Source organism: Anolis carolinensis, chromosome 3 (assembly GCF_035594765.1).
Source record: "Anolis carolinensis isolate JA03-04 chromosome 3, rAnoCar3.1.pri, whole genome shotgun sequence".
NCBI classification, from domain to species: Eukaryota; Metazoa; Chordata; class Lepidosauria; order Squamata; family Dactyloidae; genus Anolis; species Anolis carolinensis.
In genome coordinates this window covers 117,457,043-117,529,131 of record NC_085843.1, presented here as the reverse complement: position 1 = coordinate 117,529,131, position 72,089 = coordinate 117,457,043, and the positions used below count along the sequence as shown (strand labels likewise).

The window sequence follows — 72,089 nt, the reverse complement described above, 5'->3', positions numbered from 1 at the left end:
GAAGCTCAGCAATGCTGAGGACTTCAAACTTGTTATGAAAAGCACGTTCTTCAGGCAGTTATATCTAGATCTCATACGGATTTACATGGGGCTTTATATCCATAGAAGTAATTTTGGGTATGTTAAATTAATTGAGACCATAGGAACTCCAGCAGTATGTAGTTATACAGTCATCCCTTCACATTCACTGGGGCTAAGGGCACAGGACTCCCATGAAAGTGGGGGGGGGGGGGGACATTTTTTTAAAAAAACCTGTGCGAACACTTCCCTAGGAATTCCTAGTTACTCCAGCCTGACTTTATAGTCAACTTCCACTGGAAACTGACAGTGGAATCACACTGGAGTACCTAGAGATTCCTACAGAAATGTTCTCTCTAGAAATTTCTAGATCTTTCAACATGCCTGGAGGAAGTTGACCATAGAGTCAAACTGAAAAACCTAGATATGCCCAGAGAAAAAGCTATACACATAATAAAAGTGAAAATATGTATGTGTGCATGTGATTGGGGTGACCACTTCTACACAAAAGCCGCTGCCTCCACAAACAGCTATAGCTCCTACTACTTCCCTCCAATGACACTGCAAGTTATAGTGAGTGCCATGAACACGTCCAACAGCTCTGCCAATGTCCTCCACAAACACCATACTGCCCACCACCCAAGTGAAGGCTTGCATTCAGAGAAAAATTCATCCTAAATTTTATGTGTTTCCTCTACCACAGACATCCCAGTTTTTCTTACTCTCTACATTACTGTGGAATTTGTATTACCTCATTCACTGCCTCTCCCTTAACACTGTCTTATTCTTTTCTATGGCACACAGCAGAGGAATTGATCAGCAACTGAGGTTTTGGGAGAATTCATGATTTATAGAAGTTGTAGGTACTAAAATGCATAGTTCACCTGCAATCTAAGAGCACTCTGAACTCCACCAATGATGGACCTGGAACTCACTTGGCACATAGAACCCCCGTGACCAACAAAAAATACTGAATGTCTTTGGAGGGATTTAGAGGAGTTGTAGTTCACCTACATCCAGAACACACTATGAACCCAAACCATTGTTTGGGATCCATCATTATGGATCTAAACCAAACTTGGCATGCAAATCCAATATGCCCAAATTTGAATACTGGTGGGTTTTGAGGGGAATTGGCCTGGATGTTTTGGAGTTATAGGTACTGAGATTTATAGTTCACCTACAATCAACGAGCACTCTGAACTCTACCAAAGATGGAAATGGACCAAACTTGGTACACAGAGCCCCCATGACCAGCAAAAAATACTGGAGGCCTTTGGGTGAAATTCACATTGATCTGGGGGAGTTGTAGATCACCTACATCCAGACAGCACTGTGAACCCAAAAACCCATGGATCTGGACCAAACTTGGCACACATACCTGATATGCCAAAATTTGATTACTAGAGAGGTGTTTTTTTTTTTGGGGGGGGGGGGGGAATTGACCGTCCTTTCTGGGAGTTGTGGTTCACCCACAACCACAGAAACCTATTGTGGTCCTGGACCAAATTTGGCAAACAGAACCCCCATAACTAAATCAACCTACTGGAGGGGTTTAAGGGGACTGACTTACCACAGTAGGAGTTGTAGTTTATCCTACAGCCAGAGAGCACTCTGAACCCCACTGATGATGCATCTAGAGCAGTGGTTCTCAACCTGTGGGCCCCTAGGTATTTTGGCCTACAACTCCCAGAAATCCCAGCCAGTTTACCAGCTGTTACGATTTCTGGGAGTTGAAGGCCAAAATACCTGGGGACCCACAGACTGAGAACCACTGATCTAGAGCAGACTTGCCCAATATAACAAACTAAGTACTGATGGAGTTTTTTGGGTTAACCTGGCATGACGTGAGTTATAGTTCACTCACAACCTTATGCATTTTGTACAATTAAAAATTGACTTTTTCAAATAACCCAGACAACATCGGGTACCCAAGCTAGTCTGTAATAAAACACGTAAATAATCAAACCCACCAAAGTCAAAACCTCAAATGTGGAGGAATAACTGCAGTGTTCCCTCACTACTTCGCGGTTCACTTTTTGCGGATTCGCTGTTTTGCAGTTTTTCAATAAATCCTAAAAGACTATTATAAATCATGAAAAATTACAATTTACAGCCTAAGGAAGGGAGGAAGGAGAAGCCAAAGGAAGAGAAAAGGAGCCCAAGCGGCAATGGGAGGAAAAGGAGGTGATTTATCAACACACGATTGGTTGATAAAGACTTAAAATAGTGTATAACTACTAAAATAATGTATAAATATTAAAATAAATATAGTGTCTCTACTTTGCGGATTTTCACTTATTGCGTGTGGTCCTGGAACGTAACCCCAGCGATGAGGGAACACTGTATATATTTCTGATTCAGAAGGACAACTTCCTTAGTGAATATACTGTAATAGGAGGGTGCCAACAGGATTTTCTGGAGAGTCTGTTTGCCTTGATGCCTCACTATGATGAATGCTAAGAAAAAGGCATCGACTAGGACTTGGTGATGGGAGAGGAGAACCAGCTGTTCCAGAGAAGGGATGATCTATCTGCCATCTTTTCTGATCTGCCAAAAGGCTTTCGTTATTTTTCCTGGGCTAAGCTTTCTTGTGCCTTTGCAAATCACAACCAACCAAGCCTAATAAAAATTTCCAGCTATATGTTGTGGAGCACTGGGTTGTGGATATGTGCCTTGTCCCTGCAGTTCCTTGCAGGTAGGAAAAGGGGGGAATTCATCATTACCCTGTAAGGCTACCGTATATGGCCAGTAAGCTGCATGTGGCTTAATGAGTCACCCATTGTGAAGGCCAATGTTACAGTTTCATTTCTTCATATGAACAAAACCAGGGGTGGATTCTCTTTAGAGTAATATTTGGGGAGTTGTGTGCTGACAGTAGATTGTAGGGAGCACATCAGACACAAAAAAATGAGCAGAACACACTTTTCTGTCCCCAGCTTTCCCCATAACGTTGTGTTGGACTAGAAACAGGTCAATTTTACCAAAACTGATCCCTTGCAGAGGACTTTGGAAACTAGGCCACAAGGAACAGGCTCTGCCTGACCCCGAATTAATCGGTCTTTCAAAGGAAGGAAACTTAAGCAAGACAGGAACAGACCAGGCAGTCCAGATGACAGTAATTTCTTTTTGGGTTGTGCTCTAGATGTCACGAAAAAACAAAAACGGCACCCTGATCCAAGTCCATTAGAAAGTAAGTGTTAAGAAAAAATCACAAGTTCATGATCATCATAAAAGTGGGAAGAGAATCTGAAGGCAACATACCTGACATTTCAGCATATCCCTGCGTTCTCATTTGCCACAGTAGCTGTGTTTATTTTTGTAAAAGCAGATGTTTTGGAAAAGGATCCTGACCACAAGACATCCGCAAATGGCTCAGGATCCTGGAATAACTGGAATCTAAAAATCATGCTTAAGATTTTTCCACTCTCCCCAGATGTTTCAGAAGTGTAGACTTTGTGTGAAAAAGGACTGTGAAAAGCAGCAAGGCCATTAAATGCTAATTAAGGTGGCCAATTGCAACATTCACACCTGCCTCAAACAGACAAGAGTTATTTCTCCTGGACCTTCCACAGATATATAAACCCCACTTGCCTAGTTTACAACAGACCTCAGAACCTTTGAGGATGCCAGCCATAGGTGTGGGTGAAACGTCAGGAGGGAATGCTTCTGGAACATGGCCATACTGCTTGGAAAACTCACAGCAACTCAGTGATTCCGGCCATAAAAGCCTTCAACAATAAAAAGTATGGCTGTCACACATATTTTCACAAAAGAAAAATATCTGAAATATGGGCAACCAGAATAAATATTATTATTTATTTATTTAGAGTATTTATATACCGTTCTTCTCAATCCTGAAGGGGACTCAGGGCGGATCACATATTCCAGGGCTCCAAGTTTGCTAGGGTTGGCATGGTCCAGCAACATTTTCTGCAGCAAATGCACATCACAGATGCTCTCAAATCCCTAAGCACAACCGCTAAGAGGCCCCTGTCGGTTCATGCTCCTTGATACACATACATGGAGAAAATATATGCAGTTCTGTGTAACACTTTAACATCAGGATGAAGAAGATGGGACACTATACATGCTGGGGCTGGTGAACTATTACTTCCATCAATCAGCCAGCAAAGCCAATGGTGAAAAATATTGAGAGTTACTATCCAACAATCAGACTGCTTTACACATTTGCCTCTTAGAATACTAATGTCATTTGCTGTGTGTTTGCAACCAATAGGATGGCTAGAAAGAAGCAAGAAGCCAACTGATCAAAGACACAAATTTTGGAGGAAAGGATGGGTTTAAATTAAAAAAAAAGAGACTCAAAAATTCTCCCACTTTATATTATGATTGCCTTTGCTCAAATTAAAAGTTTCATAGACCAGCACTTTGAGTGTTGGGCTAGGACTCTGGAGAGTAGGGTTGAAATCCCTGCTTGCCCATGGAAGCCCAATAGATGACCTTGGGCAAGTCACATTCTCTCAACTGCAGAGAAAGACAAAGGAGAACCCCTCTGAACAAATCTTGCCAAGAAAACTCCCAGATAGGATCAACTTAACTCAGAAACGTTTGGAATATAGATAGTAACAAAAACAAGACTTGATTGATTTGTAAGACTATGATACAGCATGGAGTCTGTAAATAGCATCTGCACACTAGAACCATATTTAATTTACCGTGAAATAGACACACACTACTGTTGCAAATAATCATTTCCAGCATGTGGGTGGGTTACACAGCAGGACAACACTCACTCACACAGGAAATGCATCCTATTTCAAGGAGTCTTCAGCATGGCTTCACAACTGATTTGGGAGCAAGGCACTTGTGGCTGTTTGGATGTTAGGCTCCAACTCTCATCATCCCCACCCAGAATAGCCAATTGCTAGGCTCAGCAGAAGCCGTAGTTCAGAAACATCTGAAAAGCTACTGAATCCCTGTCCTCTGCACATGCCCAGGATTTCTGTGTGCATATACAAACATGTCCTGAAAGATATACTGCCACAGAAACAAACTTCTCAAGCAAGCCAAGGCTGCTGGCCACTCCCTGTCAAAGCCACATGTATTTGCAAATCTGTTTCTTGGAATGTTATGTATGAAAAGACTATGTGATATATGACATCCTTTGCTAGAATCCTTTAGAAAACCAACGTTGAGGCTCCAGAGATTTCAGTCTCTGGCTCTGTAGAGCAAAAAAAAAGAGAGAAAGAGAAAGAGAGAGAAGAGAATGTGTGTTGTTGAAGGCTTTCATTGCTGGGTTACTGTGAGCTTTCCGAGCTGTATGACCATGTTCCAGAAGTATTCTTTCCTGACGTTTCGCCTGCATCTATGGCAGGCATCCTCAGAGGTTACCTGCTTGGGTTTATATATCTGTGGAATTTTCAGCGGGGGAGAAAGAACTCTTATCTGTTTGAGGCAGGTGTGAATGTTGCAAATGGCCACCTTGATTAGTACTGATTAGCCTTTCACCTTCAAGGTCTGGCTGCTTACTGCTGGGGGAAACCTATGTTGGGAGGTGTTAGCTGGCACTGGTTGATTCCCCCAAGGCAGTAAGCAGCAAGACCTTGAAGCTGAAAGGCTATTCAATGCCAATCAAGGTGGCCAATTGCAACATTCACATCTGGAAATGTCAGGAAAGAATGCGTCTGGAACACGGCCTTACAGCCTGGAAAACTCACAGCAACACAGAGAAGAGAATGGCTTCCCTTGAATGTGGCCTACAAACCCTCAGGTTCCAACAGTAACTGGGATCTTCTGTCTTGCATATTTAATTGCATCAAGTGATGATGGACTGGTTCTGCGTATGAGCAAGCAGACTAGGGGTGCAGCTATACTGTAGATTTAATGCAGTTTGGCACCACTGTAACTGTTGTGGCTCAGTGTTATGAAATCACAGGAGTTATAGCCTGACAGGGTCTTTTGCCTTCTTTGCCAAAGATTGCTAGCCTCACCAAACAACAAAATCCCACGATTCATCCCATGGAAGTTAAAGTGTTCTTTTTGTGTGTGTGTGTCAGGAGCGACTTGCGAAACTGCAAGTTGCTTCTGGTGTGAGAGAATTGGCCGTCTGCAAGAATGGTAACCAGGGAGGCGCCCGGGTATTTGATGTTTTATCATCCTGTGGGAGGCTTCTCTCATGTCCCTGCATGGGGAGCTGGAGCTGACAGACCGGAGCTCACCCTGCTCCCCGGATTCAAATTGCTGACCTTTCGCTCAGCAGTCCTGCCGGCAGAAAGGTTTAACCCATTGGGCTCCTTGTTAAAAGTGGTGTCAAACTGCCTTAATTCTACAGTGTAGATTAGGCATGGGCAAACTTTGGCCCTCCAAGTGTTTTGGACTTCAACTCCCAGGATTCCTAACAGCCTCAGGCCCCTTCCTTTTCCCCCTCCGCCGCTTAAGCCCCCAGAAGTTATAGTCTCCCCTTGACATGGAAAAGTACATTCCCCAAGATAGAGAGGGGCTTCTACTGATGCAAAAAAGGAGGGGGAGATCAATTTTCCACCCTTCACTCCACAGGCATTTCTCACCGCCCTATCCCATGGAAGTGATGCGTTTTGTCCCTACTCTGGCTGGATGCTTTGATGACCTCATGGGGGCTGTCGCTTCATTTCTCCTCACGCCTTTCGCTTCCTTGGCCAAAGAGGGCCGGGGCCTCGCCAAGCTACCCTTCCCATGACTCCATGGAGCCATGGAAGTTAAAAGCGGTGTCGAAGCGCATTCATTCCGCAGTGTTGGTGCAATTTCCGCCAGTTTCTGAACAACAAAAATAGGAAGACTTTCGAGCAGCTTCCTCCTTTCCAGGACGGGGCATGCAAGTTGCTCCTCCTCCTCCTCCATGGGATCAACGTGAGGTCTGGCTGCGGGCGAGAGGGAGCGAGCGAATGAGCAAGCAGCCACCCTCCTGGCAAAGTCTGCCACGGCGACGCTCCACCCAAGAACGCAGGCGAAGGGAACGTGGCGTCCACACGAGCGCACTTATCCCGCTTCCAACGCGCCGCAAAGCCAGGCCTCCCCCCCGTACACGACTCCACGGCTTTCCCGGGCTGAGGGGCGCCGTGCAATGAATGGGCAGAGCCCGGCTCGCATACCTGTTGGCCATCCCGGCCGCCGCCGCCGCCGCCACCCCCAGCATCCTGGAGGCGAGGCTCAAGGAAAGCGCGCCCTTGCCTTCCTTCCTGCTTTCCTTGCTTCTTTCCTTGCTTCCCGCTCCTTCCTCGGCTCCTCTTCGCCTTTTCCGCGCAGCAGCTGCAGGCGGGGCCGCCCCCAGAAGGCAGCGCAGGAAGCCAAAGGGGAGGGAAGGGAAGAGGGAGGGCGCCGGGGAGGCAGAAAGGAGGGCAGGCCCTGGGCGCCCCGCCCCGCCCCGCTCCCTTCGGACTACGCCGGGCAATCAATGCAGGTCGACACCCTTTAGAACTGCCTGGTGTGGCATCCTGGGGATTGTAGTCGCCCAGGCTGCGCAAAAGTGCCCCACGGGACAGGACCAACGGGGCCCTGCGCTAGGGAGGGTCTGAGGCCCCTTCCTTGCACCCTCGAGGAAGGTGTCCTCCCCCCCCCCCCAGGCCTGCACCGCCTGCTTTGTGGCACACCCCCCATAAACCAGGGGTCCTCAAACTTTTTAAGTGGAGGGCCAATTCACAGTCCCTCAGACTGTTGGGGGGCCGGACTATGATGAAATAGTCCAAAATTAGGATTGTTGTTGTGTGTCTTCAAATCATTTCAGACTTAGGTCAACCTTAAGTCTAAAGTTTAGGACAGGGGCCAGGTAAATGACCTTGGAGGGCCGCCTCTAGCCCACGGGCCTAAGTTTGGGGACCTCTGATCTAGATGGTTTCATAAGACCATAGGTAAGGAAAGGGACACTCAAAGACCACCTAGATGGTTTCATAAGACCATAGATAAGGAAAGGGACACTCAAAGACCATCTAGATGGTTTCATAAGACCATAGGTAAGGAAAGGGGCCCCCAAAGGCCATCTAGACAGTCTCACAGGACCATAGGTAAGGAAAGTAACCTCCAAAAGCCATCAAAATGGTCTCATAAGGCCGTAGCTAAGCAAAGAGACTTTCAAAGACCATCTAGACAATCTCATAAAACCACAGGTAAGCAAAGAGACCTCCAAAGACCAGGTAGACTTAGGTCAACCCTAAGTCTAAAGTTTAGGACAGGAGCCAGGTAAATGACCTTGGCGGGCCACATCCGCCCCCCGGGCCTTAGTTTGGGGACCCCTGCCATAGACCATAGAATCACAGAATCCTAGAGTTGGAAGAGACCTCTTGGGCCATCCAGTCCAACCCCTTGTCAAGAAGCAGGAAAATCTCATTCAAAGCATCCCCGACAGATGGACATCCAGGCTCTGCTCGAAAGACTCCAAAGAAGGAGCCTCCACCACACAGAGAGTTCCAGACTTCCACTGCTGAACAGCTCTCTCTCAGTGAGGAAGGTCTTCCTAATTTTCAGGTGAAATCTCCTTTCCTGTAATTTAAAGCTCTTGTTCCATGTCCTATTCTCCAGAGCAGCAGAAAACAAGTATGCTCCTTCCTCCCTATGACTTCCCCTCATATATTTACATGGCCATCCTGTCTCCTCGTAGCCTCCTCTTCCGCAGGCTAAATATGCCCAACTCTTTAAGCCACTCCTCTGAGGACTTGTTCTCCAGACCCTTGATCATTTTATTCACCCTCCTCCGGACACCTTCCAGCTTGTCAACTTCTCCCTTCAATTGCGGTGTCCAGAATTGGACACAGTTTTCTTTTTCGTGTCAGGAGCGACTTGAGAAACTGCAAGTTGCTTCTGGTGTGAGAGAATTGGCCGTTAGCAAGAACGTTGCCCAGATGTTTTTGATGTTTTACCATCCTTGTGGGAGGCTTCTCTCATATCCCCGCATGGAGCTGGAGCTGATAGAGGGAACTCATCCATGCTCTCCCCAGGTTGGATTCTAACTGGCAACTTTCAGGTCAGCAACCCAACCTTCAAGCAATCAGTCCTGCTGGCACAAGAGTTTAACACACTGCGCCACCGGGGCTCCATTGGACACAGTGTGATTCCAGGTGTGGTCTGACCGAGGCAGAATAGAGGGCTAGCATGACTTCCCTGGATCTAGACACTAGACTCCTATTTATACAGGCCAAAATCCCATTGGCTTTTTGCCATCCCATCACATTATTGAGCGAAGGAAGATAGATGCTTTTTAACTGTGGTGTTGGAGGAAAATCCTGAGAGTGCCTTGGACCGCAAGAAGATCCAACTAGTCCATACTCCATGAAATAATGCCCAGCTGCTCACTGGAGCCGGATATTAGAGGCAAAGATGAAGTACTTTGGCCACATTGTGAGAAGACAGGAAAGCTTGGAGAAGAGAATGATTCTGGGGGAAATGGAAAGAAAAAGAAATAGGGGCCGACCAAGGGCAAGGTGGATGGTATCCTTGAAGTGACTGGCTTGACCTTGAAGGAGCTGGAGGTGGCTATGGCTGTGCTTCCACACAGCTGAATAAAATCCCACATTATCTGCTTTGAACTGGAATATATGTCAGTGTGGACTCAGATAACCCAGGTCAAAGTAGACATTGTGGGATTTCAACCTTGATATTCTGGGATATAGGACTCTGTGGAAGGGCCCAAAGGGGCTGTTTTAATCTCCTTGGGAGTTCCAATGAGTCGGGGCAACCCCCAAGGAGGCCCTCTCTCTCATTGCCGCCAACCACATTTGAGATGGTGGTGACAGAGAGGGAAGGGCCTCTCCAGATGATCTTAGCGATCGGGCAAGCTGGTATGAGGAGATGCGGTCAGATAAGGAAGTTGGACCTGAACCGTTTAGGGCTTTAAAGGTCAAAACCAGCACCTTGAATTGGGCTAGGAAACATTGGCAGCCAGTGCAGGTGCTGTAGTGGGAGGTGGTATGCTCCCTGGGTCCAGCACCTGTGAGCAGCCTGGCTGCAGCTCTTTGAACTAGTTGGCGTTTCTGGGCACTCTTTAGGGGTAGCCCCATGTAGAGCCCATTACAGTAGTCTAGGTGGGATATAACTAAGGCATGGACCACCATGGCCAAGTCCAGCTTCTCAAGGTTCAGTTGCAGCTGGCACACAAGTTTTAATTGCAAAGGTCCTCCTGGCCACCACCAATGGCTCTAGGCTTAGCGATGAGTCCAGGAGGACCCCCAAGCTGCTGAGCTGTGTTTTCAAGGGGAGTATAACCCCATCTAACACAGGTTGCCACCCTATACGCTGATCTGCCTTATGACTGACCTGGAGGACCTCTGTCTTATCTGGATTCAATTTCAATTTGTTTGTCCTCATCTAGTCCACAACAGCTGAAAGGCTGTTCAGGGTCTAGGCTGCTTCCTTGGCTTTTGGTGGAAATAAGTAGTAGAGTTGAGTGTCATCTGTGTACAGATGGCACCGAACTCCCAAACTCCAGATGATCTTTCCCAGCGGCTTCATGTAGGTGTTAAATAACATGGGGGACAGTACAGAACTCTGTGGGACCCCACAAGACAATGGCTGTTGAGCAGGTATCCTCCAATATCACCTCCATGAAGGAGCGGAGCCACTGTAAGACAGCGCCCCGAGTTCCATCCCAGCCAGGGGCCCCTGAAGGATTTCATGGTCGATGGTATCAAAGGCCGCTGAGAGGTCCAGGAGAACCAACAAGGACATACTCCCCCTGTCTGTCTCTCAATGTAGATTTTATACAGCTGTGTGGAAGGAGTGTATATCTGTCATTATGTCTGGAATCTCTCCGAAACAGAACGCCTTCAAAGTTAGAATTGCACCACATAAGCAAAATGTATTGTATACCATTTTGGGAGGCAGGAAGATGAGGCCTTCTCATCCTAAAAAGGGGACTCAGGGCAGCCTTACAGCAGGCAGCAAACTGATGCCGATACATAGATCCTAGAGAAGGTCTCCAGCTGAAGCTTTTAGTGTATGGACTGGTTTTATGTGGGAGCAAGAAGGCCCAGAGTAGTATCTGAAAGTAAGCACACTGGAGCATGATTAACCACAAAACAAATACAGTAATAATGAGTTCACTGCATAACTAATGAACTTCCTTTTCTCAGAAGCAAAAAATAATGGTCCCAGCATAAGGGGTATGTTGCGCAACATACCATTAGCATTTTATTATTTTTTCACACATTCATTCATTCCTTTTGGATGCATAAATGTTTAAGACACTTTCTTAAACCAAGTGCCATATATACTCCTATATAAGTCGACATCATGAATGAATTGAGAACAGGTCTTGGGGAGAGCCTAAAACATGTGGAACAACTGAGTACACATACAGAAGCTCTAAATGTTGGATTTAGCACATAACCCAATATTGTAGCAGCAGTTCCATATGCAAAGACAATTGAGTGTACATGGGTCAATAGTTTGTTTCCATCACCGTGACAAATCATATACCCAGTGTTTTTCGTAGCTATTCTGCTTATTTCTGCTCAGAATCGAAGAGCGAATCAGCCAGAGCTATGCCACTGCCATTTAGGAATCCAATCCATAGGTTGGTGTGGGTTTTAAAGCCATGGTCTTACTCACTGGAAGAACGAAGCAGATGCACTGCCAAGGTAGTGTAGCTGCATACTATTTCTTAGAGCCAGAATAGAAACACTAGTAGAGACTTCATCACACTAAAGTTTGGATCCACTTTAAATCCACTTTAGGGGGGGGGGCTTTAAACAGCTCAGCCAGACAGGTCCTGGGCCTCACCAAACTACAAACACCAGAATTCTGCAGGAGGCAGAAACCAGATTTAAAGTGGGTAAATGCTCAAGTGTGATGAAGCAGTAGGTATATTCCAGGCTGGAACATGGTAAGTTAATGGTCTTCAGACTGAGATGAGTCGCCTCTTTCCTTGGTGATTACACTTTCTTAATGTACGCCATATGCTGGCATGCCACATTTTGTGAGCAACCGAACCAGTATGGTTAGAAACTCTAAAGCAAAATTTGGAAAGTGATATTTTCTTCACTGAATTTTGTACTTGCAAAATAGAAAAGATCTTAAGCGCTTTACTGTTTCCACTTTCATGACAAGGCCATGATTCTGACAGGTCAAGGCCAAGAGAAGATTTTAACAAACATGACTTGATTTCCAGTCCAGTTATTAATCTTCAGGGGTTACAACACATGCAAATAGTACTCATTAACAGCTGATGGAAGACCCAGGATCAAAAAAGCTTCTTAATCAGAGGGATAATTTCTGCACTGTGCATCACTTGAACATTAAGCATTTTTCAAAACAGTAGTTTCCTCCAAGAGCATTAAGTCCCATATGTGTTGAGCCTCTAAATTGTCACACTGGATTAAAATTCAGATCTATAGCCAACCAAGCACTTTAACTGTAGTACTAGGACAGTACTCTGCAGCTGTCCAAGAACTGCTTCCAGAGGAATTTGGTAATTCTTCAGAAAGGGTGTGTGTGTGTCACTGAGAGTTGCAATGCAAAAAGGGACCATCCCTTATTCACTGTATTGTAAGTATATTTGGTGTTTTATTTCTGGTTTATGCACTTTGCTACTCTACATAAATAAAGACCCTGTAGTTAGATTTCCAGGGAATTCACTGTAGAAATTGACATTCTATTTTCCATACACAGCATGGACAAAGTTTTCATAATGTATATGTAGCAACTGGTCCCTTTAATGGATTCATCTGCTTCCTAAAATAGTTTTTACAAAAACTGTCCTTTGTAGAATGATTTATTTTCATGTGCTGAACCAAAATAGAGCAAGATTATATCCAGTGTTTTGACAGTCTTGTGTTTGCAATCAGTTTGACTTCCTTTCTGATTCACTGCCAAGGTTCTGTCGGAGCCTTATTAGAGACCTGCCTTACATATTTGAATTCAGCCAGTTGGCTCACATAGCCAGAGGAGATGCTATTTATCACGCCACCCTTCAAAACCTATGCATATGAAGTACTTAGCATTTACACGGGAATCTGAATACTCAAAAGTTGGCTGCTCATCAAGTACTGTTGTGTTCTTTCCCATTGGTGATAGCATCATGATAGAAATCGTGTTAAATATTGCACTGATGTCATATAAACAAAAAAAATCTATTTAATGATCCTGTTCTCAGAATTATATAGAGCAGTACTTCTTAGATTATCTGTCGTGCGCGTCTGACAATGATGTATATCCAGTATGACGGGGACCATTGCTATATTTGTGCCTATTGGCTACAACTGTGTTTTTTTTCCTAGAAATTCACCACAGACAAGCAGCCAACTATTGATGAACCACCATTTTGAGCAGCACTGATATAAAGCACAGCAGCTCTCTTCTGGGAACATTTCTGTTGTGCCAGTAAAACATTTTAAGCTTGAAGTATATGATTCAAGGCAATAAACATACCTATGAGATAAGAATCAATGCTGTTGAGAATCTTACAAAAATAAAAACCAACCATAACAGTTTGCAATAAACATAACCAGAAGAGGAAATACCAAACTTCATATCCTTCTATGGATTGAAACTGTTATCATTTAAATAGTTCTCGTCCCTTTATTAAATGCTCCCCTCAGATTTAATTGCAGAATTTGACTAAGGCATATTCTCAGCTTCCTATCTTCAGTGCCTCTAATGCTTTTTAGCCTCTGCACATTTAATGAGTTCTCTGTTATTGTCATTTCAACAAATATTTATATCTGTTAAAGTCTGAATTTGTAATGTGTGTTTTAAAAATGAAAATAATATGCCAACAGAAATGTCACTGGTGTCCTGTGCATTGCTTTAAAACTTCTGGATTCTATTGTTGAAAAAACAACATTACATCCTATAATTACCCCCTCCCCCTTGCAACACTCGTTTTGTCTGCTGGAAAGACTTCAGAAGGAGTACAGACCAGAATGCAGAGCTGTCTTCTTAACACAATGAGAAATCACATTATTTTATATGGCAGTTCAGTATATTATTTTCTGTACACAGCTAGAATCTTTCTGGAATGAGAAATCTGCTCCCCTGTATTTGTACCTGTGGCATGGTCAGCTAAACTGTAATGAAGGCCAGAATGTGTCTGATCAGGTTTTTGTAGCTTTGTCAGGGAAATGAATTTGATCCTTTGGAACAGATAAAACAAACATACGGATCTCCAGAAATTACTGGACTACAACTCCCACCCTCCCTCAATCTTGTCTGAGCTGGCTGGAATTAATGGAAGTTGCAATACAGTAATACTCAGAAAGGCACACAATCTCCCCCCTTGCTTTAAAAATTACACACACCCCCAAAGGAAGAGCCCCTAGTTTGTCTACTAAGGAATATGAACACAGAGGCTAAAAACCAATGTGATGCCTGCAATACTGTTAAGACCTTTCACTCATCCCATATCTCCTAGAAGCTCAGTATGGAGGAGGAGAGATAGAATCCATTCAGGCTGGCTTCTATTCTTTCCCAAGCAGAAAGATCACTTGTGTAGAATGAGTAGTACAACAAATTCAGCCAATTCAATATATTATTTTTGTTTTACTTTTAGAAAACAACAGATCAGAGACATGGAAAGTGAGCCATTGGTCATGGGTACTTTGTGCTTTTTTCTGCATAACAGGGAATTGGATTAGATGGCCCATGTGGTCTCTTCCAACTATGAGAGACAGTAGCATTTAGGGAAGATGTCTGAGCAGTGTGATTAAAAAGAACTCAACGGTTGGGGTAGTCTTGCCCCCTTTATGCAGGGAACCAAAAAATATTTGGGTTCAAAGTATTCTTTCAATTTGTCCCTGTACATAATCTGTACCAAAAGTATAAGATTTTTTTTTTTTTGCAGAGCACAGAAGAGCCAGGAAAAGAAAGTGGGGGTTGAGGCAGTTGGGGGGGGGGGGGGAATCCAGCATAATGTTTGACTTTCCTCAGTTGAGTCCATACCTTTGTAGCAGTTGGTATCAGGGCTGTAGCCGGGGGGGGGGGGGTGTTAAGAGTTCTAACCCCCCCCCCCAAAGGGTTCAACACCCCCCCCCCCCCGAAACTTGGTTTACTCATGAATTTTAACTGGTTAACCAATTTATAAGTAAACCAGGTTTTTTTTTTAACCTGACACATTTCAGCGATTTCCTGCTTCTTGGCAAGGGGTTGGACTCTATTATTCTATGATTCTAGGTTTTTTAAAAAAAACTTTAACCCCCCCCCCCCCCCTCTTGACTATGGCCCTGGTTGGTATGTTAGCAAAGTACACAGTAGTTTTTATGTCATCATGGGCAAAAATGCAGCCTGGAGCAGTGTCTTTCAATGTCAAGATATGAGAATAATGTGGCTTTCTGAACACATCCCACTTTACAGCCTTGATGTACCTCTGTGCAATTTCCTTTGATTCCCCAAACTCAAAACCCACTTCAAAAGACACCAATTTGGGACAGTTGAAAAGGTCCAGACAGCTGTGAAAAGGGTCTTGAACATCTCAAGTGAAGACTTCCTCCAATGTTAGGAAGAGTGGCAGAAAGGCAAAATTTGCTGTATTCGATCACAAGGAGCCTATTTTGAAGGCAATAAACTACAATTGCACATATGTTCTATTTTTTTTTTTTTTTAAAAAAAAAAAACCTTCCAAAATCATTCTCATTACTTTTGGGACGGATCATATATGGATCCATTTCTCATTGTACCAAAAACAGAGGAGAAGTGGTTGTGGAGGTCTGCTGGAGCAGACTTTCTTCGAGAATAAATGTGATTCAAAATATCTTAGCCCTCTGGGAACACACATGAAGGGAATAAAACATTTTGGGCTTTGAAAAGGTACATTCTGAAAGCAAGATAAAAATATAGACTCTTGCCTTAAACATGGAAATATGTCATAGATACCTCCTTTAGTCATCCAAAGAACACACGTTTAGACAGTCATTTTTGTATTTTTATTTTAATCTGAAAATTTCATCCCCTGTCCAGATTTCTAAACCTTTCTGTTTAGCAAAAGGTTATGTTTAGAACATGCAATTAATGTTACATCCACAAGTGTAATATTGTAATTAATATATTGAACATACAGTTGAATTTGGAGAGTAACAAAATTAAACTATATGCATAAGTTATTCACAGTTTGAAACAATAAAACAGGCTTGAAATGACTATGATAAAAAGGCAAAATATTCATCTTGTCACAGTTGCTTAACACATTGTGTACGTAGGTAAACTACATCTCATCAGTAGCCAACATTTACCTCTGAAAAAGTGAACTTTTAGAGAAAGTGCAAAGACATTTTACCTGCTGAGTTTAAACATGTAAAAGTATATGGCAGGGCATAACCCACAATATCTGATTTTTTACTATTCTGACAAGAACTTTAAAAAATTCCAGTTACATTACTTGTCGTGAGATAAGGCGACCTTTAATGACAACATGCAAAATGGCTGTGTTCTGAATAGTTACTGTAGTGCAGATGTCACTATGAGTCTGGTACATTTACAATTTGAATGCTGAAATAAATGAGATTTCCTCTACTGCCTGTGTCATCAAAGTGGCATAAATATATTTCTGATATAACAAATAAAACTGCACACTTGTTGTTACTGCTGACAAATATTTCAAAGATTTCATATCTCTAAATCATGTTATAGTTTGATGCAACAGTTGAAAGACCTAGTATAGTCTGCTATGCTTCCTTCATCTGAGAATATGAGTTCAAATTTGTGGATTACAAGACACACCAATTCGCTTGGAGAAGACTCCCACATAGCTGTAGAGTAGATCTACTCATACCTATCTTCTTTGACTATTGCCTCCTCACTTAACTCCTCTATAAACACCCTGAGTAAACACTTGTATTTTTGATTACACTGAATGAGTTTGTAAGTAGCATCAATTAATATACATTGGAATCTCTACCAGGAATTTCAAACAAGAATTTCTGACTTAGCCAACTGGCCAGCAACTTCATGCAGACCTCCCTTTACTCAATCCAATTTATATATTTGTATTAAACTAAGGAGATAATTAAACTTCTGGCATATGTGGGGAAGCAGGAGAGGGCAGAAGATATAGTTCAAACAGTTGTTAGATCCAGACTTATGTTTAGTGCAGGTACACTGAAACAAATGTAACTTACGTTTTTATGACAAATTTCAATAACTCTACCCAAGCAGTGTAAACTGTGTGATTTTGCAGATATTTCTGGACTATAAGTTCCAGTAGCTCTAGCCAGCATAGCCAATAGTGACAAATATTGGAAGCTGCAGTTCGGTATCTGGAAGTCTATATGACTGGTCTGCTGTATGAATAAATCTGGATCTACCCTATGAACTTCTGCACCTCCATTTTATATGAAGAGAAATTAAATGTTAAATCAGGGCTCAGAGATCAAGTTCATAACTGGAAGTCTAGAAGGCACTCATATTTATGATTATCATTTTATTCAAGATTTGGATTTTACAAGCTATTCTATCTTTAATATCTCTTACACTATCCTTAAGCATTATGACTAGCTTAATACACTGCCATTAAGAGGGACTTAAGTGCCACAACACAGTGCAGTTTACTAATCTTTAGAGAACCTTTTAGTATTTTGCTTTTTAAAGTTATTGAAGTAGCCTGTCCTCAGTACTCATTAACTACTGATTTAATGCACATTTTGAAGGATCTGACACAGCAATGTCCCAAACACCAGGCATTACCTTATTAGCTGGAGGAATCACTAAATACATTTGGCAACATTCCTAGTATTGAATAAATTGAAGGTACGGCAGAGAGCCAAATACTTCATTTTTTGTATTCCTCTCTTGCCTTGAGATGAACAAGCAATTCTAAAACTATGTTTCAAGGTCTCTCACTGAGTAAAATATTTATGTGATGGAATTAAAGAAGCAATGTCGGGGTGGAAAAAAACAACAAATTATTTGGTTTTACAAGCTAATCACTGAATTGCATAGCTCACTTTTTTTTGTTTCTTGAAGTGAGGCAATACCAATTTAGAGTTCCAAGGTAGTTACAAAATGTTTCTATGTGCTAACTTAAAGGCTCATTTCCAGGGGAGAGAGCTTCAAACACAGAAGAACTGTGTGCTAATCTGCTTTCTCTAATGAGCAAGAGAGTCATCTCTTGCAGGTAAGAAACCTGCATGGCTGCATCAGAGATCCTATACTTATAGAAAAATAAATATATAAATGAATCTACACCCTGACTATTCCTTGAGTCTTAAGTCAAAAACAAGATATAAAATCACCAACAGAAAAATCAACAAGAGTTACCCTTGCTACACATATATATGGTTCATTCTTTAGTGTTCCTCCCAGTGCAATTCCAGAATCTGAATGTTTGAATAACAAGAGTCTTATCGGAGTCCTGACCAGCTGTGCAAATACGATGCCCACCCAGATGGCTGTGATGTGCTCTCTTCTTCACCTTCAGAAAAGACCAAGAACACAAAGATAGTTGAAAACATGACCTGACTCAGTCCAACCAATATAACTTAAAACAGAAGTGTCAAACTTGTGGCCCTCCAGGTATTTGAGCCTTCAACTCCCAGAAACCCTAGCCTGCTTGTCCAATTGTCAGGAATTCTGGGAGTTTAAGTCCCTACAGTTGATACTGGACTAAATTTTTCACCATCTTTTACCATGGATTAACTGGTTAGGGTTGATGGGAGCTAGAGTTTGGCAACATATGGAATACTACAAGCCAGCTGTCCCAGATTTTCAGCAACTAAAGAATTTTTTACATTTAAAATCATATTCAATGCCTCCATACACATGTACTCAGTGTTAATGCACCTTGCTTCGGATGATAAAAATGGTCATGGCACAAAGGCTTAAAGCAATTGTTCTCAATCTGGGGTCCCCATATATTTTTGGCCTTCAACTCCCAGAAATCCTAACAACGGGTAAAACTGGCTGGAATTTCTGGGAGTTGTAGGCCAAAAACATCTGAGGACCCCCAGGTTGAGAACCACTGGCTCAAAGGTTTTAGGTTTCAACATTAACTTTTGAAGCAAACCTCCCCTCCACAGTGTTGTTGAAGGCTTTCATGGCTGGGATCACAGGGTTGTTGTATGTTTTCCGGGTTGTATGGCCATGTTCCAGAAGTATTTTCTCCTGACATTTCGCCCTCATCTATGGCAGGCATCCTCAGAGGTTGTGAGGTATGGAGAAACTAAGCAAGGAAGGTTTATATATATATCTGTGGAAAGTCCAGGGTGAGAGAAGAACTCTTGTCAGTTGGAGGCCAGTGTGAATGTTGTAGTTAATCACCTTAATTAGCATTGAATAGCTTCATCTCCTGGCTACTTCCTGCCTGGGGGGAACCTTTGTTCAGAGTTGTTAGCTGCTCCTGGTTGATTCATGTCTGGAACTCCTCTGTTTTCAGAGTGTTGCTTCTTATTTACTTTCTGATTTTTCAGTTTTTTAATACTGATAGCCAGATTTTGTTAATTTTCATGGTTTCCTCCTTTCTGTTGAAGTTGTCCACATGCTTGTGGATTTCAATGGCTTTGATGTGTACTCTGACATGGTAGTTGTTGGAGTGGTCGAGCATTTATGTGTTCTCAAATAATATACTGTGTCCAGGTTGGTTCATCAAGTGCTCTGCTATGACTGATTTCTCTGGTTGAGTTAGTCTGCAGTGCCTTTCATGTTCTTTGACTCGTGTTTGGGTGCTGTGTTTGATGGTCCCTATGTAGACTTGTCCACAGCTGCATGGTATACAGTAGACTCCTGCAGAGGTGAGAGGATCCCTCTTGTCCTTTGCTGACGTAGCATTTGTTGGATTTTCTTTGTAGATAGTTTGTAGGTTGTGTTTCTTCATCAGTTTGCCTATGCAGGTTCCCTTGTTGTACGGTAAGAACACCTTTCCTCTGGGTGGATCTTTGTCTTTACTCTCATGGTTTGTTTTTGGCCTCACAGCTCTTCTGATGTCCATGGTGGAGTATCCATTGGTCTGTAGAGTCCAATTTAGATGCTTTAGTTCACCTTGGAAGAGGTGAGGTTCGCAGATTCTTTGCCACGGTCTGTCAGGGCTTTGATTGTGCTTCTTTTTTGACTTGGGTGATAGTTGGAGTTTTCATAAAAACTATCTACAGACCCACAAAGAAAATCCAACAAATGCTACGGTCAGGATGCCTACCCTAGATGTGGGCGAAATGTCAGGAGAGAATACTTTTTAATATCTACATGAATCCGCTGGGCGAGGTCATCCGGGGTTTTGGAGTTCGGTGCCATCTCTACGCAGATGACACTCAACTCTACTACTCTTTTCCACCTACCTCCAAGGAAGCCCCTTGGATCCTAGACCAGTGCCTGGCCGCTGTAATGGGTTGGATGAGGGCCAACAAGCTGAAACTTAATCCTGATAAGACAGAGGTCCTCCAGGTCAGTCGTGCGACTGATCGGGGTATAGGGTGGCTACCTGTGCTTGACGGGGTCACACTCCCCCTGAAGGCACAGGTCCGCAGCTTGGGGGTCCTCCTGGACTCATCGCTGTCACTTGATGCTCAGGTGTCGGCGGTGGCCGGGAGGGCCTTTGCACAGCTAAAGCTAGTGCGCCAACTGCGACCGTACCTCGAGAAGTCTGACTTGACCATGGTGGTCCATGCTCTGGTTACCTCAAGGATGGATTACTGTAAAGCGCTCTACGTGGGGCTGCCCTTGAAGACGGTCCGGAAACTGCAGTTGGTACAACGGTCGGCAGCTAGGTTACTAACTGGAGCTGCTTACAGGGAGCGGTCAACCCCCCTGTTCAAGCAGCTCCACTGGCTGCCGATAATTTTCCGGGCCCAATTCAAGGTGCAGGTTATTACCTATAAAGCTCTAAACGGTTCGGGACCTGCCTATCTTCGTGACCGTGTCATCCCCTATGAACCCACCCGATCACTGAGATCCTCCGGGGAGGCCCTCCTCTCACTTCCACCCTCCTCACAACTGCGTTTGGTAGGGACGAGAGAGAGGGCCTTCTCGGCCGTGGCTCCCCGACTCTGGAACTCCCTCCCCAGGGAGATTAGGTTGGCTCCCTCTCTACCTTCCTTCAGGAAGCAACTGAAGACTTGGATGTTTCGGCAGGCCTTCGGAGATAGTCATTAATTAATCAGCCCCAGTGGGTTTTTAATAATTTATCCTGTTTTTATTACGGTCTTACCATTTATGTGTTTTAAATGAAATTTTTATCTTGTATTGTTGTTTATATTGATATATTGTATTATTGTTTTATCTTTTTATATTGTGATTTATTGTGTTGCTTATATTTTGTTCTTATGTTGTTTGGGCCACTGCCCCATGTAAGCCGCCCCGAGTCCCCGTGGGGAGATGGTGGCGGGATATAAATAAAGTATTATTATTATTATTATTATTATTATTATTATTATTATTATTATACTTCTGGAACATGGCCAAAGAGCCCAGAAAACATACAACAACCCTCCCCCCCATTTCTTGAAACCTATCTCTCATTTCATTCTATCTCCTCAATTCCCTTTCCCTGCAGCCACTCCCACTTATATTTCTTTGATAAGAGAAGTAGCAAAATAGCTTGATGTACCTTGAGCAATCGCAATAAGTTTTCCTTTCTCTTCAGGACTCAGCTGCAACATGGTGTCTATGACAGGAAGAAGCCTCTCTCTTTCACTGCCTGACTTTAGAAATATAAACTGTAAGAGAACATTCTTCAAATATTCCAGATTGGCAACAGACTTCTCTCGTTCTTGGTTCCTTTCTAAGCGCCTTATTTCACTTTTAAGAAGCTGAAGATGAAAAACAAAGAAACACAATTACAGCTGGATGAAAATATGCCAACAAAGTTCTTTAGACAAAAGGCCGAAGAAAACAAAACATGCAGAGTTCTGCACAAGACAAAAAATCTGCAGGAGTGAACTGAACATTGCACAATACATTGAAACAATAGAATTAGGCTAGTTCACATGACTGAAATCCATCAGAGAATACAATGTAGCATTATGAAGTAGACCTTTGAAAAAGTAATGGAAGGAAGCAATATGAACTAGGATAGTGTTACTCAAAGTGATGGTTTATGGACCACTGCCAGCCCTTGAACCAACAATTGTTGGTTTCTGGAGAACTGTCAAGGAAGTCAATGCATATAAATATGGTACCAGCCCCTGACACACTGATTAAAAAATGCCAGATCACTGAATCAGATAGCTTTAGGGAGCCTTGAATTAGGCAAATGTTCCAGAAAGTGGCTCTAATAGATAAAATATACACAATCTCATCTAACAATATCTACAAGGGGAAAGAGTAAGCAGATCTTGAAAAGGTACTTTGGCAAACTACTTCATGAACAGAATAGTGATCTATTGAGTGCTAATGTCTGGTTTGAGGTACTTTATATCAGAGTGGCAGGGCCTAAGTATTTTTGTGTTGTTTGTTTTTATTAGTAAGACACTTTAATTTCTGTGAAGTGCAGGGGTTTGACCTCTTCCTTCCCTTTCCAAGGTTTAATATTCTGCCCCTTTCTCTTTTCTGTTCATTTACATTTATTTATTTGCCTGGGCTTTGCCTGGCCTCCATTCCTTGTAAAGTGCAAAGAGCTGATTATGTGACACTGTCTTCTGCAGGAACATATGAACAAGCATACAAATGAGAACATGATGGTATTTATTTATGTGCCTTGAAGAGAAGAAAGATAATAACACATGGGAAGAAGGAATGTATTATGTTTACAAGATAACTGTAGCAAGTTTTTTGGAAGTACAGTAGAGTCTCACTTATCCAACACTCGCTTATCCAACGTTCTGGATTATCCAACACATTTTTGTAGTCAATGTTTTCAATACATCATGATATTTTGGTGCTAAATTCGTAAATACAGTAATTACTACATAGCATTACTGCGTATTGAACTACTTTTTCTGACAAATTTATTGTATAACATGTTTTGGTGCTTAATTTGTAAAATCATAACCTAATTTAATGTTTAATAGGCTTTTCCTTAATCTCTCCTTATTATCCAACATATTCGCTTATCCAACGTTCTGCCAGCCCATTTACATTGGATAAGCGAGACTCTACTATAATAGAGAGCATCTGAAACACACACATAATATAATTTTGGAAAGCACATAACTACTAACCTTTATTTGTTCCATTAGAATTACATTCGTTGCTTCTGATTCACGAAGCAATCCATTTAAATGATCAGCACTCTTTGATGTGGTATTCAATTTCTGGATCAATTGTTCTTTTGTAAGCTCTGCTTCCCATTGTGGAGGTTCTAAAATTGTTCACATAAAGGTCAAATTTAATAGAAGGATTATTTCAGAACTTAAACAAATCATACAGTTATAATATCTGTTAATCCATCACTCTTTACATTTGAAGGTTAAAATTACAGAATCAATCATGAGTCAAAATTATTTTTAAAAATTGCAGAAAAGGAAACACAGCTGAATGCTGTGTAAACAAACAAACAAACTAGTAGGAAAATTATAACTCCAATACTTAATGGAAAGAACTCAGAACAAGTTATCTGAAATGCTTAGGACCAGGTGTGTTTGGGATTTCAGATTTGCTGATTTTGGAATATTTGCACACATATGATACTACCTTGGAGATGGAACCTAAATCTAAACACACATTTCATTTATGTTTCACATACACCTTATACACATAGCCTGAACATAATTTTATACACCATATTTTTATAATTTTGTAAATGGAAAACAAACTGTGTACACTGATGCATCAGAAAGCAAAGATATCACTATCTCAGCCAACCATGGGGACAATTTTTTGTAATATTTTGGATTTTCAGATGAGGTACTTAACCTGTAAATTGCTTATCAATTAACTGATGCATAGGAGTAGGTCAGCCCTTCAGGCATTTAAAATGGAGCTTTCAGCACAGGAAAATAGGAAAGAAGGTAGGGAAGTCCCATGTATTTCGCATTTCAATTTAGTGATCAATATACAAAATATGTAAGCTATTTATAATTCTTTTTATTCTTTTTTTCATGATAGTTCTAGTTGGTATTGTTGTCTCAATTTAACTTTTACAGATGTCAAGAAACAATCTATCAGTGATTTAGGAGTTGCAGACATGAATAAAAGAATTGGCTGCTTCATTGTGCGCTGGACCTTTTGAGAACCAAGGAGAGATTTCTTAACATCTTTGCCTATTCCAGTTACTCTTCTAGCTGTTGGTCTGATAAAGAAGCCCTACCATTAGAGGGGCTAACATCTGGCCACACTGTTAACTATTTTGAAGTTAACTTCATTCTCCTCCTAGATCTTCAATGGCCCTAACATTCAGAAAGAAAATGGGGGGGGGGGGGGGCCTTGTGGCCCTTTAGATATTTTTGGACTATAGCTCATAGCATTAAATATAATAGCTATATCAACTGGAGCAGACTGGAATTGTAGCCAAAAATATTTGAAGGACCACAAGCTGCCTCACCACACCTGACATCAGAATGGTAACTTACGTAAGGAAGTCTTATCCTCTCATGGTAATTTTTTCTGAAACTTGGTATGACCCAGAGATTCAGACGGCATCCCAGCTCTATTATACATCATCAGCTCATCCTAAGAACTCTTTGAGAGCTATCTCAAGGAATATTGGACCAGGCTGTGGCGCAGCTAGTTAGTAGCCAGCTACAATAAATCATTATTAACCGAGATGTCATGAGTTCGAAGCCAGCCCGGGTCAGGGTAAGCTCCTGACTATAAATAGTCCAGTTGCTGTTGACCCATGCAGCCGAAAGACAGTTGCAGCCGTCAAACAGGAATTTAGGTACCACTTATGTGGGGAGGCTAATTTAACTAATTTATGATGCCATAAAATTTCCAGCAGTATGTGGAAAGAAGAGGAAGTTTCCATCCAGGGATTCGGTGTGGCAGTGGATGATAAGGCAGCAGCTCCCCCTGTGGCCGGAATCGAGCATATCCTCATGAAGCCAAAAACTGGAGTGTTAAATTGCCTCTATGTGTCTGTCTATATGTGGTTGTCTATATATGTCGTTTGTCCAATGGCATTGAATGTTTGCCATTATATGTGCATTGTGAGCTGCCCTGAGTCCGGGCTGAGAAGGGCAGAATATAAATACTGTAAAATAAATAAACAAATAAATAAAAAATTTGTGCCTTATCACACTAGAGCTTAAAGAGTATGCATCCTATCTGAAATCCTGTGGCTGCCTCCTGCGGAATTCTGAGATTTGTAGTTTAGTGAGACCTCTTTGGCTGAGCATTTTAAAGGCCCCTCCTCTAAACTACAAGCCCCCAAAATTCTGCAGGAATAAGTCAGCCACAGGATTTCAGATGGGATATTTACTCTTTGCCTACTCTTTCAGCTCTAGTGTGATACTGGCCTTGAAAAGTACACACAAAAAACCACAGGAGGTATCAAACTGAAACCCTAACCATCAGGCAGTGCCAGGCAAAAACCACAACTACACACATACCCATATGAGAAACATTCCTTACCAAATTTTGTTTCTGGGGTATTAAGCAGCTGTTCTAAGGATGGTATATGGGTACTGGCAGAAGATACAGATTCTGTGTCAGTCATTTCCATTCCTTCACCCTCCTCCCTAGTGACAGTGTGGACGTCAAGAAGAGGAAGGTCAGCACTCTTTCGTTCTCGCAAACTCTTTGCTGGTATGCTGGAAGCAGCAGGGCCTGAAAGGCAAACCACTAGTAAATAACTCCATTATACGAAAAGAGAATCACTGTATAAGAATTATACAAGGAAAGTTCACAAGTCCATAAAATATGAAATAATTCCCTAATTTAGTGATGAGTTCATAATTTATCTGAGAAGAAGTTAGGTACAAAAGCCAATTATGCAGGTAATTATGGGAGAACATTCCTACCCTCCTTCAGTGCTCCATGCCATCTGAAAATTAACACAGGAGGGTTCCCCAGTCCTCCTCCAGGTTGCATTGGCTTCAGCTGTTCTGTCACCATTGAATACTACCTAAGACCTTAAATGTGTGTGTTTAAAATAAACGGAGTCTTAAGCAGAGCTGAGAAAAGTGAGAACAGTTGCCAAGTGGCCTAAGCTGAATATTACCTCTTCAATAAACAACGGAGAGTAGCTTACTTTTTGTGCTTGGCTCACTTTTGAGTTGAAAGAGTTGGGCTTCTACTTTGGTCAGCTGCTGTTGTAATGTCTCCACTGTCTTCCGGTGGTCTTCTTGTAGATGTCTGACTTGGTCACGGAAGCTGTTCCTAAGAGTTTCATTTTGGGCTGTCAGCTGGCTCACAATCTGCCCATGTTCTGACTTCATCACCATGTTTTCGGACTGGATTGTGCAGAGCCTAAAATAATCCCCCCACAGCCCAGGTTTCCACATTAGAAAACAAAAAAAAATCAGTACTATGACAAATCAAGAGACTATGGAGGCAGAAACCTTTAAAATTACAGCTGTCAGCCTGGGAAGATTTCAAGAATGTACTGGAAAATCTGCAGTACCCATGACATGGTAACTCTGACCCTTAAATATTAAACAACCCATTCACATGCAGAATTTGAAGGTCAAATGTCAATTAGAAGAACAATAGTATGATTTGCACAGCACAGGAACATACTTTTCACGGAGCTCTGCTTCTTTTGCCACCGTTTCCTGAAGAATTTTGTTGTGCCTTTCCAGCAGGGTGTCATGTTCAGACTGTAGCGCTTGCAGCTCGGTTAAGTTAATTTGTAGGTTATGCTGAGTGTCTTGCAATTTGATCTTCAATTGGTCTATTACCTTTTCCATGTGTTCTCTAAAAGAAGGAAACCCCAGAAGGCACTGAATCTTTCAGTGTAAAGTTAATAGGCGACTAAAACACACTGTTCTGTATTTCATCAGATGTGCCACTGAATGGTAAATATATATATATATATATATAAGAGAACTATAGACTATAAAAAGTGGATCTGTCAATATTGTATTAGTGAAAAGTACATGGGTGGGAATGATGTGTTTCTCCAAATGGTATTGGATTGCAATTCACAGAAGCCCTACACAGCATGGCCAATGATGATGAATGTTCAAAGTAGTAAACAGTATGCATTATTCCTATCCCACTCTAAATCATAGTTAAAGGTGAGTGTCAGATGTCATGCTGAACAGAAAACAGACAAAAGCTTCTGATTCTACAGTGTATACACAGGAAGTCGAAAGAAAAGCAGGTAATTATGCATTACGTTCAAACCAAGCCAACAATGACATCTAGGATAACAATGGTGCTCTACTTTGCACATTACTTAGGTACACCTTGGCTTCACTAAGCCAGGACCTTCAGGCAACATGAACAATGCAGCCTTGATTTTCCCAATGTAATTTTCATTCAAAAAGGCACTGACCAAGATAACCAACAACACAATGCTTACCTTTCTTGCTTTGTCACATCAGTCTCAGAGTGGGAACTTTTGTTCTTCTGTTTCAAAACGTTATGTACACGGACTTTGTAGCTCTCAAATTCAGATGTAACAGCAGCATGTTCTGCCTGCAATGACACAGCAGGGCAGAAGGAAGAAGAGGTGAATTAACTGACATAATTATCATCATAGACATAGGGGATGACCTCTCTGTAAAGAAACTGAGGCAGTAATGCTGAACACAGGTTAGATGTAGGCATTTTTCTTCTTGATATACATCCCTCCTTTCAGACGTATTCTAGCAAGTAGTAGGGACTGGCTTGAGAGGTACACAACTTCAGGTGTGTAAAAATTACCCATGGATCAAATGTTTTGAGTGATAGGGAGAATTTCCCAATTTTAGTTGCAATTATAACTAAGTAGATGTAGAGTTCTTACAACAATTGGTCTACTGTTTGCAAAAAAACCCCAGAAAACCTTTGCTGTACTGCACTCTTCTTGGAAAGCTGCCAATTTCTGCTGGTAAGTATTCAGTACTCGCTGGTGTTGATCTAGCGAAGTCCGCAGATGATCTTGAATTCTGTGTTTTTCTGAAGTAATCTCAGCCAACTGAATCTACAAAAGAAAGATTATTTGAATATGTTTACAATTAGTAGTGGAGTAGTACTTCTCAGGGAAAGAAGAGTAACTTCAGCTGTTCCTTCACATTTGTGGGGAACAGGGGCCGAAGACCACCAGAAAAGTGGAAAGACCACAAGTATTTTCTCTCCCCAAATCATACTTAACATATAAATAAAGTACTGGGGTGTAATTATCTTTTTACGCCAAAGATTTGGAGAAAATTCTACTATTGCTATAAACAGTGTTATTAAGGTAGAAGGGTGGTTATATAGGAATATTTCAAAGGAAAAAGTACCATATATACTCAAGTATAAGCCAAATTTTTCAGCCTTTTTAGGGCTGAAAAATCCTTCCTCGGCTTATACTCGAATGGGGTTCCTGGTTGGCTTATATTTGGGTTGGCTTATACTCGAATATATAGGTAATCAGAGTTGGACAGTCTAAATCTTATTAAAATGTTATTATCTTAAATTACAGTTTTACGTAAACATTCAAAAACATTTAACTTTCTGATACCTCAATTAATGTAATTTTATTGGTATCTATTTTTATTTTTGAAATTTACCAGTAGCTGCTGCATTTTCCACCCTCATCTTATACTCGAGTCAATACGTTTTCTCAGTTTTTTGTGGTAAAATTAGGTGTCTCAGCTTATATTCGGATCGGCTTATACTAGAATATATACGGTAAATTGAAACATGAAATCCAACAGCCAGAGAGTGTGAGACTTATAGATTTATTTTTGTTATTCTATGCATAAAATTGTGTGGGACAGTAGTGGTTAGAACGACTATGTCATATTGAGTTTGTTAGTTACTTGGGTTTGTGTTTTATATTTAAAAAATGTCCGTGGTATTTTTGTAAGAAGGATATGGTCCTTTTGTTTTGTGAAATTTATCTTTCTGTATATGTCTTTGTTTGACTGTTATGTTTGTTTCATTGAATTATTATGTTTATTTCATTGAATAATTTATTATAAAAAAGCAAGATCAAATGTACAGTGTACAATACATATGAAGCTGTGGTGGGAAGCATAAAAGCTGCCAGCTACTGCTTTTGAGGTGGCAGGCTTTCTTTGCAAGACAGAAATGGCAGCTGATGGTATGTGCCACTTCCTCCACTGCTACCCTATGCCATTTTTTATAAAAAATTATAAGCGTTGTTTCAAGTCTGCAGTAGCTTTCAGTCTTGTGAAACTTACAGAGAGATTGGATAGACAAGATGAGATTTATAACTCCCTATTAAAAAGGAGCAGTAACAGAGGCGGCAGGAAACAATCCTTGAATAATTGAATCTAATGAAGTAAAATCTGTTAATGTAGACAGAACAACTATACTACACTATTTCACCTCAATTTCCTCAAGACAATAATATGGCTGTGACAAAAATCTACAATTACGTGAAGTTGAAAAGGCAATTGAGCACTTGGCACAAGGTGCTGAATTTAAGGGAGCAGCTACTATGTATCAGCGGCAACTCAATATAAGATCGTAACTGCAAAGGTGCAGAAAAGGAAACTAAGTAGTCGTTGGCAGTGTCTCATCCAAGTACTAACCAGCGTTGATCCTGTTTCTTCCATGATCAGACAGAATCTGGACTTTAGGATATGCAACTGGAATTCACAGCAAACACCCTATATATATATATATATATATATATATATATATATATATATATGTGTGTGTGTGTGTGTGTGTGTTTGTGTGTGTGTGTGTAGACACACACACACACACACACACACACACACACATATATATATATATATAAAATACACACAGAATAACTTCATACATAACACAGAACGTTTCCCCCTGTACTCTTGTAGGAAGCACAACAGTAGTGAAATGACCAAGTTGTAATGAATGGGGATTCTAGTTCTTTATGGGAATTCTGTTTTCAATGTGATTTTATTTTCACATAATTGACTATATTAGGGATAATCCAGTGAATCAAAGGAATGCACACTGAAGTTCATATACCGTGTTTCCCCGAAAATAAGACAGTGTCTTATATTAATTTTTGCTCCCAAAGATGTGCTAGGTCTTATTTTCAGGGGATGTCTTATTTTTCCATGAAGAAGAATTCACATTTATTGTTGAACAAAAAAAATTGAACATTTATTATGTACTGTACAGTAGTTATCATCACGAACCAGCATAACCAGACAAACTGTGAATCCTATCAAAAATTTCTTGTTACTACCATTATTTCTATGTACAACAATCTACAGTATGTACATTTACTGATCCTGCATGCTCTGGTGTTCTGTTCGGTGGGCATGCTTCCAAACAAAAACTTTGCTAGGTCTTACTTTTGGTTTTATATTTAGTAATTCAGCAAAACCACTACTAGGTCTTATTTTCTGGGGATGTCTTATTTTAGGGGAAACAGGGTAAAACCCAAAGCATCTACTTAATTTATTCCAACAAAAATCAACAGGACTTAATAAATTAGTTTGATATGTCTTCACAATTTTAGCAGTGGTTACAGATCTGTGTTCTATACATGTTTGGTTACCTTGTTTTCTAGACCTGGAGCTTCAATTTCTTTCATCACAATAAAACCAACTTATATTCTATGCAATATTTACGGCAAAGGAATATATGGATGGAATAAGACACATTGTTCACCATTATCAACAAAATTAAAAGTTAGCTGAGAAAGGATTCATAAAAAATTGTTACAATGACACACAGATCTCACAACCTCACAACCTCTGAGGATGCCTGCCATAGATGTGGGCGAAACGTCAGGAGAGAATGCTTCTGGAACATGGCCACACAGCCCGAAAGACATACAACAACCCAATAATATGTACCTTAAGCTACACTCTGCCAAATATAATTATGTTTTTCCCACTAAACCAAAAAGAAAATATTGCCTTGCCTTATAAACTTCCACTTGCTGCTGACTTGCTTCCAATTCTCCCTTTAACGATGCTTGAAGTCTGAGAAGTTCATTTTCCTAAAACAAAAGAGCTATCTTGAATAATTTATCAAAATACCATAGGAGACAACAATGTAACTACACTATTATTACTCTACCCAAACAATGAAAAACAATGCAAATAGTAAAAGCTCCAAAACTTACTGCTTGCTTTGAATCTGACAACTCTTTTTTTGTCTTCACCAGAAGCTGCTTGATTTTGGAATTCTTTTCCTCATATACTTGTACAGTACTCTGAAATGACTCTATATAAAAAAAGTGATATGAATAACTTAGGTACTGAGTTAGAAATAGGAATGTTATGAAACATTTCCAAAATATTTTTATTTTTTTCAGTCTGCAAGTTGAGTAAAGGACACAAATAATTAAGTTGAAATTAAGACAGAAAGTTACAACAATTAATTTTCATTTTATGTTTTTTTTTATCTGATAAAAACATGTTCCAAATTCAGTGGAAAACCTGGAAAAATACTTTTTTCATATTCTTAAACCAGGGATTTGAACATAAATAGGACCAAGAATTTCTCCACAAGGCATTTGGATAATTTATTAAATATCCAATAAGCTTTTTTAAAAAAATTGGAACAAAATTCCCACTGATGGTATGGCTTGAGACTTCATTTTAACAGTAAACTAGTTTATACAGTTTGTTTCTACTTTGTGGGATACATATTAAGTTGTCTTGCTATAGTGAAATATATACCAAACCATCTTTAGACACAAAGAGATGATATCTCACTCACTGATTTCTTCCTGTAGAGTTTCTTGCTTCTGTTTTTGGATTTTAATCTCTTGCTCGAGGTCTTCAATTCTGCTGCTTTTGTCAGTAATTTTCTGATTAAGTTCTTTTACAAAACGTTCATAGTCAGCTATTTCCATGTCCATCAATGTACTTTTCTGGGCATCCTGTACATTATAAAATTCAACATAACCTTTTCATACAATATATACAACTAGCAAATAATCTAGTAAACCTAAAACTACTGTTTTGGAATTACCAAGCAATATTGATGTTTTATCTCAATTGAACATTCTTTGTATTGTCCTGGTAAATGATATGGGTCTTTATTTGGCACAAAAACAAATAAATCCAGAAATTTAATCAAATGAGGACTCATACAGTTGACCCTCTGTAATTACAAATTTTGTACCTATAGATTCAACCATCCCTGCCTGGAAAATATTTTTTAAAAATCCAAAAATCAAATGTTGATTTTGCCATTTTATATAAGGGGCACCATTTTACTGCCCCGTTGTTTTTAATAGGACTTGAGGATCAATGTATTTTGGCATCCATGGTCTTCAAATCAAACCCAGCAGATAGCAAGGGACCACTGTATAGAAACCAAAACACGAAAGCAGAGAAGTAATGAAGTCTTCACTATACCTTCTTTGCCATTTCCAGCTCTTCTAACACTTTTTGAAGATGCTTCTTTTCTTTTTGGAGTTGTAGTTGGAGTTCTTCAACTTCTTTTGCAGCATTAGCATGGTCCTGAACAAAACAGTTTTAAGTATTCTTCATTTAGGAAAAAAAATCCTCACCTATATTATTTTATTAATTTTTGCTTTCATAAAAAATCTGGTTACCTTTATTTTTTGTTCTTTTAGAAGTTTTTCAGCTTCAAGTTCTTTATCAACTTTTGCTTTGGCTTTCTGTGTTTCTAACAGCTGGCTTTCTAATAGTTTGGTGTTCGTCTGTAGTGTCTCGATACGAGTCAAGAGATCTTCATTAGCAGAACGATACTGGTCTTGCTAAAATGATAGTCGCAAACATATAGACATATATAATTAAGATAGGAAAGTGTCATTTTGCATATTGGAGTTGCTGCCTAGATATCATTTGCAAAATGCCTCTGGCTTTTACAATTTTTTCTGTCAATGATAAATTTCTCTTGAGATTATATGCAGACTTATTAAGCTACAATTGGGGGTGGGTAGAGCCAGAGCTAAAAGTGAGTGAGGTACTGATCTTTTGGCCACCATTTATAAATATACTATGATTCTGGGACACATATCCAAGAAAACATGTCCTTCAGGTGATTCTATGGTATTTTTCTGCAAGAAGTTATCTGGAGGACCTCCTAGCAAGAGACAACAATTTTTAGGCTTTAATATTTCGCCACTATACTCGGAGAGGAAATGGTTCCTTTTTAAGTACTGTACCTTTTCCCCTTCAAGTACAGTACTTACATTTACCCATGGGTAAGTCAACCCAGTTTTTTTGGAATTAACTTTTTGACTATAATTTCTAGACATATATGTGGGTATCCGATTTCCAGAAATGAAGAATCCCATGAATTACACATTATAGGAAATTTTATAAACATCTAATCAGTAGCAGTTGTTTTCCTCCAAAATGTGAGCTCATGAGAGAAGCTGGAAATGTTAGGTTATTCCACTAGAAGTTGAGAAATCCCACAGGCAGCACTGTGACTATCCATGCTGGTTGGTTCCAAAAAGGTAGCCTTCACCAAGCTCTGGATAACACAATTCTCCCCCAATATAAGCATGTGTTGGCTTCGACGCGGTCTGAATTACGGCTCTTGTATAACGTCTGGTGGATAAATGGCATAAGCACTTTGCATTGTTTTAAACTTTGTATATTGTATTTTATGACTATTTTATGACTGTTTTAACTGTTTTAATCATTTTAGTTTATTGTATATCAGTGTAACGGCATCAATTGCCACTTGTAAGCCGCCCTGAGTCCCCTTGGGTGAGAAGGGCGGGGTATAAATAATTGGAATAAATAAATAAATAAATAAATATCTGTCTTGCACCAACTTCACCCATGAAAGCCTCTCCCTATCAGTGACTAAGTAGAAAGGCACAGAAAGGCAGTATCTCTCAACAACAAAAGAGGAACACTATTGCCCTTATGCCCTGCAGTAAGATCTTCAGAAGTCCATTTAATATACTTTAAATAAGCAGTACCTGCTGAGTTGAATTCTCCAGCTGTTTTGTAAGGTCATCAATTTGCCATTCATAATTTCGAATTCGCTCTTTTTCAAAATCCAGCTGTTCAGCTTGTTTGTCAAACTCTAGTAAAAGATTCTGGGAACAGAGAGAAATCCTCTTCAAATTACAGAAAACCCACAGATGCATACCATTAATTGTGCACATCAGTTATGAAGTATAGACTGTACTGCATTTCTTCAATTGTAGGATGCCATTGTTTCTAAGATGCACACTAATTTCAGCATCACCAACAAATAATAGCTTTATTTATATATTTAAAAAATCACCTGCGATTCTAAGACACACCCCATTTTTGGAGATGTTATATGCGAAAAAATGTGTCATAGAATAAAAGAAAAACAGTATCTATTTTTGTTTGTTACAAACACAAGATCTACGTTACACAAAACATACCTATTTCTTCCCAGAAAATTAAATGATTTTCTTTTAAATTCTTTTGAAAAGCCTGCATCAATTCATTTGATGTCAACTGTATTATTGTACTGTATATGAGAATACCTACAGTGATTACATGAATGTGAGCAAGCAGACATTTTCCTTGTGCAATGGAGTATTTATTTTCTTTCTCACTGGAGCAGCAACAGCTACTTCTCATCTTTCAAGTATTAATATATCACATAGAGCTGTTTGCAACTATTTAAATATACCAAGTTGCATTCTAACAATGCTGTTTTTAAAAATGTTGCTGCTAAGATATAAGGGATAGAAGCACGTGGAGACATTTCTGTTAACTCATCACAGGATAAGTGCAATTGTTGCAGGAATCCTGCAGTAGCTAACTAAGCTATACTTGGCTCTTTGTGCTTCCCTTCTGCTTTCTCCAATTGTTTTAGTGAGAAAAGGACTTGGGGATAGAAGGTCAGTTAATTTTGCAATTGCCTTACTGAAACACACGAATAGAAACAACCTGGAGCTTTGCGTGACATTTCTGTGAACTAAATGCAATTCTCAAGGAGATTAGAACAATTTAAGAGACACAAAGGACAATAATCCAAGTGGCAGAGAAGCAGAATACCTGTTTGTGAGGGGAGTGGGGAAGAAACAACCTACTTCAACAACAGTTATCATTCTTATACCTACCACATTTTTTTTGGCAAAGCACAATCCACAGCAAGACAACCTCCCCCATATAATTCCATAGAAAATTTGAAAATAGATACAAACAATCCCAATGAGTGCTGACATTCCACTTTCTTTCATGCATTTGATCAAGTATTTCAAAAATCTGAAGCATTCAGGAATGAAAAAAGCACATGTATTTCACCTTATAGCTCTCAGCTCCTTGAATAATGTCCCCCATTGAGTTAGATAGTTGCTCTTTCTCCAGCTGTGACATTGTCCGTTCTTCTTTCAATGCCTGCACCTAAGTGCATAGAGAGGTATAAGGCTGCTAATGACAACGGCTGAATCAAAAATAGTACTCCATTAACTTAGGGGATATTTTATGAGTTCCCTCTTTTTTCATAACTTCATTCTACTGTTCCACAGATTTTTCCAACACTCCCGTGCAAATGTGCACAGACTGCAGGGGAATTTGAACCTAAGACCACTCCTTTCCATGATACACTTCACTCATAAAACTTTAAATCGAATGCTTTAAAAATATTTACATCTCAATACTGTATATTTAAACAACCTATGACTGGTCATAACTTTTCCAAGATAAAAACACATATGCACAAGTGCTATGACACTATCATCTCTACTAAAATGTATTTTGAATCACAGGTACTGGAATAATCTGAAGACTTTCCTAAAATAATTTTATGATTACAAAGTAGTCCATGTGGGTGTCAGTCTATGTCATCTTCATTTCTGACTGCACTACACAGTAATAATAAATAAATAAATAAATAAATAAATAAATAAACTTTATTTGTATTCTGCCCTACCTCCTCAAGGGAACTCAGGGCAGATTGCAGCATACAACAGCAAACACTCATTGCCTCCATAAAACATACAGATACTAACATAAAATCCCAGAAAAACCCCAGATATAAAAATCACATTAAGACCTAACATCAAATTGAAGGCTAACATCAGTAAATTAAACCTAATGTCAAACTACATGCATCACTAAGACAGAGTACACTTAATGGTTACAGGAAAGAATTATCTCTAAAATCTCTAGAAGCCTAGTTGTGTAAGCCTTTATAACTACAGTAGAGTCTCACTTATCCAACATTGTTTAATTTTTTTTATTTCTTTTTGATACATCATAACAATTAACTATTTTTGCCATACATATCTTATTTCAGTATACATTGTTCCAAAGGTAACTATTTCTTAAATGACACTTTAAACAGTCCTTAGAAATGTATCACCCTCCACTCCCACACTCCCCCCATACCCCCCCCCCCCAATGTTATCCAACGTTCTGGATTATCCAACGCATTTTTGTAGTCAATGTTTTCAATACATCGTGATAAATTTGTAAATACAGTAATTACTACATAGATTGCTGCGTATTGAACTACATTTTCTGTCAAATTTGTTGTATAACATGATGTTTGGGTGCTTAATTTGTAAAATCATAACCTAATTTGATGTTTAATAGGCTTTTCCTTAATCCCTCCTTATTATCCATTATATTCGCTTATCCAACATTCTGCTGGCCCGTTTATGTTGGATAAGTGAGACTCTACTGTATCTCCTTTTTCAGTTGTCCCAAGACTGTAAAGGAAGCCAGTGTAAATAGGAGAAAAATGCTGTGTGAAGTAAGGCGCTCTCAATGAACAGCAGAGATTGAAATATTTTAAATATTGCTGAACAATTTGTCTTGATTTTAAGATGTGTCTTTCACCGATTTCACAGGGTTCTTATACAAAAGGATAAAGCCTTGTAATGCAGCTCTGTAAAACCAAAAAGCTAGGGCCAAATGAGGAAACTGTACTAAGGATCACCACTATCCAGGTCTCCATACAACCTAATCCTGGGATACTGGTTAAGCTTTGGATGTAACAAAACAAAACCCCATAGAAATGTAAGAGACAAAACTCTCATAAGACACTCTCCTACCCTGCTGGGGACAAAATAGGATACTTCCAAACACCCCAAAATCTAACAGATCTATGCAGTCAGCTTATTAGTATCTCATCGCGAATGATAGAGGGTGGTTTAAATTACCTCTTTCCTGCTAGATTCCAATTCTTTCCTTAACTTCAGAGCAACTGCTTTAATTTTATTTATTTTTTCTTCCTTTTCTTTCAGCTGCTTTTCCAAATGATCTACAACAACAAACAAAATCCACTTTAAAATGTTATGGCACATTATTTCTGACAGAAAAAAAATCACTTTATTAGTTTGACTACTGTGAATGTGTACTTCTTTCTCAGGGTACAGGGACAGTCAAGAGTCTGGTGGGCCCCTAATAAGCTGATAAACAAAGCCTGAGAAAAGTTCTGACAGTAAACAAATGCTACTCAACTCTATTACTCCAAGGCACTGGACTTGGCTGATGCTGTACATGTAGCTGAAATGATGTCTGGATTTGGCTGGGGCCAAGACACCAAGGTTAAATTCCCCCAAAAATTGTGATCCTACGGTTAAATTGTTCTCATTCCTGTTCTAGAAAGGTCAGACCTGTGTTTTTGGTGGGAAGTCTCTGATCCAACCTTTCCATTTAAGTTCTAGAAGTGAACTTAGTGGCTAGAAGCACTCTTTCCTGGCACTAATCATTTTCCCTTGACAGAAATAGTCTGATCACAGTTTTCAATAAGACAACTAAAGTCAAACCTCACCAGTTCAAAATGAACTGTATTGTTTATTTCTTTGTCAGCTCAATTCAAAGTGTCAGGGAACTTTTCTTTAATCTCTAAATTGCTTGACACCTAAAAGAAGCATCTGTTCCTATATCAGCCTACCTAGGCATGATCAAAGGAAGATTTGCTTCAAGATTTATTAACTAGCTGTGCCCGGCCACGTGTTGCTGTGGCTTATGGGAATCATTTGTTGACCAGTGGAATAGCAGTGAATAGCCTTGCAACCTCAAAGCCTGGCCATTTTCTTCTTGTTTGGTGAGCTGGAATACAATGGAATAGGCTTGCTGCTTGGAAGGCTGGGTACTTGCGTCCTAGGGGAATGGTTTTTTGGCCAATTTGAATTGCACTGAATAGCCTCGCTGCTTCAAAGCCTGGCTGCTTTCTATATAGGGACATCCTCGGGCAGGTTGAATGGGACGGAGTAGCCTCGTGGCTTCAAAACCTGAGGGTTTTCTATCTAGGGGAAATCTTGGTTGACCAGGTTGAACAGCACTGAATAGCCTTGCTGCTTGCAAGCCTGGCTGCTTTCTACCTTGTGGAATTCTTCGTTGGCCAGGTTGAATAGCAATGAACAGCCTCAGTGCAGCAAGTATGAATGCTGCAATTAGTCATCTTGATTAGCATTTAATTGCCTTGCAGCCTCAAAGCCTGGCTGGTTCCTGCCTAGGGGAATCCTTTGTTGGGAGGTGATAGCTGGCCCTGGTTGTTTCCTTTCTGGAATTCTTGTTTTCAGAGTGTTGCTCTTTATTTACTGTCCTGATTTTAGACATTATATTGCTCTGTATTATTATACCAGAGTAATTTTAGATATTATATTTATAATCTTATATTATCTGCTTAGAACTGGATTATATGAGGTCCCTTCTACACAACGGTATAAAATCCACACTGAACTAGATTATATGGCAGTGTGGACTCAAGATAATCCAGTTCAAAACAGATACTGTGGATTATCCTGCCTTGGCATTCTGGGTTATGTAGATGTGTAGTAGAGCCTTGTGTCTACACTGCCATATAATCCAGTTCAAATCAGATCATCTGGATTTTATAGGTAGTGTGGAAGAGGCCTAATTGAACCCTGGCTGTTCCTTGGCCGAGGGTGTTGCTAGGAGACGAAGTGGGCAGAGCCCACCCTTCTAACTGGCGGCAAGGGGGAAAAAAACAATTCTTCCTCTTCCTCTAATTTGGACTTTTTCTAGGTTTTTTTGTTTGAAAGACATATTTTGGATGACTATGTCTTTTGTGGCCAAATTTGGTGTGATTTGGTTCAGTGGTTTTGTTGTTTAATCCATAATAAAACACACATTACAATTATATAGATAGATAGATAGATAGATAGATAGATAGATAGATAGATAGATAGATAGATAGATAAATGGAAATAGCTTTTTCTGTCATGGTATCTTCAAAAGTGGTACACTTTCCTTTTTTTAGAGATGATGTTCCATTTTGTTTGTCTATGCATTTTTAAACTGATTTGTCTTACACTTGTTCATAGGTCTATTTTATGTTTACTGTCTTTCACTGCTGCAATCATTTTTTGATTTTTTTTAAAAATTAACACTTCCTATATTGACTTCAAATATGGCTCAGAAATCCACTCTGCATTTTACCACTTTTCCTCTGATGCTATTCAACTTGGAGAAGCCAAGAGAGTGTGTGAATACGCTTTGCCTCCTCTGGCTGACAGAAAAATCAAGCTGTATAAAATCTTATCAGGCAGTCTAAAAGTAGCTTTACATTTTTCAAATAAAGTTACAAATAAAATTACACAATGAGCAATAAAACAATAGAATAACAACGTAACTAACTAAAACAAAGCACTTAGCTATTTTGAATAATGTTTCAACAGTAATATAGTGATATGCAAAGGTGACATATGTCCACTACAGAATATATAAATAAAAAACTTGGAATCAGCCATTAAAGAAGAATTACCTATTATTTGTGTACCTGATGACTGTTGCTCAGCATTAGAAGAGTCTTCCACAGAACCCTACATTATAAACCAAAGGAATGAGAAGGCCAGTTCAGTTCTTCCTTTAATGTATAATATCATTAAATAAAATCAAATATAATACTAACATAACATTTTCAATAATGATATCACTTTAACATGTAGAAATGTACTTTTTTGAATTTCAAAAAGGATCATTAATTTCTGAGGGCTGTTTCCATTCAGTCCCATTTTTAAAAAGATAATACCCAGTAGTGCAACAAGCTTCTTCTGGACTACACATTGATAGAACATTATTAAATTATAAAAGCCATTTTGTTCTTCAATACCTTAATATGAAAAGGATTAAAATTCATGAAGATGCTTTGACTCATATACCTCAAAGGTGAGGGGGAAAAATGGAATCAAAGACTAAGAAATGCCCTATTTAAAATAACTAGAACATAGTCTTGGAAAATAATTTTTCACTGACTTGGGTAGGGGGAAATGTATTTATTTAAGTGAGATCTGAGGCAGCTAAACTAAAAACCAGTCTCTAAATCAATTCTTTTAATTATTTTAAATTTGAGGATGATTTATTTTTAGGTCTTTATTCTACACATAATTTTAAGCGGACCGAAGGCGGATTTGCATTTATGGCTTGTCAAAGTGAACACAAAATGTGAAGAGAGGCACATCTTCAAACACATCCAGAGATCTTTCTCACAGATAAAATACAGTGTTCCCTCACTACTTCGCGGTTCACTTTTCACGGATTCGCTGTTTCGCGGTTTTTCAATAAACTCTAAAAGACTATTATAAATCATTAAAAAATTACAATTTACAGCCGGAGGAAGGAGAAGCCAAAGGGAGAGAAAAGGAGCCCAAGCAGCAATGGGAGGAAGGAGGCGATTTATTAACACATGATTGGTTGACAAAGACTTAAAATAGTGTATAACTACTAAAATAATGTATAAATATTAAAATAAATATAGCACCCCTACTTCGCGGATTTTCACTTATTGTGGGTGGTGCTGGAACCTAACCCCAGCGATAAGTGAGGGAACACTGTAAATATGTTCATGTCTGGTTCTAAACAAACCGTAATATATTTAGTTGTACATAATTTTGAGAGATAAATTAAAAGTATCTCAATAAGTAAACACCTAACCTTTAGCAAAGAAAGCTCGGCTTGTACATTTCGCAGCTCCACTTCTTTTTGTTCCAAGGCTAGGCTTAGAGTTTTTTTCTCTTCTTTCCATTTTTCTTCTTGTTCTTTAATTTTGATTTCATGAAGTTCAAGTTGTTCAGACATTTCGTCAATACGGGCAAGAAGTTCTTGATTCTCATTCCTGACTTTTTCAATGCTGTGTTTTAACTCTTGGATATCTAGTTGGAGGGCTTCTTTTTCTGAGAGAGCCCCTTCTAACTCCTCTTTCAAAAGGCCTTTTTCCTTTTCATAATCCTCCAGCAGAGATCTAAGCTCCATACAATGTGCCATATTTTCTTCTTGGAGCCTATGCATCTCTTGCTGTAGAACAACATTTTCATCCTTCTGTGAAATCAGATTTTGTTCCTCCTGATTCATATTTGCTAAGAATTTGTTTGCAGTTTCCAATATGCCAAAAACATCATCGCTGTCATTTTCCTCTGAGTATTTGGAACCCATTCTCTCAAGGAGGCCATGCAACTGGTTTGTGACAAGTGATTTGAAGACCTTTCCCTCCTCAAGTAGTTTAGTCAAATTGTTTTTTTCTTCACATGCTGTTTGCATTTTCAGTTCTAAGCTATCTGCTTTCTCTTTAAACATGAGGTGTTCTGCTTTTTCAGATGCAAAGCTTTCCAGTTCCTTAACATATCTCTCTGTTTCTTCTTTTATTTTAATATTTTCACCATGCAAAGCCTCTAATTCAGACAAAAGAGATTCTTTATCTTGCTGAAGAGCTTGAATGTGTTGTTCAAATTCCACCAGCTTTTGCTGTTTCTTTTCTTGATCCTCTGAAGTATTTTTTAGCTTCTCCATTAATTCTGCTGCCTGCTGCTCTAAGTCATGTTTACAAATATTAAGGGACTCAGTTTGTTGTTGAAGTTCTACCACCCTTGCTTTCTCTAATTTGTATTTTTCATAAAGGTTTCCTATTTTCTCAGAAGAGCACTTCATTTCATCGAGGATACTACTGTTCTGTGTGGAAAGTTCCCTTAGCTTCTCTTCCAGTTCTTTTATAGAGGCATCTTTCTGCTGAAGAGAAGCAACATGTTTCTCATTCTGTTCCTTAAATACTTCTATTTTATGCCTCAGTTCTTCTAGTTCTTCTCTTTTGGAAGAAAACTCTCCCACTTCTTCTTGGAGACGATTCACAGTTTCAAGAAGAGCATCCTTTTCATTGAAAGCCACTCTAAGCTTCTTCTGTAGTTCATCAACATCAGATGCCTGTTGCTGCTTCATGGATTCAAATTCTCGGCTTATCTTCCCAGCTGATTCCCCCAACTCAGTTTGCAAATTCTCCAGAGTTTGTCGCAAACTCTCATAACTAGAAATTGCTTCTTCTTTCTCCTCTATGTGATTTTGACACTGTTCTTTCAGATTTTGTATTTCAAGAAGTAAGGACTGATTCTCTGTCTGTAAAGTACAGGATACTGTTTCTTTAATCTCAGAGATATCTCGTCTATGTTTTTCAACCAATTCTTGGATTTCCAGACTATTCTCTTTTAAAGTTTTCTGATATTGTTCTCTAACTGCTTGAAGCTCAGATTTTAGCTTCTCAGTTACACAACAGTGATCCTCTTTAGCAAGTTGGAGTTCATTAATTTTGAACTCTAAATCTTCCCGCTCATGAAAGTATTCATCCTTTGCATGTTGGAGTTCTACTTCTAGTTTCATTTTAACATTATTCATATAGGTCAATTCATCTCTTAGTATACTGTGTTGAGATTGCAATTCCTTTAGAGCATTTTCTAACTGCTTGGTCTTCGCGGCTATCTCTGGTTCCGATTCTACAATGGTAGTCTCCATTTCTTCATCTTTAGCCAAAGTTTGCCTTATGTATTCCAGTTCACAGTCATACTTTTCCTTACAAGCATGTAATTCATCCTGCACGTTTTTCTCTTTTACTCTGTACTCCTCTAATAAGTCCTGCTTTAGTTGGTCTAATATGTTGCGCTCTTCTTCATGTGCTTTAGCAGAGGTTTCAAGCTGATGCTTCAGCTCTGACACCTCCTTCTGGTGAGTAGTCTTCAGTTTGTGGAGTTCTTCATCTAATTTCTTTATTTCATTTTGGTGATACTGGGAACTACTTTCAATAACACCTTGCAGTTTGGCAATTTCCTCTTTCTTACCCTCATTGGAAGCTTCCAGTTGTTTCTTTAGTTCCAATATCTGTTCTTCATAGATGGCTTTTGCTTGATGTACCTCTTCATGTAGTTTGTTCATTTCTTCATATTTATTACTAGAACATTCAAGCTGTTCAGTGAGCTGCTCTTGTTTCTTCTGTCCTTCATGCAGTTCCTTTTGCAGTGAGGCTATAATTTCAGCATATTTAGACTGTGTTGTTGCAATTTCATTTTTAAGGCTTTCAATTTCATTCAGGTAAGCGGTGTTTCCTTGTGCAACTTGCTTCTGCATTTCTTCTTCCTTAGCCTGAGCAACCTAAGAATAAAATACATAATACAGTGTCAAATTTTCCTATGCTCCAAAAATTTAAATTTTAATTTAAATGAAATTAAATATCAAGCTCATTGCGCAATATCATCTCACAGATGTAATAATCAAATGAAAAAGAAAGATAAAGAATTAGAATCAACCATAAGTTATCTATAAAAGTAAAACAACATCTGCTGTTCTGACAGAGGCTGATCTCCAAAGGGTCTGACTCCCTCTTCCTCAGCCATGGGAAAACCTGAAAACAAAGGGTCTACCTTTCTGTAAGCGGTGAATGGCCATTTTTTTGTTGGATTATGGTTGTATGTATATGAAATGTAAATCAAGTGTTTCTGCTGTTTTGCAAGAGTGTGTGTTTCAGCAATGAAACAGTTAACAGCAGGCTAGTTTGACTGACAGCCTGTTGTGACTGCTGTTGACCTATCAGGCATGATTTCTGGCCTTGGAGGTCGGAACTTCCTGCAGACTGAGGAATGTATTTTCTTATCTCTGTGTGTTGAGCTGTGCTTGCTGAGCGAAGAGGCTATAGAAGAATGCCAGCTCAGAGCGATGCCTTTTGCTGTGCTTTGTAAATATGTATTATAGATATAGAAATAAATGTTTGGACTTCAGACTACAGATGTGTTTGAGCATGACATTTAACAGAGGAATTGGTGTGGCAGACGATTGCAACCAATTCATCAGGGTGCTGGTGTGCAGAGGATTGATGGAGCTTGAAGAAACCCACCCAGCACGCACCCTGACCCCCTCGCCGACATTTTTAGCTAGAGAGTAACAGTGATTTTTGTTGTTTCCTAGCTCCTTGTCATTTCCAAGGTGTCTTTGGAATGTAATCTGTTCTATACCTTTGCAACTTTCTAAGAAATATGCTCCAAGATATGATACCCAGTAACCAGATTTAATCCTTTTAACTTAGAAGAAAACTTTCTGAAACTCACTGTTAAGCCTCAGAGCGCTCTTGGCTACATGGCACACCTTTTTTGTCGGGGGGCAGGAAGGGGAAGCTGTTTGTGTTTCTCAAATCTCTGCTTTCCACTGGGAAAAGTGGAGAAGGCAGCAATGGGTGGAAAGGAGAAGGGAGCTCCTGTTGACCAGCCCCCTTATTTGCCCAATGGCTTAGGAATGAGGAAAAGCTATGACACAGGGAGAGGGACAGTTTTTGATACCTGTGAACATAGAAACTGAAAGAAAGGAAACATTTTCTGCCTGTGACAACATGCCAAGATTAAATCAGGTTTAAGAAACATTTAATATATTTATAAAATACCTCTACTTCTTGATGTCTTTTCACATTCTCTTTTTTAAGAGCGAGACATTGTTGCTGAATTTCTGCCTTTTCCAGAAGAACTTCATCCAGTCTCTCTGTGAGAGCCTAATTTTGAAAAGGACCGATACAAAAAAGTGAGTTTGTTTACTCCTTGAAATATAACTTAATTATCCTTTCAAGACCTCTGCTTCCTGTGTATATCTGAAGTACTACTCCAAAACAAATTTGGAGCTTTTTTACTCACAAGTATCCCTTGATCCTTAAGATTTATTGGCATTAATACCACACAGACATGTCTTTTATTGCTAATTATTATCATCCATTTCCCTAGAAATCTTTTTAAATAACCCTGAAAAATAAAATATGACTTAACAATTAGGATATTATTTGGTCCTAGGTGACTTTAGCATTTCCATCAAATCTGGAAAATCCAGTCAAAACACTGTAAGAAACCATAACCATTTGCCAAGATGCTCATGGGATAATCCAGCTTTGGTTCTTGAACTTGTGTTTGGTATGCCACATCAGTCAAGGGAAGGTGAATGTTCAAAAAAACATTTTAAAAGCTTACTTGTTTGAATGTAATACTAAACTGGGTTTAACACAGAGAGCTCAAGGGCCACTCATATTATATTTCATAGTGATACTTTCGCTAAACACCAATTAAGTGCCTTGAAATAACAAGATAATGTTCCAGACACATTTTGACTGAAAAGTCAAAAATTGGGGGGGGGGGGGGGGGTGTTGGGGACTTGATGGATCTGTGGGACAATTCCATCAAGTTCCCAAATCAGAGCATTTTAATTAGTAGGCAAATTAAGTATGTGCTCAGGAACAATGAATGCCTGAGGATTAAAATTTCTTTATAAACAAATCAGGTATTCCTACCTGTATAACGTCATCAGTTCCTCCTACAGATTTTGTTTTCAGCTCTTCAATCTCTCTCTCTAATTCTAGGAAGGAAAAAGAGTATATATCTCTAATTATGGATAATATATTCATCACAATACCTACTTTTTCTCTGTTGGTATTCATTCTATACAACTAATTTATTTTCACAATTATCAGCTACATGTCCAAGATGGTAAATACACCTAGAGTTTTGAAGGATGATTCATTATTACTATTTTTATTTGTTGTAGTTAATGTAATTAATGGTTCATTGGATTCCCCCTCCCCCCAACCCATGGATTCTTTCTCACTGCTCTAAAATAAACTAAAACTAGTTTCTGTATTGTACCTGTGCATCTTGACTTCACTTTCTGTATTAACACCACTTGCTTCTTTGCAAATTTGATAAGATCTTCTTTGGGCAGAGTGTCCAGCTGGAAAATTCAAGAATGGTTGAAATTGTAATTAACAGCTCTGAGTATCACATCAAGTTACTTTTAAGGCTCTGCTCTTCAGGCAATACTTTGTCAGTAGAAACCTATCCACGTCAATTGTGCTCCAACCTGTAAGTAACACTGAGCAACATGCAATTGCTTTTATGGTTCAATATAAGATTTCAGTTGTTACCTTCCCTCTGTCAACTGAAACACGCCTATAAGAAAAATAAATTTATATTTTATTTTGCCTCTAGCTATCTCTCTGAGGCATGGGAGTGCAATTTAACATGTTATGCTTGCACAGGCTGGAGAAAGAATAAGACTTTTTTCCAAAAAGAAGGGACTGGAAAATAACCTTCCAACCACCTTCTGTTGGAAAAAAGTCTTCTCCTGGACCTAAAATGGTCCAGGCAGAATGTGAAATCAGGCAAAATTACCCCACCCAGGCATTGGATGTATAATTGTTTATTTTTTCATTTTGTTGAGAGGATGAACACATACATGGGAACCAGTACAGTTCCCTAACTCAGAAGAGTTACTCCTCTTTAATATAGGAAACCAGCCTTGAAAAGAACTAAAGAACTAGCCTTGAAAAGAACTCCTGTCGCATTGGCATCTCAGATGACTATTTAGGCATTTTAAAGTTTAAAGAGGAACCCTACTTGCATCTATCATAAGAAAAAATAAACCTGGTCCAGCAAAGAGAAGGACTTATTTCTTACAAAGCCAGTTCCCGAGTCTTGGGAAATTAAGGGCAGGAGAAAGCTATGCAGATTATTCAAAATCATAACAACTGATTTCAAGTTGACAATATTTTACAAAAACTGGTGTGGTTTCTGTTCTAAATGCCTAATTCTTAAGCCTGCCAAACTGATAAAACATTTAAAGCAGCTTGCAGCTTAGATTACAGAACAAGCAACAAGGAAAGAGAAAGCCAAATATTTGAATCAATACAACCAAAGGTTTCCCACAAGACTGACTGGCATGCTTGCTTTCAATCACAGCTGCCAACTGTACTTGCCAAACAAACCCTTGATGCAGTCAATCATGACTTTTTAAACGACTGCAACAACTTTGTTTAATGCTAATAGCACAAAATTAGCACCTGGATGTGAAAATGGGTCATCAGCCTGCAAAAGAAACATTCTTTTGAAAAATGTTACTACTACTGATATCAGTTAATAAACCTTACCTTTGACTTCCCCAGTGTAATTGTGGATGAAGAACCTGCCATTTCTTGACCACCATCTTGCAGCTAGAGCAGAAAAAGTTATATAAAAGCCTTTCATACAAGATGTTTTGCTTCTGCAAATCTACAGTATGTTTACATGCGACCCATGAACTTCAGTAGGCATACAACAATGAAGCCACAATTTAAAACAGTATTACTACAACAGCTAAAAATAATTCATTGTTTTAAAAGCATGTTCATAATAGAACTGCCACTTTATTCCTAAAGCCTGGCAGAATGAAATGCTTGTTTCTGCACAATCCTATTTTATGTTTATTCAGAAGTACAGTAAAACCCCGCTTGTTCGAGCCCTGCTTGTTCGAGCCTCCGTGCAATCCGAGCAGGTGAACGGGGAGGGCCGTAAAGGCCCTCCCCGTTCACCTGCTCGCTGGCGTGCGTGTTGCTAGGTAGATAGCAAGCTACCTAGCAACATGCACCGGGCGCTCGCCCCTTGGGAGGTGGCCCCTGCGTGTTGCTAGGTAGATAGTAAGCTACCTAGCAACACGCAGGAGGCACTTCCCAAGGGGCGAGCGCCCTGTGCGTGTTGCTAGGTAGCTTGTTATCTACCTAGCAACACGCACGTCCGACTCCTTCACCTCGCCGGGCACCGGTGTTGCCGCCCCGGCGGGACGAAGGAGCCGAGGCACGGGCAAGGGGGTGGGTGGGTGAACGGGGAGGGCTTTTGCGGCCCTCCCCGTTCACCCACCCGCCGAACGAAGGGGCTTTCTTCCTTTGGCGAAGGCTTGGAGCCAGGGAAGCGGGAGTCACTTCCCTGGCTCCAGGCCTCCACCAAAGGGAGGGAGAGCCCCTTCGTTGCGGGGGTGCTCCCAACCGCGGGGAGGCCTCTCCATGGGGACGAAGGCTGGACTGGGAGGCGTTGCAAACAGCGCCTCCCGGTTCAGTCCTCGTCCCCACGGAGAAGCCTCTCCATGGGGACGAAGGCTGGACTGGGAGGCGTTGCAAACAGCGCCTCCCGGTTCAGTCCTCATCCCCACGGAGAGGCCTCTCCATGGGGACGAAGGCTGGACTGGGAGGCGTTGCAAACAGCGCCTCCCGGTTCAGTCCTCGTCCCTACAGAGAGGCCTCTCCATGGGGACGAAGGCTGGACTGGGAGGCGTTGCAAACAGCGCCTCCCGGTTCAGTCCTCGTCCCCACGGAGAGGCCTCTCCATGGGGAGGAGGCTGGGCTGGGAGGCGTTGCAAACAGCGCCTCCCGGTTCAGTCCTCGTCCCCACGGAGAGTCCTCTCCATGGGGACGAAGGCTGGACCGGGAGGCGTTGCAAACAGCGCCTCCCGGTTCAGTCCTCGTCCCCACGGAGAGGCCTCTCCGTGGGGATGAGGACTGAACCGGGAGGCGTTTGCAGCTCCTCCCAGTCCAGCCTTCGTCCCGCCTGGTAATCCGAGTTGTCCGGTTGACCGAGTTGCGGTCCGCCGGTTTAACTTGGAGTACCGGGGTTCTACTGTAGTTCTATTTCCTGTGAAATTAATAGTGATTTTCAATCTTACCGTACAGTTCTGAGACTTCCTGGGAAACAGTATGCTACAGAAAAGGTAGGCAACATGTCAGATGAAGGCATTCTCATCAGTTAGCAATTTGCTAACTATCCAGTCCGACATCTGTTCAGGGGCTCTATTTTGCACCAGACTGAAAGGGTTAACCACATCTGGATGTAGTGATAAACCAAGCTTTACTGTGATAGGAATAAATCTAGCCTTACTCCATCCAGAGGTCACAAGCTTCCTGTTTCCTTTTATTTCCTAGATACTAGGAGGTGTTCATACATTTCTACATCTATTTTAGGATAATCATAATGTAGTGGCTTGCTTGGAGCCCGCACCAATTAATTTTAATAATGGTCTGTAGAAATAAACAAAAAATCTTCATGTCTCACACATTCAGGCTGGTTAATTTAATATAAACCCAGTTCCAATTAGCCAGTTTGTCAGGTTCAGATTAAATGATATACCAAAATTAATTTAAATCAGAAGTGAACATTTCCAAAGTTTTCAAAGATGTGGAGAAAAACACAAGGCCTATCTCTGTCACAACAAACCATGACTCAGTAGCTGGTGATATGTCAGTATAGTTGTGACACATGAAGTCACAATATCAGACTACATGAGTGGCTTCATGTTGGGATTAAACAGCTTGAAAGGCAAAAAAAAACCCCTGAAAGAATCAAAGGAACAACAGTTTTCCAGCTGGCTTTCTAGCAGACAGAATGCTAATTCAGAAACATGATCCTCAAAAGACTTGTGACCCCCCTACTACCTAATCATAAAATTTTATCCCCATCATTTTTACTCACTGGAATTTAATGTTTGTGCTTAGTTTTCTCTTCAATGATAACGAACTATCTAATAGTCTACTTACATTTGAATATCTTAAGGTTGAAGTTGAAAGTGCAGGAATCACATTGTACAATATTTATGAACCAGGTAATTCCATATCTACACCATGCAAGCTACTATTATGAATAATTCAAACTGTTACTTAGCTACCATCAAGATGAATTATTTTAAAAGTTCAAGACAAAAGACTGATGGCTATTCTACACAAACTTGTCTCTAATAATTTAGACCAGTTTCTCAAACTCTGCTACTCCAGATGTTTTGGGCTTCAACTCCCACAATTTCCAACAGCTGGTAAGATGGATGGAATTTCTAGGAGCTGAAGTCCAAAACACCTGGAAGAGAAGAGTTTGAGAAACACTGATTTCGACGAACTCTATACAGTTGTAGACCCCTGTACTCTAATGCTCCTTCCACACAGCTGCATAAAATTCACATTGAACTGAGTGTATGGCAGTGTGGATTCAGATAATCCAGTTCAAGCAGATATTCTGGATTATCTGCCTCGATATTCTGGGTTATATGGCTATGTGGAAGGGCCCTAACTGTTGGGAAAGAGGGACTCCTGTGTGCTTTTAGTCACAATACACTAAGCTCCAATAATGATTTCTAACAGTTCACAGATCCAACCAAAATGCTGCCAAGGCTTGGCTTTGGAAACATAATTATAATGTGCATTTTGTCAGAAGAGGCAGTGACTGATCAAACAAGTTCCTGTCCAGAGTTGCTAAATTCACAAGGACAACTAGTACTGCTAGTGTACTAATTTTGGATTGCCTATTTTATTGCTAGTTCTTCTTTTGTAATGTTTAAGAGCAGTTTGGCACACTGAACCATAGGAAATAAATGCTAAGTATATAGTGATGGAATATGTGAGGGAATAATAGAATACAATATTTTAAGTGCTCATATTCTCAAAAGAGCTGTAAATCTGCAAAAAGGAGGAGCTGAATTTGAGAAATAGACACTCAACTAAAGTAAAATAAGGTTCAAAGTAAAAAGGGACTCAACATCCTCTAATCATACATGCCTTTAGTCACAACGCTGTACCAGTTCTTAGCTAGAAGTACAAAAGCTTTACTTGTTTGATTTTCACATGTATTTGGTTGTTGCTAAAGCAAAAACAACTGATCTGATAAGAAGCCAACAATTTTAAGTATTCCATATATGTAATTTATAGCACACTTCCACACAGATGAAAGCCTCTCTTAGCAGTGGGGCTGTTAAGGTGATCAGACACAGGATTTTCACCTACATTTTAGACAGAATTGAAAGTGTCAAACTTGTCATCAAGGGCCAGTGAAAACAGGGGTTACTGCCACTCCCAAGGCCCCACAGTTTGGAATCAAGTCAATAACCATAATAACTGTGCAATGAAACAGTTTGCATGTTGCATTTCTGTCTTTCTTGTCTGTTTAAAAGTGCAAGGGGCCAGCAGGAAGATCAGAGCACGTTTTGTCCTCTTTTTCCTTTCTGTAGTATGCTGTTTAAATAAACCACAATTTTAGGTATGAGCATGCTATTTAGCGGAATAGGGGAGTTTCTTCGCATGATTTGTAATGGGATTTTCTGAGGCGAAGAGTGTGATTTGACCAGAGTCTTCCATGTTCAAGTGAAAATTAGAAATCAAGTTTCCAGACATTTATTTACTGTATTTATATACCGCTTTTTCTCACCCCAGGGGGGATTCAAAGCAGTTTACAACATAATCATGACAAAATTCAATGCCTAACATACATATAAAACTAAAACATAAAATCTAAACAAAAACACATAACCATGCATTAAAATAATAAGATCATTAAACATAAGATATAAACAACATTTAGATATAAAGACATAGAATTAAAAACACCTAATATAAATATTAAAATCATACGAGGGTTATCCCGAAAGTTCAGTACGTTTTGGAATTAAAAATAAACAAAGTATAGGAGAAAACATTTACCATATTCAGTTGAAAGCCAGACCCAAATACTAGTTCTCATCATAGTCCCCACTGAATTCTAGGTAGTTATCATAGCGATAAAAGTGTTTGAAAAGCCCCCCCCCCTCCCCAAGATTCCCGCCTGGCTTGCGTCCTGAACCAGGCTGGTTTCCTTTCTCTCCGCTGTCAAATGGTGCGCTCAGCTTTCTGCACGATCTTCCTCGATCGCTCTTTTGTTTTGCAGATGCTTGCAAGGAAGGTTTTTTAGGACAGGAAAGGTGTGCTTCTTGCAAAACCTTAGAAGAGCACCTTCTTTGCAAGCATCTGCAAAACAAAAGAGCGATCGAGGAAGATCGTGCAGAAAGCTGAGCGCACCATTTGACAGCTGAGAGAAGGGAAACCAGCCTGGTTCTGGATGCAAGCCAGGCGGGAATCTTGGGGGGGGGGGGAGGCCTTTTCAAACACTTTTATCGCTATGATAACTACCTAGAATTCAGTGGGGACTATGATGAGAACTAGTATTTGGGTCTGGCTTTCAACTGAATATGGTAAATGTTTTCTCCTATACTTTGTTTATTTTTAATTCCAAAAAGTACTGAACTTTCTGGATAACCCTCGTATGATCCATATTCGTAGACTGGGGCCATTCCAATTGTTAATTGCACATATTCCATATTTATTTCTTGCACTGTATTCTTTACTGGCCAAAGGCTTGGTCCCACACATACATTTTGTTTTCTTTCTGAAGGCCAAGAGGGAGGGCACTAATCTAATTTCACTGGGGAGAGAGTTCCAGGGCCAAGGAACCACCATTGGGAAGGCCTTGTTTCTTGTCCCCACCAACTGCACTTGTTAAGCAGGTGGGACCGAGAGCAGGGCCTTCCCAGAAGATTTTAACCTCTGTGATGGTTCATAGCAGAAGATACGTTTGGAAAGGTAAGCTGAGTCAGAAGCATTTAGGGGACTGTAGGCTAATGACAGCACTTTGAATTGTGCTCGGTAGCAAACTGGCAGCCAGTGGAGCTGACGTAACGGGGGGTTGTGTGCTCTGGTGAGGAATCTGGCTGCTGCCCGTTGGATCATTTGAAGCTTCCAAACAGTCTTCAAAGGCAGCCCTACGCAGAGCGTGTTGCAATATTCTATTCGAGATGTAACAAGAGTGTCGACCACCATGGCCAAGTTTGGCTTCTCAAGGTATGGGCGCAATTTGTAGTCCATTATGTCAAGCTGGCTCCACTAGCATCAGGTACTAACTGTCAAAACCAATCTACAATCTAAGAGTATATATCAACACTGTAGAATTAAGGCTGCTTGACACCACTTTACCTGCCATAGCTCCATGCTATAGAATCCTTAGTTTGGTAAGGCATCAGCCCTCTTTGGCAGACAAGGCTGAAGGCTCCCAGGATTCCATAGCATGGAGCCATGGCAGGCAAAGTGGTGTCAAGCTGCCGTAATTCTACAGTGCAGATACACCCAGAGTTGCCTTGAGGAAGGAGTGGGGAAGGGGGAGCCTTGAACTCATTGCAGCTCAAGCCAAATGGGCAAAGATCAATAAGTAAAGGTGTTGTCGAAGGCTTTCATGGCCGGGATCACAGGGTTGTTGTATGTCTTTCGGGCTGTGTGGCCATGTTCCAGAAGTATTCTCTCCTGACGTTTCGCCCACATCTATGGCAGGCATCTTCAGAGGTTGTGAGGTATGGATATCCATACCTCACAACCTCTGAGGATGCCTGCCATAGATGTGGGCGAAACGTCAGGAGAGAATACTTCTGGAACATGGCCACACAGCCCGAAAGACATACAACAACCCCAATAAGTAAAGGCCTCATCCCCGCCTCAGGCAGTGCAAGTCAGCTCCAAGTTGTGGAGGCCCCTCGATCGAAGACAGGAGTGAAAGGGGCGCGGCGCGACTATACCACTTCAGACCCAGGTCCACCCCGCAGCCAAAAGCACACCCAGGCCCGCTTCCCCTCGTCGCCCAGTCCGGTTACCTCCATCGCGAGGTTCCCTCAGCGCATCTTCCTGCAGCAGCTCACAGGCACCACTTCCGCCTTCGTCATCGCCCTTCGCTCGCGCGCCTCTGACGTCAACGAGAGCGCTCTCCACTTGCGATAGCGTTGCCATGGCCACCCGTTAAGGAAACGCCTTCCCCAGAGCAGCGCCTTCCTTCAGGCCACGCCCGTCGCGCGCGGGGTTCTGTGATTGGTGCAGGCGGGGAAGCAGCGCGGGCAGGGCAAAATCATCGCTGGGATGTTTTCCTTTGCGGCTTTATGCTGCATCTCCCGTCTCATCTCGGAAGCTAAGCAGGGTCAGCCTTGGTGAACGCGTGGATAGGAAACTGCCCTCGGATACCACCTTTTTCAGAGGAAAAAATGGCACAACCTCCTCTGAGTATTCCTTGCATATGATATTTATGAAATGCATGGAGTTGCCATAAATCAGTAAGTGACTTGAAGGCAGAGACACATAGACATATTTCTGCCATTTAGAATAATAGAATCGTAGAGTTGGAAGAGATCTGGTGAGCCATCCAGTCCAACCCCCTGCCAAGAAGCAGGAAAATAGCATTCAAAGCACCCCTGACAGATGGCCATCCAGCCTCTGCTTAAAAAGAAGGAGCCTTCACCACACTCTGGGGTAGAGAGTTCCACTGCTGAACAGATCTCACAGTGAGGAAGTCCTTCCTCATGTTCAGGTGGAATCTCCTTTCCTGCAGTTTGAAGCCGTTGTCTCACGTCCTAGTCTCCAGGACAGCCGAAAACAAGCTTAAGTCCCTATGGCTTCCCCTCACATATTTGTACATGGCTATCATGTCTCCTCTCAGCCTTCTCTTCTACAGGCTAAACATGCCCAGCTCTTTAAGCCGTTCCTCATAGGGCTTGCTTTCCAGATCCTTGATCATTTAAGTCTCCCTCCTATGAACACATTCCATCTTGTCAACATCTCCCTTCAATTGCGGTGCCCAGAATTGGACAAAGTGGGATTCTAGGTGTAGACTGACCAAGGCAGAATAGAGAGGGAGCATGACTTCCCTGGATCTAGACACTAGACTCCTATTTATGCAGGCCAAAATCCCATTGGTTTTTTTAGCTGACGCATCACATTGTTGGCTCATGTTCACCTTCCAGTCCACGAGGACTCCAAGGTCTTTTTCACACATACTGCTGTCGAGCCAGGCGCCCCCCATTCTATAGCTTTGCACTTCATTTTTTCTGCCTAAGTGGAGTATTTTGCATTTGTCCCTGTTGAACTTCATTTTGTTAGTTTCAGCCCATCTCTAATCTGTTAAAATCTCCATACCTCACAACCTCTGAGGATGCCTGCCATAGATGTGGGCGAAATGTCAGGAGAGAATACTCCTAGAACTTGGCCATACAGCCCGGAAAACATACAACAACCCTCTATTAAGATCGTTTTGAATTCTTCTGGAGTATTGGCTATCCCTCCCAATTTGGTGTCGTCTGCAAACTTGATGATCATGCCTTCTAACCCTTCGTCTAAATCGTTAATAAAGATATTGGACAGAACCAGGCCCAGGACGGAACCCTGCTTATGGCACTCCACTCATGACTCCTTTCCAGGATGAAGAGGAAGCATTGGGGAGCACCCTTTGGGTTCATTTGCTTAGCCAATTACAGATCTACCTAACCATAGTTTTGCCTAGCCCACATTTGACTAGTTTGTTTGCCAGAAGATCATGGGGGACTTTCTTGAAAGCCTTACTGAAATCCAGGTACGCTACATCCGCGGCGTTCCCTGCATCGACTCAGTTTTTGACTCTATCGAAAAAGAGATCAGATTAGTCTGACATGACTTGTTTTTGATAAATCCGTGTTGATTATTAGCGATGACCACATTCTTTTCTAAGTGTTTTCAGACCACTTCCTTAACAATCTTTTCCAGAATCTTGCCTGGTATCGACGTGAGGCTGACAAGATGGTAATCGTTGGGTAATACATATTTACAATGTTGCATAACAAAATGTGATAATGATCGTTTTGTATAAACACTTTCTAGTTGTGTGCCTTTAAATAATTTCGAGCTATGATTATGCCGTCTCATTGCCTTCCCTGAGGCTGAGAGTGTGTGATGTGCCCAGAGTCACCTAGTGGGCTTCAATGGCTAAGCAGGGTGCGCCAACTGCGACCATACCTCGTGAAGTCTGACTTGACCACGGTGGTGCATGCCTTAGTTACCTCTAGGCTGGACTACTGTAATGCACTCTACGTGGGGCTTCCCTTGAAGACGGCCCGGAAATTACAATTGGTCCAGTGCTCGGCGGCCAGATTAATAACGGGGGCAAACTACAGGGAAAGATCTACTCCCTTGTTCAAGGAACTCCACTGGCTGCCGTTCATTTTCCGGTCCCAATTCAAGGTGCAGATTATCACCTATAAAGCCCTAAACGGTTTGGGACCCGCCTACCTTAGTGATCGTATCTCCTATCATAAACCCGCCCGATCTCTTCAATCGTCAGGGGAGGCTCTCCTGTTGCCTCTGCCTATATCTCAGGTCCGTCTTGTGGGAACAAGGGAGAGGGCCTTTTCTGCTGTGGCCCCCCGACTGTGGAATTCACTGCCCATTGAGATTAGGCAGGCCCCCACTTTGCTAGCCTTTAAGAAAGACTTAAAAACATGGCTCTTCCGGTGTCGCTTTGGAGAGTAACTGTCATATTTTCCTTCGGTTATTCCCTTGGGATATCTATCCTCTAGACTGTTCCACTATTTTATGTCCCTGCTCCCCGTGGTTTTATTCATAGGTCTTTCTCACCAAGTTTTAATTTAGTGTTCATGTGGCCTGCCCTGGTTTTTATTGCTTTTTCTGAATTTTGGATTGTAATGTATGTTATTTATTGTATTGTTAAATTGTGTTATGATGTGTTGTTTTATATTTTGTCATATTGTATGGTTTTGGGCATGGCCCCATGTAAGCCGTCCCGAGTCCCTGTTGGGGAGATGGTGGCGGGGTATAAATAAAGTTTTATTATTATTTATTATTTGAACCCCAGATCTCCCGGAATCAGTTACAGCACACGAGTTTATCTAGTTAGGTATTATATGGGCATACTGTTATAATGTATAAAGCACTCAACATGAGTGTTCCCAGGTAACACTTATAAAATTAATTGTTATGATTAGTTATTACAACAGGTATAAGTCAGAATTTGAAGTTAAGATGTAGGAAGAAACTTCCTGTGTGTAAATACATATGTAATGGATTTCATTTTTCCATTTTAAAAATAAAAGTTTTCTTTAACATAATGTTAGTATTCAACACCACAGTGCATCATTTCCTTGCAGTGCCCTTCAGACCAATTACAAATTTTGTCTTAATATTTTCGTTGGATCTCAGTACTTTGTCTGGAACATCCAAAGTCACCCAGTTATAGATTGTATTTATTTTTACATGTTTATATTTTTAAATGTCCTATTGCTTTCAATATGGAGATTTAAAAACATCATTCAACCACTCCCTTAAAAAAGCTTAAGACTGTAGCCTGGAAATGTAGCATTCTTACACATGTCTGTTCAAAATTAGGGGGAATTTTCCAATGATTTCAGGACTTAAGAAGGTTAAGCCATAGCAAAGTGTGAACAGTTAAGTTTACCCAATAGGCTGCTCATGAAAAACTGGTTATATAAAAACTGGAACTATATTAAAACATATATCCCTGGCTACACTGAATAAAATACCTCATAATGTTGATTTTAAGCTTACAGCATGAGGGTTTCCTCTTGCAAAATGTCCATCTGCCTGTATTTATAAGCTTTAATATTGATACAGAGCAATTGGCAAGTGGGATATTTGAAGCACAGGTTAAGAAGCCCTGATTTATTCCTTATGGGACATATTCCACTGAACGTAATATTCCACCATAATTAAAAGGCATAGAGATGATATAGTATTGATGTGTATGGCTTCTTCAAGTTTTCTTTGTGCTGCTATCTGCTGAGAATCAGGTTGTTCTCTTCCTATTACCATCTGAGGCTGGGTTACTATTTGCTGCTTCTCTCTTCCCATCCTCTAAATGTGGGCTATAAGTTCCTTTGGGATGGTTATATTCTCTTATATCACTCTGAATTCCCTAAAGAGATTACAGTCCAAATTCAGTGGATGGGAAAAAGAGGAAAGGGGGGGGTCTTTTTCTAAATAAATTATGGACATCTAATTTCCAACAAGGGGCAAACGTGATTTATTCCAAACCAAGTTAGGTAAGATTCATTTGTCACTGTCGCCTAATAGCTTTTGTCAGATTCTCAGTGGGGTCCCTCACCTTCTTCCTCACCCCAAAGAGGTTAAGAACTACTGGGGTAAATGTTCATTTTCATGTAAATATTGCCTGATGCCATTTGGCATTTATACTTTAAAAATTGTAATGTGATTAACAGAAAGGTTGGTACATGCATAACAAAGGCCCCGTCTACACTGCCAAAGAATAGATTTGGAAATGTAAATATGAAGAAAGTAATGTTTACTGTGTTGGTACCAGAAACTGGTGTATAGTTTACATGGCAGCTAATGGGAATTTATATTGAATATACCCATTTGTTCAGTATAACCATAATAAGTTATTCTGCTATGCATATGCATAGTGTTAGAATGGACAATCCCTTTCTTTCTCTCTCACACACAATATACTTGCCTAAATGAATATGTGTAATAAATAGTTCATATTCCTTAGTTTCAAGCTTTCCATGTAAAAACTCTGCTTTCACACATATCAAACTTCAGCAAAGAGAAGAAATGTAAAACAATACATTGGTAGTGATTTTGAAAGAGCAGGGATTAAAATTAACTTTTGGCAATGGCTAGGATTAAAATGTGTGTTTGGAAGATAATGTATGAGAAAGTGGTTGTATGCCATACCCTCTCTATGGATTGTCACCTTTGTTGGTGTTTGTAGAAATAAATTAATAGGTAAATAGAAGCTTTCTTGACGCGGTGCTGGAGCTTGATGCCATGATGTCTGACTCCTGAGAAATCTGTATAACAACCAAGTAGCAACAGTAAGAACAGACCACGGAACAACAGACTGGTTCAAGATTGGGAAAGGAGTGCGGCAGGGCTGTATACTTTCACCCTACCTATTCAACTTGTACACAGAACACATTATGCAATGCTTGACAAATTCAAGGCTGGAGTTAAAATTGCTGGAAGAAACATTAACAACCTTAGGTATGCAGATGATACCACTCTGATGGCTGAAAGTGAGGAGGAGCTAAGGAGCCTTATCACCAAGGTGAAAGAAGAAAGCGCAAAAGCCGGGCTGCAGTTAAGCATCAAGAAAACCAAGATTATGGCAACGAGGTTGATTGATAACTGGTGAATAAAGGGAGAAATGTGGAGGTAGTGACAGATTGTATTTCTAGGTGCGAAGATCACTGCAGATGCAGACTGCAGCCAGGAAATCAGAAGACGTTTATTTCTTGGGAGAAGAGCAATGGCCAACCTTGATAAAATAGTGAAGAGCAGAGACATCACACTGGCAACGAAGACCGCATAGTTAAATCGATAGTATTCCCCATAGTAACCTATAGATGTGAGAGCTGGACTATAAGGAAGGCTGAGCGAAGGAAGATAGATGCTTTTGAACTGTGGTTTTGAAGGAAAATTCTGAGAGTGCCTTGGACCACAAGAAGATCCAACCAGTCCATCCTCCAGGAAAGAATGCCCAGTTGCTCACTGGAGGGAAGGATATTAGAAGCAAAGATGAAATACTTTGACCACATAATGAGAAGACAGGAAAGCTTAGGAAAACCATGATGCTGGGGAAAACGGAAGGAAAAAGGAAGAGGGGCCAACCAAGGGCAAGATCATAGAATAGTAGAGTTGGAAGAGACCTCATGGGCCATCCAGTCCAACCCCCCGCGAAGAAGCAGGAAATCGCATTCAAAGCACCCCCGACAGATGGCCATCCAGCCTCTGCTTAAAAGCCTCCAAAGAAGGAGCCTCCACCACAGCCCGGAGGAGAGAGTTCCACTGCCAAACACCTCTCACAGTGAGGAAGTTCTTCCTGATGTTCAGGTGGAATCTCCTTTCCTGTAGTTTGAAGCCATTGTTCCGTGTCCTAGTCTGCAGGGCAGCAGAAAACAAGCTTGCTCCCTCTTCCCTATGACTTCCCCTCACATATTTGTACATGGCTATCATGTCTCCTCTCAGCTTTCTCTTCTGCAGGCTAAACATGCCCAGCTCTTTAAGCCGCTCCTCATAGGGCTTGTTCTCCAGACCTTTGATCATTTTAGTTGCCCTCCTCTGGACGCTTTCCAGCTTGTCAACATCTCCCTTCAACTGCGGTGCCCAAAATTGGACACAGTATTCCAGGTGTGGTCTGACCAAGGCAGAATAGAGGGGGAGCATGACTTCCCTGGATCTAGACGCTATACCCCTATTGATGCAGGCCAGAATCCCGTTGGCTTTCCTAGCAGCCGCATCACATTGTTGGCTCATGTTTAACTTGTTGTCCACGAGAACTCCAAGGTCTTTTTTGCACACACTGCTGTCAAGCCAGGCGTCCCCCATTCTATATCTTTGATTTCCATTTTTTTCTGCCGAAGTGAAGTATCTTGCATTTGTCCCTGTTGAACTTCATTTTGTTAGTTGTTAGATCTCTCTATTCTGTCAAGATCATTTTGAATTCTGCTCCTGTATTCTGGAGTGTTAGCTATCCCTCCCAGTTTGGTGTCATCTGCAAACGTGATGATCGTGCCTTCTAACCCTTCATCTAAGTCGTTAATAAAGATGTTGAACAGAACTGGGCCCAGGACGGAGCCCTGCGGTACTCCACTTGTCACTTCTTTCCATGATGAAGACGACGCATTGGTGAGTACCCTTTGGGTTCGCTCGCTTAGCCAATTACAGATCCACCTAACCGTAGTTTTGTCTAGCCCACATTTTACTAGTTTGTTTGCCAGAAGGTTGTGGGGGACTTTGTCAAAGGCCTTACTGAAATCCAGGTACGCTACATCCACAGCATTCCCTGTATCGACCCAACTCGTAACTCTATCGAAAAAAGAGATCAGATTAGTCTGGCATGACTTGTTTTTGGTAATCCGTGTTGACTATTAGCAATGACTGCATTTGTTTCTAAGTGTTTGCAGACCACTTCCTTAATGATCTTTTCCAGAATCTTGCCTGGTATCGATGTGAGGCTGACCGGACGGTAATTGTTTGGGTCGTTCTTTTTTCCCTTCTTGAAGATAGGGACCACATTTGCCCTCCTCCAATCTTCTGGGACTTCTCCTGTTCTCCAAGAACTCTCAAAGATAACTGTCAGTGGTTCTGGATGGATGGTATTCTTGAAGTGACTGGCTTGACCTTGAAGGAACTGGGGGCCGTGACGGCCGACAGGAAGCTCTGGAGTGGGCTGGTCCATGAGGTCACGAAGAGTTGAAAGCGATTGAACTAATAAACAACAACAAATAGAAGTGTTATCACCATCTTTAAAGTGATGATCCTTTGACTGGCCACATTGTCCGAATGCGTGATCACCGCCTCCCAAAGCAGTTGCTATACTCCCAAGTCAATAATGGAAAACGGAATGTTGGTGGACAGGAAAAAGAGATTTAAAGATGGGCTTAAAACCAACTTTAAAAACTATGGCACAGACACCAAGAACTGGGAAGCTCTGGCACTTGAGCATTCTAACAGGAGGTCAGCTGTTACCAGCAGTGCTGTGGAATTTCAAGAGGCATGACTGGAGGGCGAAAAAGAGAAATGCGTCAAAAGGAAGGCATGTCAAGCCAACCTTGACCAGATCTGCCTTCCACCTGGAAATTTATGTCCTCACTGTGGAAGAACATGTGGATCAAGAATAGGTCTCTACAGTCACCTATGGACTCCCCTTCAAGAAACTACACTTGGAAGACAATCATACTCGGACACGAGTGATTGCTGATGATGATGTATGCTTTTGTATGTCCTCCTACATTTCACATGTAAAAACTGACGTTTTGTCAAGTAACATGCGAATCTGGTCAAGATGGCAAAGGTTATCTATCTATTTATCTATCTATCTAGTTAAAATAAAAAGAACCTAGATCCTAGATCCTTCTGAAAGGCAAGCCATACATCAGTACTTCAGCAGGTGCTGAAATGGGCTATGTATAGAATAATGGAAAACAAGTGGAAAAAGGAAGTGGGCCTAGGAAAAGAAAAGATAGAAAAGATAGTCAATGGTTTAAATAAAATAAAAATAGACAAATATAAGGAATTAGAACTGAAAATAATTACGAAATGGTACAGAACACCAATTCAGCTGGCACACATGATTCACGGATTAAATTCCAAATGTTGGCATTGTGGGCGTAGGGAGTCATGGTACTCTCATCTATGGTGGGAATGTGAAGAGATAAAAAAAAATTGGATCCAAATTCTAACCCAGGTTGAATTACATACTAAAACCAAATTTGATATAAATATGCAAATTCTGTTAATAGGGATATATGGGGACAGAAGAATTAAGGACCAAGACCAAGAATTAATGATGATAATGTTTAGAGCCGCACACGCAGTAATAGCGTGGGGGTGGAAGGATAAAAAGAAATGGACACTTGAAAAATGGTATGAATATATATGGGATCAAATACAACTGGATATTATGGACATTATAAGAAACAAAAAAAACATGGTCAGACAAACAGAAGAAAATTAAAGAAATATGGACTCCATTTAGCAGATGGCTACAGATTGTTAAACCATATGATGAAAGTTGGAAGAAAAAATTGGAAAGAATAGAAAGAAGGCTCATGTAACAAGAAAATAAGGTTTAAGTTGTCAACAGGGAAGGGGGTGGGTGGGTGTGGGGGAGGGAAAAGGGAATGGAAAAGGAAAATGTAACTATGATTATGTATTATAAAATAATGATTAATAAAAATTCTCTTTGGGGAGAAAAAAAATGGGCTATGGTCCATGAATATGCAATAATAATGGGGTTTTTTTTTGTGCTCAAGGTGTCCCAGCCCCAAGTATCTTTGCTGAAAAAAATTAATATGGCTATCCCTTTGAAACCAGTCACCAAAAAACACCAATATTCTTGCACATTTCAGAATGGATTTTGATCTATGCTGCCATTCAGTTGCTTTCAAAAACCTGACAGGGTGAACAAGAAAGGTTTGATATGAATCTCAACTTGTCTAATAAATACATAAGAAAGGTTTGATATGAATCTCAAAGACATAGATACATTTTCATTTGGTAAATGGCAATTTGGTATACACCCTTAATAACATTGCAGTGGAGCATACACCCTTTTTCCAAAATTGGCTTATCCCTTCCCCTATGTACTATTTTAAGCATGTATTGACCTCTGCAGAAGGACAAGTCTGGGATTTTTAACTAGGTAGTTCAATAAAAGGCAAAAAGGGACAGGTAGTACAAAAGTACAATAAATATAAAGGAGAAGGAGATGAAATGAGTAGAGATGTTTCCATTTCCAGACAAAAATTTATGCCATGGACTGTAATGTTCTGCCAAAAAGCTCCACTCCAGCCCATGCCAAGCTTTTATGTTAATTAGATCTATTGATTTTCAGTGTTTAATTTGATAAAGAGCCATTAAAATTATGAGCAGGCACCATTGCTATTCTGAAAGCTATATTTAGCTCTTTATTCCTTTAAATATATAAGAAAAGATGACCTAAGAACCTACTTTCATCTTGTTATTTATGAAATGAACTCTGCTAAGATATTTTTGGGCAAGCATTTTTTTGAAGTATCTGGAAATCAGCATCTAATACTTTTAATTCAGATTTTGTTTGTGTTTTTATGTCAGCAAGAAGTGAACACCAGCAGACTGATTTACATAAAAGTATGCTCACATCATTGTTTTTCCAGGCATTTCATTTTGTTTGTCTGATTCTTAGGGTTTTGTTAGCTTTTTCCTATGAAATGTCACCAATGAGCATTTACTCTCATGAATCAGATTGTTTGAACTGTCTGACTCCACCAATTGGGTCTTAACTATTTAAACAATGAATTGTTAACACAATGTTGGTATACTGTATCAATTGCCCTCTAGTGGCCACTTCTAAAGACATTCTTGATTTACTACCTCATCATACAGGGCTAGATTTGGTGGCAAACCCCGATCTAACCCCGGTTACCCACCGAGCTGGCCATTTCCCATCAAACGATGTCGTGCTGGCTCCATGGGTACAGAGGGGTGGAACCGGTGTACTATGTTGCCAAATGTATGGGGGCAAGCCACGTTCACCACACACGCTCCATGCTTCCTCCCATGTGATCGCCCTCCTAGCGAAGCAGGCGATGCAGGCAATGCAAGGCGTGGGACGGCAGATTCCCCACGCCTCGCCGTGTAGTGGACCACTGCCGCCTCCTGCTGCCAGAAGTCTGATGAGATAGTTATTAGGCTGAAATCTTACATTAAAATTCGGAGTAAAGGTGCATCTACACTGCAGATTTAATGCAGTTTGATACCATTTTAACTGTCATGGCGTAATGCTATGAAATCAGGGGAGTTGTAGTTTTACAAGGTCTTTAGCTTTCTTTGCTCAAAAATGCTGTGCCTTACCAGACTATAAATCACATGATTCCATAGCATAGAGCCATGGCACTTATAGTGGTGTCAAATTGCATTAAATCTACAGTGTAGATGCATCCTTATTTCCAGTTTTAATGTGCTGTGGCTGGGAGGTCTCGTATTCAAAGAAACAAAAACACACTGAGTATGCCTGAGGCCCCTTCCTCACAGCTGTATGAACTGGATTATATGTCAGTGTGGACTCAGATAACCCAGTTCAAAGCAGATATTGCGGATTATCTGCCTTGATATTCTGGGTTATATGACTATGTGGAAGGGCTCTTAGCAACTGGGGTCCCATCTACACTGCCATATAATGCAGCTTCAAACTGCATTACAGTAGAATCTTGCTTATCCAACCTTTGCTCATGCAACGTTCTGTATTATCCAATGCAATAACCCTCCCACCTGGATCCACAGCTGTTTCTCTAGGCAGGCAAGGATCACAGATTTTTAAAAATCTTCACAGGACTGAACTTTTTCTGGATTTAACTTCCGACAATGTTGTTATTGTAACTTTATTTTATGCAATTCTATCTTTATTTGTAGTCATTTTTTTAGTAGTCAATGTTTTCAATACATTGCAATGTTTTGATGCTGAATTTGTAAATACACTAATTACTACATAATGTTACCATGTATTGAACTGCTTTTTTGTCAGTTTGTTGTAAAACATGATGTTTTGATGCTTAATTTATAAAATCATAACGTAATTTGACGTTTAATAGGCATTTTAAATCCCTTCTTATTATCTAACATTTTCACTTATCCAACATTCTGTCGGCCCGTATATGGTCAATGTAGAACAGTTGTTCTCAACCTGTGGCTCCCCAGGTGTTTTTGCCTACAACTCCCAAATTACCAGCTGTTAGGATTTCTGGGAGTTGAAGGCCAAAACATCTGGGGACACACAAGTGGAGAACCACTGATGTAGACTCATATAATGCCCATCAGTGCAGTTAAACTTCATTATTTGCATGAGTCTACACCAACCATATAATGCAGTTTCAAACTGCATTATATGGCAATGTAGATGGGGCCTGGGTCTCAGCCTATGAAATGGATGGACGACTAGTGGAAATTTCAGTAAAATAATAGGGAGAGGAGCTTTTAAATATATTAGAGAGGCACTTTTCTCAGTTTTCCATTAATCTGGGCAGTATCAGTTAATAAGAACATAAAACAGCATGCTTCATGTGTTTAAAGTAATTACAGTAGAGTCTCACTTATCCAAGCTAAATGGGCCGGCAGAAGCTTGGATAAGCGAATATCTTGGATAATAAGGAGGGATTAAGGAAAAACCTATTAAACATCAAATTAGGTTATGATTTTACAAATTAAGCACCAAAACATCATGTTATACAACAAATTTGACAGAAAAAGTAGTTCAATACGCAGTAATATTATGTTGTAATTACTGTATTTACGAATTTAGCACCAAAATATCAAGATATATTGAAAACATTGACTACAAAAATGGCTTGGATAATCCAGAAGCTTGGATAAGCGAGGCTTGGATAAGTGAGACTCTACTGTATTAATGTTTTTGAGCAGTGACATTTATGTGGAAATTACATAAACTCTGTCTTAATAATGGAAATATTCTGGAATAAAAAGTAGAAAGAATTAACAGTCTATTCTGTTTCTGCAAGTTCTCTGACTATTTTATACATTTTTAGACTACAGTATATGACAGACTAAGAACTAGTAGTTAGCAATTAATAGCTTTATCAATGATTGAGATATTCTCTAATATTTCTTTCTTGTTAAAATAGTGATAGAAATTAGTATAAACATCAAAATTAAAGTGAAAATGAAATAAACCATCTTTATTGTAATCAAATGTATGATAATAAGGAAAGGTTACTTGAACATTTTTTAAAAATTCAAAATTAAAAAGAATGTCTTTGTTTTCTCCTTCCACTTAGCCTTTTGGATGAGACCAATTTACCTTTGTTTTTCTTTAAAGTCTCTCTTTCTCAGAAACAGTGACTTCATCTGGAACACTTAAATGCCTCATAAAAATTGAACACATCTGTTACTCCTTCTGGAATATTGTAATGTGTCTCTGTGGAAAGGTATTATCAATTTGTTTATTCAACCAAAGAGCAGTCTTTGGGCGCTTCCAAACAGGCCATAAACCTGCTTGGGAGTGGGTTTAAGTCCCCACACCCTTCCTAAAGACACAAGCTCGTTTTGATGCCTCAGGAAAAGGTCTGACAGGGCCCACATTTTGGGGTCTGCCTGGAAAGGCCCTTGGGCCCCTTCTACACTAATCCCGATTATCAAAGCATAAAATCCACATTATCTGTTTTGAACTGGATTATATGAGTCTACACTGCCATATAATCCAGTTCAAAGCAGATAATATTGGTTTTATCCAGCAGTGTAGAAAGGACCTTAGCTTACCTCTTAGCACCTTATGCTGAAGTGTAAACTCTCTGATAAGGTGGTACAAATTAACTGATGGGAGTGTGCATGACTCTTCTAATGACTAAGATTACAAATCTAATCTGGTGAATCCCATTCATGGAATTTCTTAACAGGATCCTCTTTGTGATCTGAGGATCAGTTGTAGCAGCTGAAGTTTGCAGATGAAATGTAGGATACCATAGCCATCTTAATTCTCTGCCAACATAACCATTGGCCAAATTGGCTGGGATTGACAGATGTTGTGAAGCAACACATCTTATAAAATCAAAGAAAGCTGGAAAAGGCGGATATAAAGTATCTGACCAGATCTTTTATGAAAACTGGTCTTTCTGTTGCGATTTTTTTCTCTAGTTATAAGACTCATGGAGCTGTTATTTCAATGTCTTCATAACAGTCATCCATTAGGCAATTCGATCTTCTTTTCAATTTGGAGAAATAATATAAGGACCCTAGCTATACAGCTATGTAATGCAGTTTGAAATTGCAGTTTGAGTTGATGTTTTTATATGCGTATGTGTTTTATTTTATTGTATTTTGTATTGTGCTTCATTTTTATGTTGTTTTTAGGTACTTGTGCCATCTATAAGCTGCTCAGAATCCCTTTGGGGAGATGGTGGTGGGGTATAAGAATAAAGTTATTTTGGTCAATGTAGACTCATATAATGCATCTCATTGCTTTTAAACTGCATTATATGTGTCTATACTAAGCATATAATGCAGTTTCAAACTGTAATATATGGCAGTGTAGATGGAGTCAAGAGCTAGATTTCTTCCCCACTGAACCATAACAGGTTGCACTGTATATTAAACTCAAACATTTCACTTACTACATCAAATGCTTCCAGAAATATCTATCTAACCCCTATCTATATAAATCAACAAACTGCCATTACATATCTGAAGGAATAAACAGCAATGATACGTAGAGAAGAGCAGACAGAAGCCTTTCTGGATTAAAGTGGATGCCAGATTGCATATCTTGATTATATTTTCCATGTACAGGATGAAATGACATTGAAGTGTCAAGATCAATATATATATAGCATGGCATGCAGCAGCATTTAAATCAAGAAACAAATTTTACTTTTGTGTCCCTGCAGTGTGTGTATGTGCACTGACATGCATGTACAAGCACCCTAGGGAAGTGATAGAGATATATCCTGTGAAAAGTTGTTCTTGACTGGGTCAAGATTGATGGATCGTTTGCTTGTGATCTAGATCTGGAGCGCTGTTCATTGCCTGTGACGTCCTTGGTCTCAAAATATAGCACCTGCTTTGCTGCAAGAGTCCCAGTATTGTGATTAATGTATTTCTGAAAAACATAACAAAACAGTGTAACAAGTGATCAACTGAGGAGGTTTACCTTGTAATAAAATGTATTAATGGGATCTCAGATGAAAATAATGTCAGAGTATCATGAAACTGCGTTATAGAAGGGAAGGGAAGGGAAAGAGGGAAAAAAGAAAATGAGTTTTTTCAAAGTTGCCCCTTCTGTGGAAAATGAAGAAGGGCTTGTTAAAGGTTATTGAGTAGAGGCTGATTCAGAAGACGTTCAACATTCCTTTACTGAACACTAATCATAGCAACTGAGTGATCACACGTGTGAAGGGACTTTAAATGACTCCACAGGCTCTATTACTATACATTGAACAAATGCACAGAGTGGTTGGAGAGCTATTCAAGCTGGCCTTGCCAGCTGCCATTGCTGCAAATACCTGCTATGTTGTCCTGCTGAATAACTCTTTGACTTTCATGGGATTCTTTCACCAATGTAGATAGATTGCCTCTATGTGAGCAGGGGTCCCAGTGAAGACATCTATTTGTGTACACACTTCCACACATTTACATGTTTGTATGGAGAACATCTTGTTACAAATGTTAAACAATTGATTATGGGGGCACGCAGTGGCAAGAATGTATGGTGTTAGCTTGCACAACAACATGAGCTTTTTAACATGGTCATTAAATGTGTGAAGAGAGCTTATGGGGATGTTTAGGCAATATAAAACCACTATGGCAAGCGAATGGGCAACTGTGGAGGATTGGAAGCATTTCTTTCAACTTGAGACCCCAGACATGTAGACCTTAGTCACACTAGCCCCTTCTGACAAAACCAAAATTGATCAAGGGATATGGTTGCCACACTTCGAGTTTGGGAAGGATTTACCTGTACTGTAGGAATGCCATTCAGAGTTTGTTGAACCATCATCTAGCCTGGATTCCAAACTTTCGTTTAGAAAAAAGTAGGCCTTTGTGAATGTCAAGATCTGAGTCAACTCTTCTAGGTGAAGAAACATGTTTACACTTGCCCTTCGGGTGTGAGGGACGGTACAGTGAATGGTGGGAGTGGAAGAAGTAAAGAGGGCACATTGCAAGGCCACAAGGTGAGGTGAGGGAAGGAGTAGCACAGGAGCCGGAGTGAGTAATGTGAGTGACAGAATGGAAGAGCTGAGAGAGAGAGGCATTGGGAGGATGTAAGTTGAGGGAAAGAATAGGAGAGAAAGGAGTGAGGACAAGGTGAGGTAAGAGAGGTAGTATGATGGAACACAACATGAGGAGGGGAAAGAGACATTGGGAGGCCACAATATGAGGCAAGATATGGAGGAGAAAGGAAGAGTGATGTGTGAGAATGCAAGAGACCAGTAACACAGCTTTAATGAGGTTTGCTAGAGGTGGCCCAAGGACACATGATAAATTTTGTGATCAACCAGAGATTTGAACCTGGGTCCCAGTTCCCAGTCCCATCATGGGCGATCACTTGTGGCTAAGTATGATTGTCTTCTAGAGTCTTGGCAGTGGGTCCATATATTATTGTGAACACTTATTCTTTCACATTGAGGACATAAGTTTCCAGATGGAAGGCAGGGTTTGCTTGACACACCTTCCTCTTGGCACTTTTCTTCCTTTTACCCTGTATCTGTGCCTCTTCAAAGTTCATAGCACTGTTGGTAACAGCTGACCTCCAGTTACAATGCTCAAGTGCCAGGGCCTCCCAGTTCTTGATGTTTATATCAAGTACAGCACTGCAAACCTGGATTCTCTCAGATTGGATATACGGACAGGAGATTCACCCCCTGTGGAAGTTTCTAAAAGTACCATGGATTTTTAGTGATTTTTAAGGGATAAATGGTATGTGGGAGCCACAGGAATGATATAGGAGATTCTATGGAGATCAACTAGAATCAACCTACTTACATATGAAAAACATTACTTCTCTTATTGAAAATGCATAGGTTACTAATCTTAAGAATGGGGAAACTGCAAATTCATATATCAAACTGAAAAGTCAGTCAGACAAGGATACTACAGGCTAACAACCATGGATCTTGTAGAGGCATATCTTTGTAATGGTTATCCATGCAGTTCAAAACTGATAATTTGGATTTTATATGGCAGTGTAGAAGGGGTCTAAGTTTCCACATTAATCATCACATCTATGTAGAAAAGTGGGGAGGTACCACGAAGCCCTCAACAATTCTCTTAGCCCTTTTTGGCTAATGCTTACCAAAATAACAGTAGCTTACATGTGGAACCAGATATTTCATGCAATAGTGTCATAATAAGCAAACATGCAGTTTCTTGACACCAAAATCTTCTTCAGACAATGGATTCTCCTCACCAAAAAGAGTCCAAATGGATGTCCTCCTCAGTAGCCTGGTGACAGGAATGACATGCTTGAATCCTTTTCTCCTGGGTCACGTGCCTAGCAGTGTCAACAACTCACCTACCTTTTGTTCTGGCAGTTTCCTCTTTACTAATTCAAAATGATGTTCTTTACCTTTGAGCAAGATTGCCTTTTTTTACTCCCCAGGTTCAGGGCCAATTCAGATATTGTATTAATGAGAATGAACATACAGAGCTCTTAGGAAAGATAGAGATCAAGAGATGAAAGATATGGTACATAAGCAGATATTGTAGCTATTTGCTTCCTTATTTAGGATTCTTTGTGAGAGGGGAGCATATGACAACAAGTCTTTGAAAACAGGTGTGTATGTGTGACAACCTTCCTTGTAGTGATACATTTTGTTTACTGTTAGAAGTGATTAATGAACTCATACTATCAATTAATAATTGTTGTTTATGATAACAGGTTTAATATATGTTAAGAAATTCAAACTATATCAATGTTTACTTGTACTGGCCTGTTTTGCCCTGCCAGAAATTTATATATGATTTAAAAACTGTCATATTTACAAAACCAGGCACTGTGCTATAACAGCACTTTTCTAGCCTTTTAAAGAAAAAATAATGCTGTGATTGTTTTATGTTTTTTAAAAAAATTAAAGAATGGTTGCTCATTATAAAATAATATTTAAGTGCATTAATATGTAAAATTGTTTTCTGATAAGAAAGAAATGCCCCAGATAGCTTTGTCAGCGTTCCTGGACAATGCATTGAATACTAAACCTGTCAGAAGCTCAGAAGCTCTGACAGATCATTCTGAGCAAAGCACTTTATTTTTGACAGAAAGGCATGTTTTTTCCAGTCCTGCATCCCTGCTTCACTGAGCAAGAGATGCTGTTATGTTTGACTAAGTTCATTTTTGAGTCTCCAGGGGTCACAACCCAGAAAGCAGAGTGACAAAGGGTCATCAATCAACACCAGATGACTCTAGGCCCAGGATCTGAATTCTTCAAGCTGTGCTGAATACATGACACTCACTCTTTAACCTGAAGAATTGAAATATTTTCATATCTTTGACAGTCAGAAGCTATGATCAACTGTTTCTGACAACCTTATTAAACGTTTAGTCCCCAAACCAGCAGGGTGCTGAATGGTCAAGTTAAGCAATTGTGCATTGTTGTTTATAGCAGCTTGTTTTTTTCCCCAGATATCACTTATTTCATCTTATTTGATGAAGCACAAATAGTGCTATAAAAGTTTATTGAGGAGACAGTCCAGAAATTCATCACACCCATTTGCAATCTTCATTTATTACAGAAAGTTGTAACAGACTCAGGCATAGGGCATTTGTATCTTTGGCTAATACATGTATTAATATTATAGAAATATGAACACAGTATCTCTATTTTAAAAAAATATGCATTGATGTGTCATGTTAATCCAAATGCTTGCTTTAGCCAAGCTGAAGACTTGTTTTCTGCAATTTTTCAAGGCCAGCTGGCTAGCTTTTGTCCTAATGAAAAACGTACATTTTGTGTCTTAGTTCTTTAGTTTATTTATTGTTAGGATTGCAACGTTTCCCAAATTGAAACCCTACTGAACACAAAGTTGCTTAGTAAATAAATATAAGATTCTGCTGTGCTTAACTAAATATGGTGAGTTATCACAGGGCATTTGATTGAAAGCAGGTTGGTGGTAAGCTTAAAAAGAAAGGGAGGGGGTAAATTAATTGCTTTTATAAATTATATTCCTAAGACTCACTTTTTTCAAAATCACAAATTTGGTGACAACTTCGTATGTATTTGAAATTCTTCTGTCAGTCAAAGAAACCCACACTGTTCTATGTGATACATGCAAAAATATTCAAGTGCATAGTTTGACTTGGAAGCAGTGCTATATTTGCATATGAAATCTGAAGGCTGCCTTTGCTTCCTATCAATGTTTCTTGTACTTTCCCTCTGGCTGGGTTGCAAGAGAATCAGCAGAGGGCGCACAAGGTAATGAAGAGAAGCAGCCAACTTTGGAAAGCTTTGTAATCAGAAGCCTGAACCGATAGATTTGTTGTTATCTTAGATGCCCCTTATTGTAAATGATGCCTCTTATTTGAGGACCTCTAAGCTTGCCCTTAGCAGAGATGGCAAATGTTCCTTATTATAAGAAAGTCCCCTTATTTAAGGGTTGGGAAGCCTTTTCTTTTATATAGACTGAACATGATGCTATAAATCACATATTGG

General features: G+C 40.2%; 2 protein-coding genes across 5 annotated transcripts in view; both read right to left on the bottom strand.

Annotated features, from left to right (window-relative positions):
• lims1 (LIM zinc finger domain containing 1) overlaps positions 1-7,321 on the bottom strand; it is an 83,439-nt gene extending 76,118 nt beyond the window's left edge. For 2 of the 3 annotated variants that reach the window (XM_008107060.3, XM_008107062.3), the window contains exon 1: positions 7,110-7,316. Coding sequence is in view for 1 of the 3 variants with exons in the window: in XM_008107062.3 (XP_008105269.1) it covers positions 7,110-7,153 (44 nt within the window). In the remaining 2 variants the exon portion in view is untranslated. Of the gene's footprint in view, positions 1-7,109 lie in introns of all 3 variants that reach the window. The other variant, XM_062975421.1, reaches the window with a different exon arrangement.
• Positions 7,322-15,848: 8,527 nt separating this feature from the next.
• Positions 15,849-53,392, bottom strand: gcc2 (GRIP and coiled-coil domain containing 2). Of its 2 annotated transcripts, none has more exons than XM_003218737.4 (23): positions 53,253-53,392; positions 46,942-47,004; positions 45,662-45,746; positions 45,310-45,374; positions 44,422-44,526; positions 40,668-43,142; positions 39,499-39,556; positions 36,926-37,026; positions 35,064-35,162; positions 33,755-33,874; positions 32,408-32,572; positions 32,208-32,312; positions 31,564-31,726; positions 30,965-31,065; positions 30,761-30,838; positions 27,731-27,868; positions 27,266-27,381; positions 26,479-26,655; positions 25,991-26,208; positions 25,372-25,566; positions 23,022-23,161; positions 21,470-21,671; positions 15,849-18,346 (listed from the first exon to the last, which is right to left on the bottom strand). In XM_003218737.4, exons 1-23 carry the CDS (start codon positions 53,256-53,258, stop codon positions 18,276-18,278), a joined length of 5,046 nt encoding a protein of 1,681 aa, XP_003218785.2. In that variant the 5' UTR covers positions 53,259-53,392; the 3' UTR covers positions 15,849-18,275. The 2 variants fall into 2 exon arrangements, with proteins under 2 accessions (XP_003218785.2, XP_008105271.2); XM_008107064.3 differs by having other exon boundaries at positions 39,514-39,556.
• Positions 53,393-72,089: the final 18,697 nt, after the last annotated feature.

What these genes read in the sequence shown, in the direction of transcription:
- gcc2 (XM_003218737.4), bottom strand. An exon ending in TTACACTGGGGAAGTCAAAG is followed by an intron (nt 45,747 to 46,941) that starts GTAAGGTTTATT and finishes TGAATTTTCCAG; the next exon opens with CTGGACACTCTGCCCAAAGA. An exon ending in TGGAATCTAGCAGGAAAGAG is followed by an intron (nt 35,163 to 36,925) that starts GTAATTTAAACC and finishes CTATGCACTTAG; the next exon opens with GTGCAGGCATTGAAAGAAGA.